This window comes from Gossypium hirsutum, chromosome D13 (genome assembly GCF_007990345.1).
Source record: "Gossypium hirsutum isolate 1008001.06 chromosome D13, Gossypium_hirsutum_v2.1, whole genome shotgun sequence".
Taxonomy (NCBI): Eukaryota; Viridiplantae; Streptophyta; class Magnoliopsida; order Malvales; family Malvaceae; genus Gossypium; species Gossypium hirsutum.
In genome coordinates this window covers 47,661,999-47,734,087 of record NC_053449.1, presented here as the reverse complement: position 1 = coordinate 47,734,087, position 72,089 = coordinate 47,661,999, and the positions used below count along the sequence as shown (strand labels likewise).

The window sequence follows — 72,089 nt, the reverse complement described above, 5'->3', positions numbered from 1 at the left end:
TTGGTTAGAACATATAGGTTGCTTGAATTGGCATGTTTTGAATGTGTTAGGGTGTGTTTTAATCATATGAAAATGTGTGGGAAAGGTGTGTCTTGATGTGCAAGTATAAGATTTGAGATGACTTGTTTTAAGAGCTAAATTAGGAGCACATGGCCTAGGACATGGGCTGCCACACGGCCGCGTGCCATACACGGTCAGCCTACACGGCCTAAGCACCCAAAATGTAAAAAATAAAAATCCCCTCTCCCATAAAAGGGTTTCACTTTTAACTGAATGCTTCAAATATAAATCCTAAATATTTATTTAATAAAAAAGTAATCCCAATTAAACAAAATATTATTAGTACCATTATTATTATTGTTGTTTCCGTTTTATTTTATTAAGAACCGTGGTATTGAATAAGATTTTTAATTCAAACGTTTAGGTTGCATGACATTATTCATAATGAAAAGGGCATTTAAGTAGATATTTATTCGATACAGTTAAGGATGTGAAAAGGTACTTATTATTATGTGATAAAAATAGGTTGATTTTATTTTTTATTTTTAAAAAGAGATTTACAAGTTATTGTTTAAACTCTACTGCTATAATGATGATATATTAAATTGAAAAAAAGAAGAAGAGAAATTCACTAGCATAAAACATGTTTTAAAATGAAAATTATTTGTTTTCAAGACCGAGCCACCTCGATGGCTAATGTGATCTTCCCGAATCGGGTCTAACGTCTAGGCTGAGTCGGAGCGGTTACAAATCAGAAGTATTTATGTAATAATAAAAAAATAATACTAATTAAATTTTAAAATAAATATATTTACAAATAAATACAAATAAAAAATAACTATTAAAACGACATAATCCCAAAATCTAATAAATTTAGTATGATGTTCTTTTTTTTTTTTAATCGTTTTCACCAATTTTGCTTGCATGTCAAATAGTCCAAGTAATTCACCTTTCAACTTGCATTCCAATATTAGGGACATGTGTTGCACCTAAATAGAAAAAAAATACCAAAATTAATAGTATCTATATTCGAAATTAATTAGAATTCATCACAAAAAAAAGTAAATTAAGCACATTATCAACTATTGAATACAAACTCTATCTCTATGAATCCATATTTATGTTATTTTTCTAAATTTTTTCATATTTAATACAAAACAGAACAACTTTCTTCCCACTCGCTAGAAACATTTTTTATTTCAATACAAAGTGTCCAACCTTTTGCCCCAGCAAACCTTCACTCCTTCATTTCTCCTTCCTCAATCAGCACCTGCCAAACCACCAAACCCAACCCTTCCACATGCAATTAAAACTAACAAATAATTATTATTTATAAAGAGAGATATTCACTAGCACAAAACATGTTCTAAAATAAAAATTATTTTTTATAAAGATCGAGCCACCTCAATGACTAATGTGATCTTCCCGAATCGAGTCTAACGTCTAGGCTGAGTCGGGGAGGTTACAAACCATAAGTACTTATCTAATAAAAAAGTAATACTAATTAAATTTTTAAATAAATATCTTTACAATTAAATACGAATAAAAAATAATTACTAAAATGAAATAACCCTAAAATCTAATAAGTTTAGTACCCCAAAATTAATTAGAATTAATGACAAAAAAAGTCAATTAAAAACATGATCAACTATTGAATACAAACTCTATATCTGTGAATCCATATTTATGTTTTTTTTTCCAATTTTGTCATATTCAATACAAAAACAGAACAACTTTCTTCCAACTCACTACAAAAAAATTGTCATATAGCTACGTCTATTTTTACTAGCGGTCAAATTTCGTTAGTTTAAGTGCTACATTTGATAGCGTATGGTGAACCTATATAGGTACATTTTGTTATCGCTCGTATAAGAAAAAAATTTTGACATAAGAGCTCGTCCATTTATATGTTAATGTTACATGCAATGTAACAAAATAAAAGAAAGGTATATTTGAACAAATTAATGTAACAAAAATCCAAGTAATTCACCTTTCAACTTGCATTCCAATATTAGGGACATGTGTTGCACCTAAATAGAAAAAAATATCAAAATTAATAGTATCTATATCCGAAATTAATTAGAATTCATCACGACAAAGTAAATTAAACAAAGTAAATATTAGGGACATGTGTTACACCTTGATATGCATAATGCCTTTTGTCTTTGGTTTGTATATGACTAAACACTTTTGAATATGGTCATGTTGGTTATGCCTAGTTAAATTGATAAATTGTGATGGTATAGATTTAAAAGAAGTGATCTTTTGTATCCATGTTGTATGGTTTAGTTGTGGTATTGTAATCTTATTTACGAATGGCTTTTGTATATAAAATGTGGTGCCTTTGAATGACATATTGGTTAGAACATATAGGTTGTTTAAATTGGCATGTTTTGAATGTATTAGGGTGTGTTTTAATCATATGAAAATGTGTGGGAAAGGTGTGTCTTGATGTGCAAGTATAATATTTGAGATGACTTGTTTTATGAGCTAAATTAGGACACGACCATGTGTCCTAACTTTGAATGTCCACACGGCCTGGGCTATGCCATACGGCTGTGTGACCCTATTTTTAAAATTTTTAACTTTTTCCCAAAATTTTTTGATTTATTTTAAATTAGTCCTAGATTGTTCCTTAACTTTTTTTAGGGCCTCAAAGGCTCAATTTAAGACCCAAATGTGTATGCTGCTAGTTTGTAATGAATTTTTGGTAATTAATATTAAATGACATTTTAGATCTATTTTGAAGTTAATTGTTCTCATTTGTATAGTAATGCTCCGAAACCCAAATCCAGCAATGAAGACGGGTTAGGGGTGTTACAGAACTGATTGTTATTCTTGATGGTCATAATTGAATGTTTGGATTTGACATGCGGAGGGTCTCAACTTATTCTCACCTTTAATATTATTAGTACCATTGTTGTTGTTGTTGTTGTTGTTGTTGTTGTTGTTGTTGCTGTGTTGTTTCCGTTTTATTTTATTGATCATAAGTATAGATCATATTGATTCACTAACAGTATGATGTCTAACATTAAATCAAGGGCGTCATTCTCGATTTGATGCTAAACTGACGTTATGAGATGACCAAATCTACCTCCTAAATTGGAGAGTTAACGAAAACCAAAGTAAAGAGTGTAATTATGATTTCAAATTTAATAATTCTAACATTGAAATAATTTTTGGCCTAAAATTAGAATTGAAATTTAGCTATGCATAAGAAAAAATAACAATAAAAATAAGAAAATGAAACTTTTATTGAAAATTAAAAAAAAAACCAAGGGTGGAGAACTCCCAACCTAAACAGCCAAATTGTAAAAAATAAAAATCCCCTATCCCCTTAATTGACATATGCCAGAAAAGGGTTTCACTATTAATTGAAAGTTTCAAATATGAATCCTAAATATTTATTATATACAAAAATTTATTCCGAATTAAACTCTTAAATAAATAAATAAATAATAACTATTAAAACAAAATATTATTAGTACTATTATTATTATTATTTCCATTTTATTTTATTCAGAACCGTGGTGTGAGATAAGATTTCTAATTCAAACGTTTAGGTTGCATGACATTATTCATAATGAAAAGGACATTTAAGTAGATATTTATTGGATACAATTAAGGTTGTAAGAAGGTACTTATTATTATGTGATAAAAATAGGTTGATTTTATTTTTTATTTTTAAAAAGAGATTTACAAATTATTGTTTAAACTCTGCTGCTATAATGATGATAGATTAAATTGAAAAAAAAAGAGATATTCACTAGCATAAAATAGGTTTTAAAACAAAAATTAATTTTTATAAAGACCTAGCCGCCTCGATGACTAATGTGATCTTACCGAATCGAGTCTAAGGTCTAGGTTGGGTCGGGGAGCTTACAAATCATAAGTATCTATCTAATAAAAAAATAATACTAATTAAATTTTTAAATAAATATCTTCACAAAAAATAAAAATAAAAATAATTATTAAAACGAAAAAACCCCAAAATCTAATAAGTTTAGTATGCGGTTTTTTTTTATGAAACTCTTTCACCAATTTTGCTTCCATGTCAAATTGTCTAAGTAATTCACCTTTCAACTTGCATTCCAATTACACCTAAATAGAAAAAAAAATTAATAGTATACATGCCCCAAAATTAATTAGAATTAATCACAAAAAAGTCAATTAAAAACATGATCAACTATTGAATACAAACTCTATATATGTGAATTCATATTTATGTTTTTTTCCCCCCAATTTTGTCATATTCAGTACAAAAACAGAACAAATTTCTTCCCACTCACTACAAAAAAATTGTCATATAGCTACGTCTATTTTTACTAGCAGTCAAATTTCGTTAGTTTAAGTGCATCGATATCGACGGGTTGCTACATTTGACAGCATATGGTGAACCTATATAGATACATTTTGTTATCGCCCATATAAGAAAACAATTTTGACATAAGAGCTCATCCATTTATATGTCAATGTTACCTGCAATGTAACAAAATAAAAGAAAGGTATATTTGAACAAATTAATTTAAGTTGTGGGATATAAATGTAAGGTCTGAAAATTATTGATTTGAGGTAACATATGTGTGTGGCTTACCATTTCATGCAAGAAAAGCGAATTAATATTTAAACCTAAACACTTTTTTATGAAAGAAATAGTAGATTGAGAGAATGACAAAAGCAAGTTAAAGAAAAAGATTAGTTTTTTTAAATGAAAATGTTTCGGTCATTTGATAATTTTTTTCTTGAACTTGCCTTAGTCATTCTCTCTCCCAATACTGAACCTCCGATGTACATCCATACGATGTTGAGAAAATAAGTTAAGAAGAATAGCAGAGAAAAAGGGCAAAGACAAGTAAAAGAAAAACGTAATATGCTATGCCTAAGTTCTTAAAGAAGGGAAGGGACTAACTCCGCTGCTATAATGATGATAGATTAAATTTAAAAGAAAATGAGATATTCACTTGCATAAAATAGGTGTTCAAATGAAAATTATTTTTGATAAAGACTGAGCCACCTTGATGGCTAATGTGATCTTCCCGAACTGAGCCACAATTTAATTCTTCAACAGCCTGACGAGTTAGAAGAACCCGACTCAAATCAACGACCTCAGCTGCGCTAGTTGTGTAAACTTGATTGTTAATTCCCTTGACGGATCCAACTACTCACTCAATTTTTCATGTTAATTTGTTATTCGATGAGATGAATACAAAAATTACAGATCATATTAATTCACTAACAGTATGACGACCAACATTGAATCAAGGGGTGCCCTTTTTGATTTAATGCTAAAATGACATTATGAGATGGCTGAATCTACCTCCTAAAGTGGAGAGTTAACGAATACCAATGTAGAGAGTGTAATTACAATTTCAAATTTAATAGTTCTAACGTTGAATTAATTTTTAGCCTAATTTAGCTATGCATAATAAAAAATAACAATAAAAATAAAAAAACTTTTATTGAAAATAAAAAAAGATAAAAAAACAATAGTGGAGAATTCCCCAACAAAGCAATGAAATTGTAAAAAATAAAAATTCCCTATCCCTTAATTGCATATTACAGAAAAGGTTTCACTTTTAATTGAATGCTTCAAATATAAATCCTAAATATTTATCTAATAAAAAATTTAATCCTAATTAAACTCTTAAATAAATATCTTTACAAATAAATAATAAAAATAACTATTAAAACAAAATAATCCCAAATCTAATAAATTTAGAATGTTGTTTTTTTATGAAAATTTTTCTGCCAATTTTGCTTCCATGTCAAATTGTCTAAGTAATTCACCTTTCAACTTGCATTCCAATATTAGAGACATGTGTTGCACCTAAAGAGAAAAAAAATACCAAAACTAATAGTATCCATATTCAAAATTAATTAGAATTAATCGCAAAAATGTAAATTAAGCACATTATCAACTATTGAATACAAACTCTATATCTGTAAATCCCTATTTATGTTAATTATTATTTTTTATTTTGTCATATTCAACACACAAAAAAAAGAACAACTTTCTTCCCACTCACTACAAATAATTTGTCATGTAGCTACGTCTATTTTTACTAGCGGTCAAATTTTGTTAGTTTAAGTGCATCTATATCGACGGGTTACTACATTTGACAACATATGGTGAACCTATATTGGTACATTTTGTTATCGCCTATATAATAAAATAAATTTTGACATAAGAGCTTGTCCATTTATATGTTAATATTACCTACAATGTAACAAAATAAAAGAAAGGTATATTTGAACAAATTAATATAAGTAGTGGAATAAAAATATAAGGTTTGAAAATAATTTAGCTGAGCTAACATATGCATGTGGAATGTGTGTGGCTTACCATTGTCGGCAAGAAAGGTGAATTAAGATTTCTAATTCAAACATTTAAGATACATGATATTATTCATAATTAAAAGAGCAACATAATATGCTATGCCTAAGTTCTTAAAGAAGGGAAGGGACTAACTTTGAAATTTTTCTTTAACTTGTCTTTGCCTTTTTCTCCCATTTTCTCTCAAGAAGGAAATATAACAGGAAATTACAAACTTTTTTGTTCTTTTTTATTATTAATTGATGATTACATTGTTAGAAAAAAAATTAATGACTATTTTAGAATAGTCCCTGAACTTCTACAAATATTACAATTTAACCCAGGTAAGTTCGTATGGTTAAAATTTAATATCTTTATTAAATTGATGAATGGTACTATGTATTTAGTATATTCTTGAAAATGAAATTATTGTTAAGTTATAAATTTGAAGTGAATATTTGAGTTAAATGGAACACGAGATTTGAGTACAATCGTTGTGTGGTGCAAGAGAACAAAGGAGGAATTGACGAAAAATTACCCAAGTAAACCGAGGTTCAGCATTTGTTGGGAACTTTCGTGTTTACTTTCGGTTTAGCTCTCACGAGCTTCTGTTCAACTCATATGAGTTTCCGTTCAGCTCTTTTGAGCTTTTGTTTAACCCTTTTGGGTTTCCGTTCAGCTCTTATGAGCTTCTGTTCAACCCTCATGGGTTTCTATTTAGCACTTATGTGTTTCTGTTCAGCCTTCGGGCTTTTGAAAACGATGAACTCTTATCCGTAAGTTGCTCTTCGATTTGGTAAGATTTGGTAAGTGACTTATGTAATTGAAATTGAAAGACTTATTGTTTAAACTTGTTTATTAATTCTCTTGACGAATCCAACTACTCACTCAATTTGTCATGCCAATTTGTTTTTTAGTGAGATGAATAAGAAAATTATAGATCATATTGATTCACTAACAATATGACGTCCAACATTGAATCAAGGAGCGCCCTTCTTGATTTGATGCTAAAATGACGTTATGAGATGGCCGAATTTACCTCCTAAACTGGAGAGTTAACTAAAACCAAAGTAAAGAGTGTAATTATGATTTCAAATTTAATATTTCTAACATTGAAATAATTTTTTGCCTAAAATTAGAATTGAAATTTAGTTATGCATAATAAAAAAAACAATAAAAATAAGAAAAGAAAACTTTTATTGAAATTAAATAAATAAAAAAACCAAGGGTGGAGAATTCCCAACCTAAGCAACCCAAATGTAAAAAATAAAAATCCCCTTTCCCATAAAAGGGTTTCACTTTTAACTGAATGCTTCAAATATAAATCCTAAATATTTATTTAATAAAAAAATTAATCCCAATTAAAATAAATAAACAATAAAAATAACTATTAAAACAAAATATTATTAGTACCATTATTATTGTTGTTGTTTCCGTTTTATTTTATTATGAACCGTGGTATGGGATAATATTTCTAATTCAAACGTTTAGGTTGCATGACATTATTCATAATTTAAAGGGAAATTAAGTAGATATTTATGTTATTTTTTAAAATTTTGTCATATTCAATAAAACAGAACAACTTTCTTCTCACTCACTAAAAATATTTTTATTTCAATACAAAGTGTCCAACCTTTTGCCCCAGCAAACCTTCACTCCTTCATTTCTCCTTCCTCAATCTGCACCTGCCAAACCACCAAACACAACCCTTCCACATGCAATTAAAAGTAGTGGGATATAAATATAAGGTCCGAAATGATTGATTTGAGGTAACATATGTGTGTGGCTTACCATTTCATGCAAGAAAAGCGAATTAATTTTTTTATGAAAGAAATAGTAGATTGAGAGAATGACAAAGGCAAGTTAAAGAAAAAGATTAGTTTTTTTAAATGAAAATGTTTCGGTCATTTGATAATTTTTTTCTTTAACTTGCCTTAGTCATTCTCTCTCCCAATACTGAACCTCCGACGTACATCCATACGATGTTGAGAAAATAAGTTAAGAAGAATAGCAGAGAAAAGGGCAAAGACAAGTTAAAGAAAAACGTAATATGCTATGCCAAAGTTCTTAAAGAAGGGAAGGGAGTAACTTTGAAATTTTTCTTTAACTTGTCTTTGCCTTTTTCTCCCATCTTCTGTGTGCTTATTGCTATTCAAGAATAATGTGGTTAGTTTTGGTTAGATGTCTGCTTCATGGTATTTATAGACCAACATGGTAAAAAACACAATTTCTACACAATTGAAAGGAAAGTTAACCGGAATTATCCATGCAATTTTCTCTCAAGAAGGAAATATAACAGGAAATTACAAACTTTTTTGTTCTTTTTATTATTAATTGATGATTACATTGTTAGAAAAAGAATTAATGACTATTTTATACTCAAAATAAACTTATTGAGGATTCAACAACAAATAAAATAATTAAGTGATATAATAATTTATTTAACTACAGTTCATTTCTTACTTCTTGATAACTATTAATTAACTCGCAACATAAATGTAAGTTATATTTCCTTCAGATTTGATTTCCTACTAAACCCATTGAACATTTTCATGATTTACTTTGAAATTTAAATATAATGATAAAGGAAAGAAAATCAAGGAAATGACAGGGAATGTTATAAGAATTGAATAAAATAATAAAATTCTTGAAACGAGTAAACAGGGAAAGGAAAATGCAGTTTTACAAAGAAACTTGATGGAAATAGTGATGGAAGTTCAGGAAGGAAAAAAAAGAAGCCTTTCACATGCAATCTTAGGTTCCGAAGAAAACAACCTAGGTTTTTCTTGTTAAATTCTGCTATTAGTGCACGTATTTATCAAAATTTGTGGATTTAGTCCCTATATTTTTCTTCAATTAATTTTAGTCATTTTACTATTCGAATTGGTCAATTTTAGTCCCAATACTTTTTAAAAATTTGAAATTTTAGTCCTGACCCAAACAATAGCAGTTAAACCCATTTGGTTAAATTCAATTACTAGTCCTATACTATACATACAATTTTTATTTAGTCAATATTCTCCAATTGGATTAGTTTAAGTCTCTATACTTTTAGAATTTTGAATTTTCAGTCTTGACGCAAATCACAGTCATTTATCCATTAACTGGATTTTTAGTGAGTAATGTGTAGAAATAACAAGCTGACGTAGCATTACACATATGATCATATGTTTTCCTTATCAAATTTTGGAAATAACAGAACTTAATGAATTTAATCGTTTGCTGAGGGTGGAAATTTTAAAATTTGAAAAGTACATGGATTAAAAATGATTAAATTAAAGTACAGAGACTAAATTCACAACTTTTATGAAGCATAGGGACTAGTACAAGAATTTAACCTTTTTTAATAATTATTCATGGGAGATCATATTTTGACTTAAGTATAACATATTTTAATCTTATTTAATTAATTAAGTGTTTCCAAAATTTATTTCTCGAAAAACATTTTTTTTGGAGAATACTTAACATATGAGGTTGTGAAGTTCAATGTTATGTCAAATTAATAGAAAAAAAACCAAAATTAATAGCATCTATATCCAAAAGTAATTAAAATTTATCATAAAAAAATATCAATTAAGCACATTATCAACTATCCAAAACAAAGTCTACATCTGTGATTCCATTTTTATGTTAAATATTTTTTAAAATTTTTTCGAAGACTGAATATTCATATATTCAATACTAGTAGAAATCAAGGATCCCAAATACGTTACATGAAAGTAAGTAAAAAAGAAAAAGGCAAACCATACATTAGGCAAACTAAAAAGAAAATGCAAAAATAAATAACACACTTAAAAAGGCAAGGATCCAAATCTCAACCCTTTTAAGCGATAGGGATTTGTCTAGACTCACACTTAGTAAGGTTTGCCCCTCACCTTCTTGGGACACGTAAGGAACCACATTAGGTAATAATCTTCCTTAAGTTTTTCCTCATGATGTCATATCCCACCAATTATAGTTTTATACAATATGGTCTTCTTTCAGCGCCATGACCATGGACTTGTCCTTTCAAAGATTCATGTTTTTAGTCCGACGGACCCCTTTGGCAACTCCGGAGATAGACACGGACTCTTCATACTTAGACTCATCTACTCACTCAATTTGTCACACCAATTTGATGAGTTAGAAGAACCCGAGTCAAATCAACGGCCTCAACTGCGCCGATTGTTTAAACTTGATTATTAATTCCTTTGATGGATCCAACTACTCACTCAATTTGTCACGCCAATTTGTTATTTAGTGAGATGAATACAAAAATTATAGGTCATATTGATTCACTAACAGTATGATGTCCAACATTGAATCAAGGGGCGCACTTCTTGATTTGATACTAAAATGACGTTATGAGATGGTACTAATAATAATAATAATAATAATAATAATATTAATAATAATTTTAGTCATTTTACTTTTCGAATTTGTCAATTTTAGTCCCAATACTTTTTTAAAATTTGAAATTTTAGTCCTGACCCATTTGGTTAAATTGAATTGCTTATCTTGTACTATACTTACAATTTTTATTTAGTCAATAATCTCCAATTAGATTTGTTTAAGTCTCTATAGTTTTAGAATTTTGAATTTTCAGTCTTGACGCAAATGACTAAATTGCACTAACCAATTTTGAGCTTGAACCTATATCCCATAAGCCGTGTGTTTCTTTCTCTTATTCTTCTTAGCTTCATACAAAATGGTTGCATGAAAGAATTCTCTTTCATTCACTTATCTTCTAATTGTCTTTATTTTTTTCATTTATTTATTTATTTATTATATTTCATTATAATTTGATATAATATTTATCACAATTTGATATAATTTGACATAATACATAAAACTTATATATAATATATATAAATCTTACTACAACTAAGCAAAGGTATAACTGCTTTTTAAGTCCTTTATTTCTATTCTATTTTATGATTTAATTTAATTCAACCTTTTAACTTTAAAAAGGATTTAGTCCCAGTACCTTAATAACTCTTAACTCATGAAAATTACTTATCCAAAATTTAATTCACCTCTAATATAACTCTGTAAATATTAATAATATTGCCAAAATTTAATTCACCTCTAATATAACTCCGTAAATTACTTATCCAAAATTTAATTCACCTCCAAAATATCTACCCTCTATTCTTGCCTAAGGATCTCTCCCAGTTGTTCGCCCTTCTTGGGTTTCCTCCATTGGCTTTTTATACGCATTTTCCCTAGGGTAAATCCAACAACCAAATATTATAATTTCCTCTTTTTAAATTCTTTTCTCAAGGATAAAAACCAACAGCCCAGGATTATCTTTCCTTATTTTTAGGCAGATTTTTCTGGTACAAGTATAGTTGGGTTGAAACTGGTATGCATTGAGTGTTGACTCAGCCTTCCTGGAATTGCCACGTTATTCGTGCTATCAAAGTGTCCAACCTTTTGCCCTAGCAAACCTTTACTCATTTATTTCTCCTTCCTTAATCTGCACTTGCCAAACCACCAAACACAACCCTTCCACATGCAATTAAAAGTAAAAAATAATAATACTTAAGCACCATCCAAGCTTCCTATGCAATGTTCTAAAATGCTAAAATAATATCCTAAAATGCAACTAAGTTCACTTAAGTACAGATAATTGACCCAGTCTAAAGGCATGAATTATAACTCTTTTCAAGAGTTATCAAATACTAATTCACCAATCATACCCTTCTATGACTATGTGCCATATCCATGTATTCGTTCATTCATACCATTATTGTTTTTTTTGGTCATACATTATCCTTTTTATGATTTCCCTTAACATTTCCTTTTATAGCAGGCCTCAAAGACAGAATACTTTCGGTTCTCCATAACACTTCTTACAGAACTTTTCTTTCAGAATCTGTCAAGCTAGGTCATATAGGCATTTTTGAGGAATTTCTTATGCTTAGTCAAATCCTTATGTCTTATTCACTCAATTCTTACTTTTTGTGCCTTGCTTCCAATAACATCGTTTGATCATCAAGACATTGCCGAGCGGGATGCTATACTCCCGTTGGTCCCAAATCTGCCTAAGCTTCCTTAGCAAAACTAGGTAAAGCCTCCCCAAATATTCCCTTACCCTTATCCTGAGAAGGATTAAGAGCTGTCGATGAAGTCACATGGCCCAGATACTGTTAAAAAAGAACTTAAATTTTTACTTGAAGCTCTCCACAGAGTTCATCCATCCTACCGTTAAGCTGAGAAAGGTCTGCCTGCATCTGAGAGATTTCCTATTGGATGTGGGACATCTCTTTCTGAAGACGAGTAGTTGAGCCCTCACTGGTCATGGAGAATAGTGGGCTCTAATACCTTTGATGTGGTAGATTTTCTCAAAGTGAAAATAGAAGAAGGAGAAGAATATTAGAGAAGGGATAGAAAGAATTAAGAGAGAGGAGAAATCAATTCATGTGTAATTTCGTAATTGTAGCAACCAAAACCAAAATAGTTGTACAACCCGTATTTAGCAGACCATTAGGCCAGCTCCTCTACACAGTGTTTCATTAAAACATTTGGTGAAACACATCGTTTTAAATAGCGACAAATAACAGAAATAAAATAAACCAAAATAACAGGACTTAAAACCCAAAATAATCGTTGCATAAATCATTCCTTATCAAAGCGTTGGACTCTCGTCTGGTGGTCTTAGTTGGCGTAAAGGCATCGACGATCGACAGGGTAGGTAACGACTAGGTTAGGGCTAAAGAAGAAGAGAAAGTGTAAAATAAAAAACAGGAATAAAGAAATATAAGACAAAAATGTAGGGGAGGGAAAAATCATAAAGAAAAGATTAAAAAAGTGATGGGTATGAGAATAGATCTGCTGTAAAATTGATATTTATGTATTATTAACATTTTAACGATTTAATGGTCATATATTATATTCCATTTATATAGATCATATATGTCAAATTTAACGTAAATTAAAATTATTTAGCTATTTGTTTTATGTAAAAAAATTCTATCACTTAATAAATATTATTATAAACAACACTTTAGATTGATATAATATAGATATCAGATCAATTCAAAAATTTACATGCATGACATATGATAAGTAATTTTGTGATACACACTTTGTAAAGGTTTTAGGTTCCATAAGCATGCTTAAAAATATAACAAGTGTCTCGTTTGTTTATATATTAATATTTTTAAAAATTTAACTATACCTTGTACATATGTCACACCCTTACTCTACAAACTATATATATATGAAATATAAGATGTATAGAATAATTTTTAAAAAAATAATATGATAAAAGAAACTCCACGTAAAAGTCTTTCACGTATAAGTGTGTAACACTCCAAAATAGGGCCTAGGAGTTTTAGGGGTATTTTAAGAATTTTAGCCTTAGAGTGTTTGAAATTTTGTGACACGGCATATCGGTAATGTTTTCAATTATGGTTTTTTGAAAATTAAACCAATTTCTTAAAATGAATTTTAAATACCTTTAATTTTGAAAATAGGACTAATTTGAAAAAAGAGTAAAAATTGAGAGTTTTTAAGAAGTAATTTAGCCAGATTTTAAAATCCAAGTTAAATATCCTCTCTTCACCAAGTTATTTGACATAAAAACTACCAAAATTTGTGTTTGTCATCCCTTGATTCTTTCTTGCTATTTCAATCAATTTTTAACTCCAAATTCTAATTCATTTTGGTTTCTATCATCTCTTAAGTTATAAACCTCTATAAAACCCAAGAAAATCACCCAAAAACTTCATCATCTACATCATCTTCTCCAAACGTGGGTTTTTCTAGATTAGCGTCAAAGTTCATTTTTCTTCCATCAAAGGCAACCATTTGACTTTCTGTGAGTTTTAAATGATATCTAGTCTCATAAACTAAATTCTTAGCCATTGAAATGCATGTTTTAAATAAAAGTCAAAAATCATGTCTTTAATTATGAATTTCTGGTTTGTGGATAAAAATGTAGTTTCAAAGAACTTTTAAATTAGTTTTAACATGATTAGAAGGTTTCTAAACTTACTTGAAAGTTTCGTTAAATATTTCCAAGGATTTAATGAATTTTCGAGAAAATTGCCATAAACATGTCAAAAATTTTGATACAATGAACTGAATAGTTTTGAGTAGTTTAAAGGTTGAGAATCAGTCGTAGGTGAATAATTAGGTGAATGGAATTTGTTTTAGGTAAAAGAATTAAGTATAAGCCAAACCTTTATCATAAGTTCCGAGTGTAAGCCTTCTATTTTTCTTGTTTTATTTTTGGCAAATTATGCGAATATGTGAATAACTATGAATTGATTGGTATCATACAATATTGTGAATTGTATTGTATTGTGAGTATATTAAATATGTCGAATGACAATAATGATGTTGTGTTAGCGATATAAAGATGTGCAGTGAAAGTGTGTAAAAGCTAGTAAGTATGTATGTGTTGCATTGTGAAATATGATGCTAACGTAATAGGTTTTTGTATGTGATAAATTGATTTTAATACACTCATATGTTGACGGATATATGATGGCTCAATGAGCATTATTTTGGCACTTTAAGTGCAATTAAATGTGAATTTGATAAGTATGCATTGTGTACAAGTTTGTGATGTGAATTGATGAATATGAACAGAGATGATATGCATTAAATCAGTAATTAAAAATATGTAGTTATGATATGGATATTTTGGCCTTATGACCTTATGAGACCGTTGGATATGGTTGGCATGCCATAGGATTATGAGTACTCACCTATATATGTTATGTGATTTAGGCGTTGAGGCCCTGGGACAAGTTGGAGAGATAAGGGAATGTGAGCTAAGCTTTTTTCAACGGGACATGTTTGGTGTGTCGGAGAGTGCTAGATTTATGCTTCAGTTTTGAGATATGTTCGACTTTATGAGTCAATTGGTGTGTTGGAGATCCGTGTATCCGATGAGTGATGATAGAGCTCATTTTATGCTTCATAGCCTCAAGTGCCAATTTATCGTTTAAATATAATCTTATATGCTATGATAATACAATAAGAGATAGATGTTTTTAATTGTGAATAATATGTTAAATGAGTTTATTTAAGTTACATGAAAATGTTAGTATGTTCTCATAGTAAATTGCGTATGTAATTGTGGATTGGGTTGTTTTCATATAACTTGTGAACGCCTGTGAATATATGAGTTAAACTTATGAGTTATTAAGGCATGTATATGTTGTTTTAGTCTTGACGAATTATTGTTAAATAAAGTAATGAAGCCTAAACATGTAATTCTCACTCGAATGGAATATGGTAGTGAATGTGCTGTAGTATGCTCTTGATTGACCTTTGATATTGTGTGTACATTGTGGTTACTCTGAGCATTCACTGAGCTTGTTAAGCTCACCCACTCCCTTCTTAAACTTGTAATGTGGTAGTCTTTGTGCTAATATTAGATATGATATTTTGAGTTGTCTCCATAATTTAATTGCTCTTAGGATTTTGGGATTTGTTTCGTAATATGTTGACTATTGCTCAGATTTTTTTTTTGATGTTGGAAACTATTATTATGACCATTTCGGTGTTTATTTGATGACGATATGATAGCATGTTGAACTGATACGAGTTGGAATGACTTATATGCTTAAAAATGTTGTATTTTTTGAGTATGGAGTAGAGGTATCGATATTCATGTTTTAAAAATGATACCTTTTTATTTTCAAACATGCAGGAAAATGGAATAGAGATTCGACACCGATACCTTATCTCGAGTATCGATACTCGGGGAAGAAATATCGATACTTTGGTAGGGGTATCAATAATTATCGAAGTTTGGGTTTTTAAGTGAAAAATAGTAAGCAATTTTGGTACCTATTTTCCATGCAGTATTGATACCTCTTGAGCAAAATATCAATACCACATCTTTAGTATCGATACCTACGTTGATGTTTTGAGATTTTACTAAAACGGACCATATGCATGCTTAATTATTATTTTAAGGGTATTTGATGTATGTTAGCATGTAACGGCGATAACTAAAGCTTAAGATAGACTCTAAACCTGTACAAATGTTAAAATGGAAGACGTTTGGTTGAAAATGAGCTTTTACTTGTTGTATTTGACATGAGACGGTGGTGTGGCATGTTGATATTTGGGCTTGGCGACCAGGCTGGGTATGGGGTGTTACAAGGTGAGATTACACTATTTGGAAAGGTAAACGCCTCAAAACCATGGAAAGCTCCATTTATATTATTAATCTTTTTTTTAATTTTTGTTTTCCTTTTTCATAATTTATTGCTAGATAGTTTGTAATAAGCATTGCTCTTTTCAGAGGGAGTTGAAAAACAATATTGAAATAGAACTTCAATGGCATATTAAGTTTGGTTCAAATAAGTTGTTATTCCTTATACTTTGATAAAATTTAAACTTTAGTCATTATATTTAAAAGATAAAAATTAAGTCTTACTTTTTTTATTTAAAAATCTAAACCTAATCATTATCGTTGTTAGTATTTCCTGTAAAAAAGAAATCTCAACTTCATTTGTTCATTAGGCTATTCTCAAATGTCATATGATTAGCGAAAAATAAACATCTTAAGTTGGTAAATTCTGATCGAAACTACCAACAATGAAAATGATTGGGCTAGGATTTTTGAATTGAAAAAGTAGAAGCATTGAACTTTTAACTTTTAAAGCATAAAGACTGGGTGTCAAATTATATAAAAATACAAAGACTAACAACATATTTTAACTTTTAAGTTTTACTCTTTCGTCATAATGTTTTACCTTCTTTAAAACATTTGCATTAGATAATTATCTAAAGGTGATTTTTGTCTATATATTATGGTAATTTGAGAATTTAATTTTCATATTTTAACTTGGTACAATTTTATACTTCTACTATCATTATTAAAATATTTCATATTTTGTCTAAGGTCAAATTTTTAAAACAAGAAATTCAAAACTATAATTATTGAAATAATTATATTCAGTAATTGGTAAATGAAAAAAATTCAACACATTGACTTTTTAAAACAAGATAATTCAACAAGATTTCGAAAGAACTACCAGACTCGTTGTTAGTGTGGGTAGTGTGCAAAATACTCCTAAGCCCAAATGCAGATACTGTGGGAAATACCACCCTGGTGAATATAGTTCTAAAGTGGGGGGCTTGTTACAAATGTGGAGCAACTAATCATTTTATCTGAAACTGTCCTCAATTACAAAAAAAAAAGATGATGAGCAAAAAGAAAAAAATTAGCTACTTTTCAGAGAAGTAAGTGTTCGGGGCAAAATGGTGCCAATGAGACTGCTCGTTCAGGTATGAAAGATACTACTGCTCGGTCAGAGGCTAGAGCACCTGCGGGTACCTATGCCATTCCAGCAAGAGAGGAAGCTACAGCCTCAGATGTGATTGCTGATACATTCTATCTCTTTGATGTTACAATATATGTGTTAATTGACCCTGGGTCCACTCTATCTTATATTTGCACTACATTAGTAACAGAAAAGAAGATGCTTGTTGAAGCTACCGATTATAATATTCAAGTTACTAATCCATTAGGTCAAAGTGTAATAGTTAATTTAGTGTGTCGTAATTGTCCACTGAAAACGAAAGGCTGTGAATTTCCTGCTGGTTTGATGTTGCTACCTTTTTAGGAATTTGATGTTATTCTGGGAATGGATTGGTTATCGATGCATGATGTTGTAGTAAATTGTAGACACAAATAGATTGATCTGAAATGTCAGACAGGAGAGGTGATTTCAGTTGTGTCTGAGAATCCGAAGGATATTGTTAGAATCATTTCAGCATTTTTTGCTCAAAGATTTATGCAAAAAGGTAATGAGGCATTTCTAGCTTACAGTCTTGATACTTGGAGTTCAGAAATAAAGCTAGATCAGTTACCAATTGTTAGTAAGTTTGCTAATGTATTTCGTGAAGAATTGTCGGGTTTACCACTTGATCATGAAGTTGAGTTTGCAATTGATGTGATTCCTAGAATTGTTCCAATATCAGTAACACCATACCGTATGGCACTAGCTGAATTAAAGGAATTAAAGGCATAGTTGCAAGAGTTATTAGACCTAGGGTTTATCAGACCGATCATGTCTAATTGGGTGCACCTATTTTATTTGTGAAAAAAATAGTTCTTTGAGACTGTCTCTAGACTACAGACAGTTGAACAAGATGAGAATTAAAAATAAATATCCTTTGGCACGTATCGACGATCTATTTGATCAATTGAAAGGTGCCGTAGTGTTTTTGAATATAGACCTTAAATCCGGGTATTAGCAGTTGAAGGTTATAGAGTGACGTGCTATTTGGTTTGACAAATTCTCCTGCTGCTTTCATGGATCTAATGAATCGGATTTTTCATCCTAATTTGGATAAATTTGTGGTTGTGTTTATTGATGATATACTAATCTATTTCAAGACAGAATCTAAGGATGCACAACATTTGAGGATTGTGCTATAGACTTTGAGAGAAAAATAGTTGGACACAAAGTTTAGCCAATGTGAATTCTGGCATCACGACGTTGGATTTTTTGATCATATCGTATCGCTGATAGGATTCGAGTTTACTCGAGCAAAGTATCTACTGTGATAAATTGGAAAATTCCAAAAAATGTTTCAAAAGTGCGAAGTTTTCTAGGTCTAGCAGGTTACTACTGACATTTTGTCAAAACCTTTTTGATGATTGCTTCGCTGTTGACTCAATTATTACAGAAAAATGTTAATTTTGTTTGGTCAAATGAGTGTCAGTAGAGTTTTTATCAGATAAAGAAGATGTTAACGGAAGCTCTAGTTTTGACTCAGCCAAAATCTAGTGTACCATATGTTGTTTATAGTGATGCATATCTAAATAGTTTGGGTTGTGTACTGATACAGTCAAGAAAGGTAGTGACCTATGCTTCTCGAAAATTAAAGCCGCACAAGAAGAATTATCCTACAAATGATCTTGAGTTGGCTACAATCGTATTTTCTTTGAAGATTTGGAGACATTATTTATACGGCGAGAAATGTTACGTGTTTATAGATCACAAATGTTTGAAGTATTTGATGACTCAGAAAGAATTGAATTTGAGATAGAGATGGTGGCTAGTGTTACTAAAAGATTATGATCTGATCATTGACTACCATCCGGGAAAGGCTAATGTGGTTGCGGATGCACTTAGTCGAAAGTCGTCATTATTTACACTATGAATGTTGAACGCTCATTTATCTCTTAATGAAGATGGTTCCGTATTAGCAGAGTCGAGAATGAAACCTCTGTTTCTTCAATGAATTTAGGAATTACAATTTGATGATCTGCAATTGGTGTTGAAACAATAAATGGTTTATGATACATTGAGTTAAGAGTAGGGCATTGATGATAATGGTATGTTACATTATCGCAATAGAATTTGTGTTCCGAATAATTTATACTAAGCATACAAGTTTTATTTAGTCAATATTCTCCAATTGGATTAGTTTAAGTCTCTATACTTTTAGAATTTTGAATTTTCAGTCTTGACGCAAATGACAGTCATTTATCCATTAACTGGATTTTTAGTAAGTAATGTGTAGAAATAACAAGCTAACATAGCATTACACATATGATCATATGTTTTCCTTATCAAATTTTGGAAATAACATAACTTAATGAATTGAATCGTTTACTGAGGATAGAAATTTTAAATTTTGAAAAGTACATGGATTAAAAATGATTAAATTAAAGTACAAAGACTAAATTCAAAACTTTTATAAAGTATAGGGACTAGTACAATAATTTAGCCTTTTTTAATAATTATTCATGAGAGATCATATTTTAACTTAAGTATAACATATTTTAATATTATTTAATTCATTAAATGTTTCCAAAATTTATTTCTCGAAAAACATTTTTTTGGAGAATACTTAACACATGAGGTTGTGAAGTTCAATGTTATGTCAAATTAATAGAAAAAAATACCAAAATTAATAGCATCTATATCCAAAATTAATTAAAATTAATCATAAAAAAATCAATTAAGCACATAATCAACTATCCAATACAAACTCTATATCTGTGAATCCATTTTTACGTTAATTTTTTTTTAATTTTCCAAAGACTGGATGTTCATATATTCAATACTAGTAGAAATCAAGGATCCCAAATAAGTTACATGAAAGTAAGTAAAAAAGAAAAAGGCAAACCATACATTAGGCAAACTAAAAAGAAAATGCAAAAATAAATAACACACTTAAAAAGGCAAGGATTCAAGTCTCAACCCGTTTAGGCGATAGGGATTTGCCTAGACTCACACTTAGTGAGATTTTCCCCTCATCGTCTTGGGACACTTAAGAACCACATTAGGTAATAATCTTCCTTAAGTTTTTCCTAATGATGTCATAACCCACCAATTACAGTTTTATACCATACGGTCTTTTTAATTTCATCGCCATTGCCATGGACTTTTTGTTTCAAAGATTCGTGTTTTTAGTCCGACGGACCCCTTTGACGACTCCAGAGATAGACACAGACTCTTCATACTTAAACCCATCTAGTTATTCAATTTGTCACACCAATTTGATGAGTTAGAAGAACCCGACTCAAATTAACGGTCTCAACTGTGCCGATTGTTTAAACTTGATTATTAATTCCCTTGACGGATCCAACAACTCAATTGATTTGTCACGCCAATTTTTATTGAGTGAGATTAATACAAAAATTATAGATCATATTGATTCACTAACAGTATGATGTCCAACATTGAATCAAGGGTCACCCTTCTTAATTTGATGCTAAAATGACGTTATGAGATGGTTGAATCTACCACATAAACAAGTGAGTTAATGAAAACCAAAGTAAATAGTGTAATTATGGTTTCAAATTTAATAGTTCTAACATTGAAATAATTTTTGGCCTAAAATTAGAATTGACATTTAGCTATGCATAATAAAAATAGCAATAAAAATAAGAAAAGAAATTTTATTGAAAATTAAAAAAAACAAGGGTAGAGAATTTCCAACCTAAGCAGCCAAAATGTAAAAAATAAAAATCCCCTATTCCCTTAATTGTCATATGCCAAAAAAGGGTTTCACTCTTAATTGAATGCTTCAACTATAAATCTTAAATATTTATTTAATAAAAAAATTAATCCTAATTTAACACTTAAATAAATAAATAATAGTAATAACTATTAAAACAAAATATTATTAGTACCACTATTATTATTACTATTTCCATTTTATTTTATTAAGAACCGTGATATGGGATAATATTTCTAATTCAAACGTTTAAGTTGCATGACTTTATTCATAATGAAGAGGGGCACGTATGTGCAATTCAGAGAATAATTAACTATAAGCATTTAGTTACATAACTATAATACGAAAATACAAGTAGAAATTCAATTACACATTTAAATACTATGAACTTACATTGACAACTAGAGTGCAGAAATACGATCGAGCTAATTCGTGATTTTCGCCTTTCCTCGGTTTAGATCCAGTTGAGATTTATCTTGATATAAATAAATAATTATATTCAATTAATTTTTTCAATCAATATCAAACATTCAATTCAGTCCATAATCCACATTTATGCATAATTATAATTTTACACTTAATATTTTAACTTTTCACAATTTAGTCCTAAAGCTCGTAAAATAAGATTTAAGAAATTTCATTCATATTTCATACTAGCCGAATTCACTAAGGACTCATAATCATTCATTAAACTTCAAGAAACATGCAAATGTTCATGGTAAAACTCTAAAATTTTAATATTTTTGTAAATTAGTCCCTGGGCTAGCTTACATGCAAGCTTTAGAAGTTGCTGAACCAAGAACCCTAGCTATGGCCTTTCTCTCCTTTAATTTTCGGTGGAAAATTCACTTCAAGAAGATGATACCTTGTTTTTTTACATATTTTACTTTATTTATTTATCAAATTACTTAATTAACCTTTACTTAAACTAATTAAAACATCTATCTCATGCCCATTGTAACACCCCAAACTCGGCCTAGACGTTATGGCCGGATTTGGCGATGTCACATGGAAAGGGATTTGAAGACAAGATTGTCGAGTTTAAAAATCGTTACAGTAAGTTAGCTTTTATTTAATTCGAAAAAAAAACTAGTTCATTTGCTTTAAAACTTGTCTCTTAGCAGAAGTTTTTGTAACCAATTAATTTAGGGAAAATCATTTCTATTTATGAAAAACCTTAGTTTTTAGAAAAAAATAGTGTTTTGTTGAGTTGCAGTTTAAAAAAATCATAAAAAAACAGTATAAAGTCCCAAATTTAAAGCCAAGCAGTCCATAGTCCAGAAGATACATCAAAAAACCCCAAATAAGTAATAAATTCTAGGCATTAACGGAAAACAGTCTAAAATTTACGTGTGGCCACCGTCGAGTCCTCTGCTACACCGACCCGTCAAGTCTGAGGATTACCTGTACAGGTTAAACAGAGAAAGGGTGGGTTTTTGTAAACTCAGTGTGTAATCCCCACAGAAAACATGCATACATATAATCAATAGAATTTAGTTAGATACAGTCTGGGGCTCGTGCCCATCACAAAATCAGTTTTGGCCTTGGCCCATTCATATACAGTCTTAGAAATACATTAGGGCCTTAGCCCAAATCAAATATAGAATACAGATACAGTAAATCAAAATCCTACCCACCAGCCTCTACACACCATCTCTGTCCAACCCTACAAACCATGTAGGGATTAAATCAACCCACCCATCCCTACACACCATGCTGTATCGAAATGTGGCACATAATCAGAAGGTTGCAATTGAGCTGCCAAATAACAACCTTAATAGCCTTTCAGACACTTCCTCCAAATATCATCAACCCACCCCGATGCAATGCAACATACAAAATATGTCATGCCATTATGCAATTAATATCACATACATTCAGATATCATAACTCATACTTGTTATAGAAATCAGACAAACAGATCACACATATAGGGGTCGAAGTATGGCTTACCGACCCTACAGTAGGTCCACAGTCGACTTGGGCGACCCGTGCAACCTTACAGAACTTTTTAGAAAATTGCGCTCACAAGCCCATGTGGCCCACTCGGCCCAAATTGGCCTTAGCCACATGATCTATTTTTAATGTAACCCGTGCTACTTAATTATTCATATATGTTTTCACTATATACTTATATGTTCCTTCAAATGTGTCTACATGAGTCACTGTTACTAAACCCAAATACCTTTCTATCATAAAATTTTCATAATTTTTAGTTTAGCCATTAAGTACAGTAAAATCTTCAACTTACCCCCGTTCTACTGTCTGACAGCTTCGTCCCTTCTTTTCTAAAAATTAATTATCTCTTAGTACAAAATTTAGATGATGTTTCCATTTGTTTCTATTGAAAATAGACTCATTAATAATTTAAACATGTAAATTTTAACCCCTAATTATTTTTATACAATTTTTGATAATTTTTCAAATTCAGAACAGGGGAACCCAAATTCAATCTAACCTTGTCTCACAAAGTTTATCATACCTCACGATTTACAATTCCATTACTTACACCGTTTCTTCTATGAGAAACTAGACTTAATAAGATTTAATTCCATATTTTTTTAATCCTCTAATTCGATTTCTACAATTTATGGCGATTTTTTAAAGTTAGCTTACTGCTGCTGTTCGAACAACAAGCAATTTCTAATTCTCCCCAAATCTCTTTTTTTTTGCGTTTCGGGTACACACCTGGTTTTGTTTGAAGCTAAAACAGTCCCCGAGCACTCCAAAGCCTATAATCAAGATACTCAACATCAATTTAACGGATTAGAAGTGAATTGACAACCAAGAACGAATAGAAATCCAACTTACGACCAACGATGAACCTCTGTTTAACTATTGTTAAGACGAGAACATTGAATTCACTAGTCCGAGACTCCCCTACACCCAAATCGTTGAGAAAAAACATTACCACTTCAGTTATTAAGAGATTCATGATAGAAACGAAGAGAAGCACTTACCAAAACTAAGCGAGCAGTAACTACGTGCGAAAACGAAGGAAAATAAATGGATTAGGAAAAATCAAGAAGAAGAAAAAAAAGAGAAAGATAGAAAAACTCAGAGAATTTTCAGCAAGAAGAGAGGGAAAAGAATAGACGGTAGAATTTTTTTTGGAAAAGAGAGTCAAAATTTTGTCCTATTACACAATTTTATCCCGAAATTTGAGCAAAAAAATACCCTTTCCTGCATAGGGATTCGAACACAAGAGCTCCACAATAATAACACACCATTTAACCACTAGGCCAGCAGGGCCATAATGATATAATTTACCCAACAATCAAATAAAAGTCTACTAAACAAGAGTAAGGCCTAATTCATTCAAAATACCAAAATTTGTCAAAGAGAAAGCTTAAGCTTAAGACTTCCAAAACACTCCCAGAACACATAACCACTAAAGCTAACAGATATTTATGTCATATTTTCACAATAACGAAATTAGAAATTTTCGGGCGTTACAAGTTTACCCCCTGAAAGAAAATTTCATCCTCAAAATTTTAGCTGACCAGAACAGATGAGGATATTGCTGATGCATCGCATCCTCAGGCTCTCACGTGGCCTCCTCAATGCTATGAATATGCTACAAAACATTCACTAAGGGAATAGACTTTTTCGAAGGACCTTTACATCACGCTCCAAAATCTAAACCTGCTCCTCCTTGAAGGTCATGTCTGGCCTAACATCAATCTCCTCAACAGAAACAACATGCGTGGGATCAGACTGGTAGCACCTCAACATCGAGACATGAAAAATATCTTGAATGCGGTCTAACTGCAAAGGTAACCCCAACTGATAAGCGACAGGTCACACACGTTTCAGAATGCGGTAAGGTCCAATAAACTGAGGGCTTAGGTTGCCCTTGCAACTTAACCTCAGAACCTTTTTCCATGGCTAGACCCAAAAAAAACTATGTCCCCCATAGAATACTCGATCTTACACCGCTTCAAATCCGCATATGATTTCTCCATATCAGAAGCCGCTTTCAAATGATCCTGAATCAACTAACCTTATCCTCTGCCTCAGAGACCAACTCAGGACCTAGAACACGTCGCTCGCCCAACTCAGTCTAATATAAAAGAGTGCGACACTTACGACCGTATAGTGCCTCGTATGGTCCATCTAGATGCTAGAATAGAAGCTATTATTGTAGGCAAACTCCGCTAATGGCAACTACTCCTCCCAATTGCCTCGGAAATTAATAACACAGCTCCTTAACATGTCCACCAATATCTAAATCACTCTTTTAGACTGACCATCTGTATGAGGATGGAAAGCAGTACTGAAGTCTAATCTTGAACCCAAAGCCTCATGAAGCTTCTTTCAGAATCGAGACGTGAAACGAGGATCTCAATCAAAAATGATCGAGATAGGTACCCCATGTAGTCTCACTATTTTCGATATGTAGAGCTTAGCTAATTTCTGAAGAGAAAAGTCTATCCTTACCGGGATGAAGTGAGCAGACTTGGTCAAACGATCCACGATGACCCAGACAGAATCCTTCTTAGTAGGTGTTAGATGCAACCCACTAACGAAGTCCATCGTTACTCGTTCCCATTTCCATAACGACATCTTAACCGACTGCAGCAAACCCTAAGGTAACTGATACTCAGCCTTAACCTACTGACAAGTTAAACAGCGAGCAACGAAGTTGGTAACCTCACACTTCAACCCTTGCCACCAGTATAATTCTCGAAGATCTCAGTACACCTTCTTCCCGCTAGGATGCATAGTATAGGGACTACCATGCGCCTCTCTCAGAATCGACTGCCTTAAATCCTCATCATTCGATACACAAATCTGACCGCAAAAACAAAGTACCCCATCACTATTGATCCCAAAATCTGTAGTGCCACAGCTCTTAACCTGACGAAAACGCAACCTGAGAGACTTATCCCCCAACTGTTTACCTCGAATCTATTCAATCAATGTCGATTTGACCTGAAGTTCTGCGTAAAGACTTCCGTCATCGAATAGGCTAAGTCGAGCGAACATCGCTCTCAGATCGGCATAGACCTACGGCTCAACACATCGGCCACCATATTGCCTTGTCGGGGTGGTACTCAATAGTACAATCATAATCCTTAAGCAGCTCAACCCATCTACGTAGCCTAAGATTTAACTAATTCTGAGTGAAGAGATACATGAGGCTCTTATAATCAGTGTAGATAATACACTTCTCACCGTACAGATAATGCCTCCAGATTTTCAATGTAAAGACTACGGCGGCCAACTCCAAATCGTGCATAGGATAGTTTGCCTTGTGTGTCTTAAGCTGACGAGACGCATAGGCAACCAACTTACCATCCTGTACCAACACACATCCCAAACCGACATGTGATGCATCACTATAAATCGTGAACTCACTTCCAGGTTCAAGCTGTAGCAAAACAGGGGCCTCAGTCAGTACAGTCTTAAGCTTCTCAAAGCTCTCTTGCTACACATTAATCCAGTCAAATGGTACACCTTTACGTAACAACTTAGTCAAGGGTGTTGCGATCAGTGAAAATCCTTCCACAAACCGTCGGTAATAACCTATTACCCCCCAAAAGCTGCAGATCTCAGACACATTCTTAGGCTGCTTCCAGTCGAATACAGCCTCAATTTTTTGAGAATCAACTTGAATCCCCTCAGTAGCACCACATGACCCAGAAATGTTACTTCACGTAACCAGAACTCGCATTTGCTGAACTCAGCATAAAGCTACTTTTCCCTCAAAATCTGAAGAATAATCCTATGGTGCTCGTCATGCTCAGCCTCAGTCCTTGAATAAACTAATATGTCATCGATTAACACCACTACAAACCGATCCAGGTAGGGCTGAAACACTCGGTTCATTAGATCCATGAAAGCTACCAGTGCATTAGTTAGTCCAAATGCATCACTAGGAACTTGTAGTGACCATAACGAGCCCTAAATGCCGTCTTATGCATATTAGCCTCCTTAACCCTCAACTGGTGATACCCAGAACGCAAGTCAATTTTGAAGAACACAAACGCCCCTCGGAACCGATCAAACAAATCATCAATCCTCGGAAGTGGATACTTGTTCTTAATAGTCAACTTATTTAGTTGTTGGTAGTCGATACACATCCTCATGGATCCATCCTTTTTCATAACAAATAGTACCGGTGCTCTCCACGGGGACACACTAGGGCGGATGAACCCACAATCCAATAACTACTGAATCTGAGCCTTAAGCTCCGTAAGCTCCTTCAAGGCCATTCGGTAGGGGTCGATAGACACTGGAGCTATACCAAAAAGGAGCTCTATCCCAAACTCCACTTCACAATTCGGAGGTAAACCCGGTAGCTCCTTAAGAAAGACGTCTGTAACATCTTTTATCGTTCTTATATCCTTAACTGTAGAGTCCCTAGAATCTGAAACACTTACAAAGGCCAAGAATGGCTCATATCCCTTACGAACCAACTTTTCTACCACCAGTGTAGAGATCACATTAGATAAGTAGTTCTGACGTTCTCTAATAATGACTACCTTCATATCCTACTCGGCGATTTTGGCCTTCTCAACCAGGGCAGGAAGATCTCACTCCCTATGCGGGGCTATTAGAACTCTCAAATTATCTCTGTGACCATCCTCAAAGTGAACACATCGCTCATACTCAAATGTCACCATACCTCGCGCATAGCAGCTTAGTCTCAAAAACTCAGCCACATACTCGGCTACTAGGCGATCCCCCACGTAAGATTCAAAAACTCCCTCCTACGTGCATCCACATAACTAACTCTGACATATTTCCCCTAGAAGACAGTCTTAAAGAACTTTGGGGTCAAACATTCGGGCTGAGTGCCCTCCTTAACGGTCAGCCACCACTGATAAGCCTCGTCCTACAGCAACGAGACTGAACCCTTTAATTTCTGCTTAGGGGTGCAAACTAGATCATCCATGATCCTCTCCGTGGCCTCAATCTAGTGACACCTCTGAAGAGCTCATCTCCATTGGACCAGAGCCGTTCCGTAACTGGCCCTCGGACTCCAAATCCAGTATTGGGCCCAGTGACCCTCTTCAAAATCCTTAGCATAGCATGGGACAATGCATCGTCCCAGCCATGCGATTTTGAGATCAAGTCTCAGTAGCGGACGACACTGACGTCTCACTCGTATCCAAATTTTGCAGGCTGGCCGATGACGATGACTCAGCTCAAGCCCCTCTACGGCCTTTACCTTGGCCTTTAGTACCCCGTCTGCGGATATCTCGTGTGCTCATATCTAATCAGATTTATCTGGTATTATAAGTTTTATGAATCATTTACAGTTCTAGTGTTTATTAATAAATGTTTTATGTAAAACAATCTCGATTATTCAAAGTTCGTTTTCGTAAATTGTAGTCTCACTACTGTTTACTACCTATAGTAGTTTCAGAATATACTATCCATAAAAGTTTCAATTTAAAACAAATCACAATTTAGAATACTTACAGGATTGGCGTTGGAGACTCGGTGTACCACTTATTCAGTAAAAATATTTCAAATCATTTGGAAATCAATAAATTTTTTGAAAGCCCAATTTTTATAAAACCCATAATGCATAGTCGAGTTTTGCAACTTTGCTCTGATACCACTAAATAAAACACCCAAACCTAGCCTAGACGTTATGGTTGAATCTGGCGATGTCACATGGAAAGGGATTTGAAGACAAGATTGTCGATTTTAAAAACTGTTACAGTAAGTCAGTTGTTATTTAATTCGAAAAGAAACTAGTTGATTTGCTTTCAAACTTGTCTCTTAGCGGAAGTTTTTGTAACCAATTAATTTAGGGAAAATCATTTCTATTTACGAAAAACCTTAGTTTTTAGAAAAAAAAATTGTGTTTTATGGAGTTGTTTTTTTTTTAAATCCATAAAAAACAGTATAAAGTCTCAAATTTAAAACCAACCAGCCCATAGTCCAAAAGATACATCAAAAACCCAAAATAAGTAATAAATTCTAGGAATTAATGGATAATTGTCTAAAATTTACATGTCGCCACCGTCGAGTCCTCCGCTGCACCGACCCGTTAAGTCTGGCGATTACTTGTGCTGATTACACAGAGAAAGGGTTAGTTTTCGTAAACTAAGTTTGTAATCCCCACAGAAAACATGCATACAGATAATCAACAGAATTCAGTTAGATATAGTATGGAGTCCATGCCCATCACAGAATTAGTTTTGGCCTTAGCCTATTCAGATACAGTCTGAGAAATACATTAGGGCCTTGGCCCATATCAGATACAAAAAGCAAATACAATAAATCAGAATCCTACCCACCAGCCTCAACACACCATCTTCAACCAATCTTACACACCATGTAGGGATTAAATCAACCCACCTATCCCTACACACCATGCTGTACCAAAATGCGGTACATAATTAGAAGGTTGCAGCTGAGCTGCCATACAATAGGCTTAATAGCCTTTCAAACCCTTCCTCCAAATATCATCAACCCACCCCGATGCAATACAACGTACAAAATATGTCATGCCATTAAGCAATTAATAGTACATTTATTCAAATATCATAAGTCATGCTCGGTATAGAAATCAGACAGACAGATCACACATATAAGGGTCTAAGTAAAGCTTACCAACCCTACAGTAGGTCCACAGTCGACTTGGGCGACCCGTGCAACCCTACAGAACTTTTCAAAAAAATAGGCTTAGTTGCCCATGTGGCCTACTCAACCCAAATTGGCCTTGGCCACGTGATTCATTTTTAATGAAACCCGTGCTAGTTAATTATTCATATATGTTTTCACTATTTATTTTTATGTTCCTTCAAAGTTGGCTACTTGAGTCACTGTTACTAAATTATTTATATCTTGAGCTACAGAATTTCGAATTAAGATCCACTTGATGTCTTTGAAACTAGACTTAAATATCTTTTTACCATAAAATTTTCAGAATTTTTAGTTCAGCCAATAAGTACAGTAAAATCTTCAAACATACCCCTGCCCTACTGTTTGACAACTTCGTCCCTTCTTTGCTAAAAACTAATTATCTCTTAGTAAAAAATGTGGATGATGTTTTCATTTGTTTCTATTGAAAATAGACTCATTAATAATTTAAACATGTAAATTTTAACCCCTAATTATTTTTCTCCAATTTTTGATGATTTTCCAATGTCAGAACAGAGGAACCCAAATTCAATCTGCCTTGCCTCACAAAGTTTATCATACCTCACGATTTACAATTACATTACTTACACCGTTTCCTCTATAAGAAACTAGACTCAATAAGATTTAATTCTGTATTTTTTTCATCCTCTAATTCGATTTCCACAATTTATGGCGATTTTTCAAAGATAGCCTAGACAGCAAGTAGTTTCGACCTCTCACCGAATCCCTTTTTTTTGCGTCTTAGGTACACACCTCGCTTTATTTGATGCTAAAACAGTCCCCGAGCACTCCAAAGCCTATAGTCAAGACACTCAACATCAATTTAAAGGATTTACAAGTGAATTGACAACCAAGAACGGACCGAAACCCAACTTACAACCAACAATAACCCTCTGTTTAACTATTGTTAAGATGAGAACACTGAATTCACCAGTCTGAGCCTCTCCCTACGCCCAAATCGCAAAGAAAAAATATTACCACTTCATTCGTTAAGAGATTAATGACAGAAACGAAGAGAAACACTTACCAAAACTAAGCAAGCACTAACCGCGTGCGAAAACGAAGGAAAATAAATGGATTAAGGAAAAATCAAGAAGAAGAGAAAGATGGAAAAACTCAGAGAATTTCGGCAAGAGGAGAGGAAGAAGAATAGATGGCAGGATTTCTTTTTGGAAAAGAGAGCCAAAATTCGGTTATGGAAAAAAAAGAAAATAAAATCCTGATAACCCCTAAAATCCCTTAATCTTTTCCCTTAATTCCCACTACTCAGAATCCCCTTATTGCACAACTCTATCCCAAAATCTGAGCAAAAAAAAAACCCTTGCCTACATAGGGATTCGAACACAAGACCTCCACCATAATAGCACACCATTTAACCATCAAACCAACAGACTCATTCTAATATAATTTGCCTAACAATCAAATAAAAGCATACTAAACAAGAGTAAGGCCTAATTAATTCAAAATACCAAAATTTGACCAAGCAAAGGGTTAAACTTGGGACCTCTCGAACACTCCCAAAACACATAACCACTAAAGCTAACATATATTTGTATCATATTTTTACAATAACGAAATTAGAAATTTTGGGGTGTTACACCCATCTTTGTCCACTACTAATAATAATGGTCTAATTACAATTTAAGTCCACTAATTTAAAAATTCATAGCAATTTGACACCTTTAACTTATAGACTCTACTTTTTCACATTTTACGATTTAGTCCTCTTCACTTAATTAAGCATGCAAATGTCCAAATTTCTTAACGAGATTTTTATAAGACCTTACTAACATACCGTAGACATTAAAATAATAATTTACTCGTTGGGTTTGAGGTTTCAAAACCACTATTCTGATTTCACTAAAAACGGGTTGTTACAAAAGCTCTAGCTTCAGGCACAATTTTGATTCTAGATATGAATTGATCTTAGACGATGAATTTTCTCCTCTAATTAATAAGTTGTTTATAGTGATCGAGGAATAGTCTTATACCACAAGCTCTTCTGTATGTAAATTAATTGTGGGAACAATCTGACATTTACCCTTATCAAGTGAATACCCTTGAAAGCAACTTCCACAATTTAATTCCTCAACAGCCTAATGAGTTAGAAGTATCCAACTCAAATCAACGGCCTCAACTGTGCCGGTTGTTTAAACTTGTTTATTAATTCTCTTGACGAATTCAACTACTCACACAATTTTTCATGCCAATTTGTTATTTTGTAAGATGAATACAAAAATTATAGATCATATTGTTTCACTAACAGTATGACGTCCAACATTGAATCAAGGAGCACCCTTCTTGATTTGAGGCTAAAATGACGTTATGAGATGGCCGAATCTACCTCATAAACTGGAGAGTTAACTAAAACCAAAGTGAATAGTCTAATTATGATTTCAAATTTAATAGTTCTAACACTGAAATAATTTTTGGCCTAAAATTAGAATTGAAATTTAGTTATGCATAATAAAAAATAACAATAAAAATAAGAAAAGAAAACTTTTATTGAAATTAAATAAATAAATAAACCAAGGGTGGAGAATTCCCAACCTAAGCAACCAAAATGTAAAAAATAAAAATCCCCTCTCCCATAAAAAGGGTTTCACTTTTAACTGAATGCTTTAAATATAAATCCTAAATATTTATTTAATAAAAAAATTAATCCTAATTAAACAAAATATTATTAGTACCATTATTATTGTTGTTTCCGTTTTATTTTATTAAGAACCGTGGTATTGGATAAGATTTCTAATTCAAACGTTTAGGTTGCATGACATTATTCATAATGAAAAAGGAATATTTCAGTAGATATTTATTCGATACAATTAAGGATGTAAGAAGGTACTTATTATTATGTGATAAAAATAGGTTGATTTTATTTTATTTTTTTAAAAAGAGATTTACAAATTATTGTTTAAACTCTACTGCTATAATGATGATATATTAAATTGAAAAAAAAGAGAGATATTCACTAGCATAAAACAGGTTTTAAAATGAAAATTATTTGTTTTCAACACCGAGCCACCTCGATGGCTAATGTGATCTTCCCGAATCGGTTCTAACGTTTAGGCTGAGTCAGAGAGGTTACAAATCATAAGTATTTATGTAATAATAAAAAAACTAATACTAATTAAATTTTTAAATAAATATCTTTACAAATAAATACAAATAAAAAATAACTATTAAAACGACATAATCCCAAAATCTAATAAATTTAGTGAGCCACACGGCCTAGCCACATGAGCGTGTGTCCCCTACATCTAAGAAACTTTTGAAATTTTCCAAAAAATTCTCTGAGTGTCTGGTTTAGTTCTGACGCATTTCTAACGTGTATTTTGTGCCTCGAGGGCTCATATAATGGACCATATGAGTAATTATAATTAAAAACTGATCTGTATGCTAAATGACATGTAATGTTTGGATTTGATCGAAAAAAGTCTGGTAATGTTTTGTAACCTTTTACGGTGATAGATAAGGGTTATGGGTGTTACATTTAGTAGTATCAGAGCTTCAGTTTAGTCGATTCTTAGAAATGAACATAGTGTGTAAAATGTTTAGAAATACATCCCATATAAATCTGTGATAGTGTGATGTGTATGATCCGATTTAACCTTTGTTTTCTTCTTAGATTGTTAAGATGTCAGATGGATCTGAACATGCTGACCATGATGAGGTCAACAGTAGAGCACCGAATTCTAAACATCGGACGAGTAGAATGTCCCGATCCTTCAGGCTCAAGAACAACAACTTAAAAACATGTTCTTTGGATATATGAACCAATGGTTTAGGGTGTTCATGTAGGGAAGAAATCCAGCTCAACAACCTTCTCCCCCTACTGTACCACTTGTAGTGTCATCGGTTGCACCTCCACCTCCTCTAGTGACTGAATCTAGTAAACGTACTCTAATTGAAAAACTCAGAAAATGTGGAGCTAAAGAATTTCGGGGTAGAGCAGGATATGATCCAGTCAAAGCTGAATATTAGCTTCAAAACATAATAAGAGTTTTTAAAGAAATGGCTTGGTACCCTAATGATTATCGGAGATGTGTTGCTTCATTACTGAAAGAGGAAGCATATAATTGGTGGTCGACAATAGTGGCTCTAGTACTAAAAGAGAAAATTTCTTTGGAATTCTTCTAGAGTGAATTTAAAAAGAAATATGTCGGTAAAAGGTATCTAGACAAGAAAAAAGAGAGAATTTCTTGAGTTGCATCAAGAAAACAGATCAATAGTAAAGTATGACAGGGAATTGTCTACCTCAATAAATATGCTCGAGAAATTGTACCAATCGAAGAAGAATTGTGCATTCAGTTTGAAGAAGGGTTGAATGATGAAATTCGAATGATGATTGGGAGCACTGAAACAAAGCTAGATCAGTTACTAGTTGTTAGTGAGTTTGCTGATATATTTCGTGAAGAATTGCTGGGTTTACCACATGATCGTGAAGTTGATTTTGCAATTGATGAGATTTCTAGAACTACTCCGATATCAGTAACACCATATCATATGGCACCAGCTGAATTAAAGGAATTAAAGGCACAGATATGTCCGAGAGTTTGTTTCGATTGAAGCTACAATGTGTAAACGATTCGAAGACGGGCTGAATGAAGATATTAAATTTCTTGTTGGCATACTTGAAATCAAAGAGTTCGTGGTACTAGTCGAGTGACCTTGTAATGTCGAAGAGCTCGGGAAAGAGAAAAGAAAATCTAATTTTAAAGCTAGAGATTCTTGTAAAAGATCATCAGGTAAGACTTTTCACTCAGCATCGAAGAAGTTCAGGGAGGATTATAGCTAATCTAAAGCCATTGTGGGCTTTTCTAGACGAGATCGAGATCGACCTCTTGTGAGTTCACGAGCCACTTCGATTGCTAGTGTTAGCAACATTCGGCAGAATAGATCTAAGTGCAAGCATTGTGGTAAATGGCATCCTGGAGATTGCAGATTGTATGATCGGTCTTGTTTCAAGTGTGGATCGATGAATCATTTTTGCCGAGAGTGCCCGATGTTAGCCAAGAAAAGCACCGTTCAGAGCACGAGACCGAGTAATATGTCAATGGGAGGTAGATTATCCTGGCATACGGGTAATGTAAGTGGCAGGCAAAGAGGGACGAAAGCTACGGCAATTCGATTTGAAGCTAGTGCACCTGCCAGAACATATGCTATACGCGCTCGCGAGGAGGCTTCTTCCCCAAATGTCATTATTGGTACTTTCACTCTCTATGATACATATGCTATATGTGTGTGTGAGACTTTAGTATCCAATAATACTTTGCCTATTGAGTGTACTGAGTTTGTGATTAGAGTATCAAACCCCCAGGGCCGGTGTGTTTTGGTTGACAAAGTGTGTAAGAATTGTCTGTTGATGATTCGAGATTCGTGTTTTTCACTGATTTGATGTTTTTGTCATTTGACGAGTTCGATATAATTCTGTGTATGGACTGGTTGACTTTACACTATGCTGTGGTTAACTGCTAAAGAAAGACTATTGATTTAATGTGCCTGAATGATGAGATTATTCGGATTGAATCTAATGATCTGAATGGTTTACCAGCAGTGATATCCTCGATGTTGGCTCAGAAGTATGTGAGAAAAGTTTATGAAGCTTACTTTGCATATGTTCTTGATAGTAAAGTGACCGAAAAGAAGATTTAATCCATACTAGTTGTGCGTGAGTATTCAGATGTGTTTCCCAAAGAATTACCGGGTTTGACACCTATTCGAGAGGTAGAGTTTGGTATTGAGTTAGTACCAGGGACGACTTCGATTTCGATAGCTCCATACGTATGGCACCGATTGAATTAAAAGATTTGAAAGCACAGTTGCAAGAGTTGACAAAAAGAAGTTTCGCACGACCGAGTTTCTCTCCCTAGGGTGTTCCAGTTCTATTTGTGAGAAAGAAAGATGGAACGATGAGACTGTGCATTGATTACCGGCAGCTCAATAAGGTGACTATAAAGAATAAATATCCATTGCCACGCATTGACGACTTGTTCGATCAGCTAAAAGGGGCTTTAGTATTTTTGAAGATAGATTTGAGATCGGGCTACTATCAGTTGCGAGTTAAAGACTCTGATGTGCAAAAGACAGCTTTCCGAATGAGGTACAAGCATTACGAGTTCTTGGTTATGCCTTTCGGACTTACGAATGCACCTGCTGTTTTCATGGATTTGATAAATCGGATCTTTAGACAGTATCTGGATCAATTTGTGGTAGTATTCATAGATGACATTTTGATCTACTCTCGTGATGAAACTGAGCATGCCGAACATCTAAGACTTTACAAACTTTGCGAGATAAACAATTGTATGAAAAGTTCAGTAAATGTGAGTTCTGGTTACGTGAAGTCAGTTTTCTGGGCCATGTTTATCAGCATCAGGTATTCGGCTTGATCCGAGTAAAATTTCAACTATACTTGATTAGAAACCTCCAAGAAATGTCTCTGAAGTTCGAAGTTTTCTGGGACTCGCAGGTCACTATAGACTGTTCATGAAAGGTTTTTCTATGATTGCAACCTTGATGACGAAGTTGTTACAGAAAGATGTTAAGTTTGAGTGGTCAGAAAAGTGTCAGAAAAACTTTGATCAGTTGAAAGCCCTTTTGATCGAAGCTCTAGTACTAGTTCAGCTAGAGACGGGTAAAGAATTTGTTATTTTTAGCGATGCATCTTTGAACGATTTGGGCTGTGTTTTGATGCAGAAAGGCAAATTTGTAGCATATGCCTCGAGACAGTTAAAGCCACATGAAAAGAACTATCCGGCGCATGATCTCGAATTGGTCACTATTGTATTTGCTTTGAAAATATGGCACCACTATTTATTCAGTGAAAAATGTCATGTTTATTCTGATCACAAAAGCCTAAAATATTTGATGACTCAGAAGGATCTGAATTTGACACAGCGACGGTAGTTAGAGTTGTTAAAAAATTACGAGCTTGTAATTGACTATCATCCGGGAAAGGCTACTATTGTTGCTGATGCTTTAAGTCGAAAATCATTGTTTCCTTTGCAAGCAATGAATGCTCATATGGCTATGTGTGATGATGGTACGATAATAGCTGAGTTAAAAGCAAAATTGTTATTTGTTCAACAGATTTGTGACGCTCAGAAAGCCGATGATGATTTAATTATAAAATGGGCTCAGTGTGACTTGAATGTTGATTCAGAGTTTCTAGTTGATGCTGAGGATTGTTTGCGATTCAGAAACCGATTATGTGTTCCAAAAAATTTAGAGTTCATTCAGATGATATTGAATGAAGCTCATAATAGTCGATTATCTATTCATCTGGGTAGCATGAAAATGTATAACGATCTGAAACAACACAATTTGTGGTACGGTATGAAACGAGACATTTCTGACTTTGTTTCAAAATGTTTAATATGTTAGCAAGTAAAAGCCGAGCATCAGGTACCTTCTGGATTGCTTCAGCCGAACATGATACCTGAATGGAAATAGGACCAAGTCACAATGGATTTTGTATCTGGTTTACCATTGACACTGAGAAAGAAAGATACAATCTGGGTTATTGTTGATAGATTGACAAAATTAGCTTACTTTGTTCCTGTCCGTACTGATTATTCACTTGATAAACTTGTTGACTTATATATTTCTCAGATTGTGAGATTTTACGGGGTACCTATTTCTATTGTTTCGGATAGAGATTCGAGGTTTACATCGCGGTTTTGGAAGAAACTGCAAGATGCACTAGGTACTAAACTGTGTTTTACCACTGCTTTTCATCCCCAAACAGATGGTCAGTCTGAACGAATCCTTCAGATGCTTGAGGATATGTTAAGATGTTGCATTCACGAGTTCAAAGGTACGTGGGATCGATACTTGCCTCTGATTGAATTTGCGTACAATAATAGCTTTCAATTGACTATCAAAATGGCACCTTATGAGGCTTTGTACGGTTATAAATGTCGCACACCTTTGTATTAGACTGAACTCAGCAAAAAATATATATACGGGGTCGATTTGATTAAAGAGACTAAACAGAAAGTGAAAGTGATACGCGATAGTCTAAAAGCAGCATCGGATTGTCAGAAATCATGTGCAGACTTGAAAAGAAAGGATATAAAGTTTCAGATCGGAGATAAAGTCTTTTTAAAAGTATCATCGTGGAAGAAAATACTCAGATTTGGTCGTAAAGGCAAATTAAGTTTGAGATTCATTGGACCGCATGAGATTATAGAGCGTATCGGGTCGGTAGCTTATAGATTGTTGTTGCCACCTGAGCTAGAAAAGATTCACAATGTATTTCATGTTTCGATGCTCCGTAGATTTCGATCAGATCCTTCACATGTGATTAGTCTGATAGAGATTAAGATTAAGTCTGATATGTTATATAAAGAAGAACCGATTCGTATTCTGGCTCGTGAGGTTAAAGAATTACGAAATAAGGAAATTTTGTTAGTTAAAGTACTGTGGCATAAACATGGAGTTGAGGAAGCAACTTGGGAGCCAGAGGATGCAATGAAAAAGCGTTACCCGAATTTATTTACCGGTAAGATTTTCGAGGACGACAATCCCTAAGGGGCGAGAGTTGTAAAAACTTGATTTTGACCCTAATCAGAATAGTAGTTTTGGGACCACAAATCCGAGTCCAAAAAATATTTTAATATTATTTTTTGTGTTAAATATGTGTGAAATTATATGTGTGAAAGTTTCGTGAAATAATTTTATTGTTTGTGTGCTTAATTTCAAAAAATAGTTTAATCGCATAAAGTAAAAATTTGAAGGTTAAATATGAAAGTGCTTAATTGTTGTTGTCTTTATAAAATGGAGTTTTTATGTGGAAATTAGACCATTTTAATGGTAGTGGGTGGCAATGGTCAAAATTAGCCTTATATTATATGTTATAAATATTTATCACTAAAGGTTAATTTTGTAACTTAGTTAATAAATTAAGTTATAATAAAATAAAACATAAAAGATGGTCATTTTCATCTTTGTTGGCCGAATGTAGAAAAGAAAGAAACCATCCATGTTTTGTTTAGGTTTTGGCATTGTTGAGCTTGATTCAAGGTGAGTTCTAGCTCGGTTTCTAGCTCGGTTTTTTATAACTTTTATGTTTTTGAGATCGTTGCTTCGAGTACTATTCGACCCATGCTAGAATTTTTTATTTTGATGAATATTTTGAGTTATGCCATTGATGAATAATTGTGTTTTGTGATGTTTGATGATGAATTATGAAATATATGTTTTGGATATATATATATGTTTTGTATTGAAATTTTTGATGATTTTGAGTAATTAAGGCTAAATTGCAAAAATAATAAATTGAGGGACTAAAATGAGAAATAAATGAAATGCATGGACTTTTATGTATACAAGGAAGATTCGGCCTAACTATGTTGTTGTGAGATTTTGCGTATTTTATGTTTGGTGAAATCTGGACTAAAATGTATAAAGTGTAAATGTCAGGGGCAAAATGGCAATTTGCTCATTTATGTGTTTTTGGACTAAATTGAATGAAACTATATTTAAATTAGTTTATTTTGAATACATTTAGATCAAGAACCAAAGAAATCGGGGTTGGATTGTGGAAGGTAAGTCTATAAGCAAATAAACGTCATTAAATTAGAGTGTATATGAATTTTATATGCTGAATTTAATTGTATGAATTTTCATATTAATAGTCGAATGTATAAATGCTTGTGAGATTTGGGTACTAGTTCGATTTAACTAAGATACGACGTTTGAAAAGCTTAGTATGAACCTTAAAGAATAATTAGGATTTCCTATATATGAATTATGTGTAAGACCGACTTTGTATCAGTGATATTTGGGCTCTGTGCCTAACAGGCTTTATGCCAGTGAATTATATCTGGCTTTATGCCTAGCAGGCTTCATGCCGGTGTACCATATCAGGCTTTATGCCTAGCAGGCTTCGTGCCGGTATATCATATCTGGCTTTGTGCCTAGTACGCTTTATGCCAGTGTATTTTAATAAGCTTTATACCTAGTAGGCTTTATGCCAATGTGGTATCGAATGTGATTCATGAGTTAAAATGATCAGGTATGTGATGTTTAATTACCTATTTGATAATTAGGTAAGTTTGTTTGATATATAATAAAAATGATACATAACGCTATTATAAGTATATGTGTGTATATGAAAAGTATGTTCAGCCTTATGTTAATTATAAGTATATGATTGGAAGCTTGTGTATAAACGATTAGCCATGACAAAATGATTTGAGATTTGTGAATGTATTAGTAATGTTTATATATGTGTATATTTGGCCTTGATAAATTGCTTATGAAATTCTATGTTATATATATATTTGCTTAAGGATTACTAAGCTAAGTTAGCTTATTTTGTATATTTATTTGTCACTGTTTTATAGATTTTGGAGGTCGTTACGTGTTCAAGGATCGTCAGTGAAGTCATTCACACTGTTGTTTACTTTCGGTACTTTTAAAAGTTTTGTTTCGAACTTATGGCATGTATAGGCTAATATGTATTTTGGTTTGATTTTGGATGTGTATATAATAGGCTATGCGAAAATGGCTTGCTCATTTTGTAAATCTTGAAATTTATGCCTTTGCTTGATAATTTTGTATGGTTGTGGTTGGTTGACTAGGTTTTGGTGTATATATATATATTATGTCTAGAAATATGTTAAATTGATTAATGGTGTGTCTCGATTAAAGGTTAGATGTGAGTAGTGAATATACTTGGTTAATATTTTGTTATGTTTTGTATTTATATATGTGAGTTTTGTTGGTATATTTTGCTAAGAATTATTTATAAATTTTGGTATTGAAGTTCTTATTATAAACATGTAAGGATATTTAATTCATCTGTGATTTGACTATTTGGTTTTAGGTTGTGATGGAAAGTTCGTATATATATATGTTATGTTTAAATAATAAGTGATTATGTTTAGTTTAATATAATTTATTTTATGAGTAAGAAAATGTTCTATGATTATTTTGATGGTTCGATTAAGCTTTGCATTATTAGATGAAACATATTTCATTTAAATTTATTAAAATTGTTTGTGCTTAGCCGAATAAAAAATTTTGGGATTAGTCTTAATATGACATTTGATACATTGCAAATTATGAGAGATTAGCATGTTTAATTCGGTTGGAAAATTTTATTGTAGCCAAATGGTTGATAATTTATTTGCTCGATTGTTTTGTTTTGATGTTGTTAATATAATGTGAAATTTTTGCATAATATATGAATTGGCTTTATACAGAATTATATGCATGTTTATGTTTGGCTAAGAATTTGGTAAAGCACCAAATGAATAGTGTTTTGGTTCAAATATGCTTAATTGTTTGCATGCAAAGTTGGCTTATGCACATAATGCTATACTTTTAAGAAATATAGTAATTCATGCAATAAGAAAAATAAAAGAGTTATATGCAAATTAGATAAATTTTGGGTTAATTGATTTTCTTTTTAAATAAATCCCTTGGTTTAATTTTTGTTAACCGAATGGATGTTTGACAAAAAGGTAAGGTACACATATTTTGTATGCTAAATTGGTTAGTCCTTTAGGTTCACAAATCAATGTGATCATAAGTTGAACAAGCTAAATATGTCGAATATGGTATGGTCAAATGATAGGTGCATTGAATTATTAGATTTATATGATTCATGCATGGATTAATAGAGTGGAATAATTTTATTATCTTAGTTGTGCGCACATGTTTATGGCATATATTTGATTTTGGTTCTTATGATTTAAGTGACTACTTATATATTAGTTATATGTTATATAAAAAAATTTGTAAGTGATTATTTAATTGTATTATTTAAAGTTTGATTTGTTCAAGAAAATCGAACATATGTACATGTATAATTGTTCTGAAGTTTGTGATTTGTTTGGTAATGCCTCATAACCCCTTTCTAGCGACAGATACGAGTTAGGGGTGTTACATTATATTGGTATCAGAGCTACGGTTTAGTCGATTCTAGGACTAACGTAGCATGTGTGAGTCTAGCTATACATGCCATATTTTATACAGACTTTGAGAGAAAAACAATTTTACGCATAGTTTAGCAAATGTGAATTATGGCTTCACGATGTATGATTTTTGGGTCATACCATACCAACTGATGGTATTTCAGTTGACCCGAGCAAAGTGTCTGTTGTGGTCAATTGGAAAACTCTGAAAAATGTTTCAGAAGTGCTAAGTTTTCTGGGTCTAACAGGTTACTACCGATGTTTTGTCAAAAACTTTTCGATGATTGCTTCGTTGTTGACCCGATTATTACACAAAAATGTTGAATTTGTTTGGTTTGATGAGTGTCAGCAGAGTTTTGATCAGCTGAAGAAGATGTTAACGGAAGCTCTAGTTTTGACTCAGCCAGAATCTGGTGTACCTTATGTTGTTTATAGTGATACGTCTCTAAATTGTTTGGGTTGTTTACTAATGCAGTCAGGAAAGGTAGTGGCCTATGCTTCTCGACAATTAAAGCAGCATAAGAAGAATTATCCTACACATGATCTTGAGTTGGCTGCAATTGTATTGGCTTTGAAGATTTAGAGACATTATTTATACGGCGAGAAATGTTACGTGTTTACAAATCACAAAAGTTTCAAGTATTTGATGACTTAGAAAGAATTGAATTTGAGACAGAAACGGCGGCTAGTGTTACTGAAACATTATGATCTTGTTATTGACTACCATCCGAAAAAAGCTAATGTGGTTGCGGATGCACTTAGTCGAAAGTCGTCATTATTTACACTCCGAGCGTTGAGCGCTCATTTATCTTTTAATGAAAATGGTTCCGTATTAGCAGAGTTGAGAATGAAACCTCTATTTCTTCAACGAATTCGGGAATTGCAAGATGATGATCCGAAATTAGTGTTGAAATAACAAGTTGTCACACCCCAAAAATCTGAGTCTTTAAATTTTGCATGATCTGCTACTGAATTCTTGTTTGCCTTGATGGCTAAGTGATTTGGGTGTGTATGAGAGTGTTTGAGAGGCCTGGGTTCAAATCTTGGCTTCTGCAGAATTTTTAGTTTTGCTCTTAAATGAACATGGACACTGGCATATAGGTCTTATATATAATAGTTCTTGTTTTATAACATAAAAAGAGCTTGTGGTCAAGTGGCAAGGTGGCGTGTTGTGTAACTGTGAGGTCTGAGGTTCAAGGGTTGCATAATGGACTATTTATTTTGCTGCTTGAGCTGTGTAGGTGGTGGTGTTGGACTGATACACAGCTAAAGGGGAGTTTGAATGGAATTTGAATGGAGTGGTTGGGAGAGTTGAGGAGAAATCGTTGGAGTGATTCAATGAGGGATAAGGGGAGAGATACGAAGATAAAATCAAAGAGTTGTTTGAGAGTGAGTGTTGTGCCGATTTTGCGACTTTGGCCCTCAAGAAATTTGACCAGAAGGGTATACTGCACATTTTCAGTTTTGCTTCGGATTTGCTCTTCCTTCTGTTCCTTGAAAGGCTAAAAGTGGTAAGGGTTCTGTTTCACCTCTTTCGTTTTCTTTTCGATAACCAATCTTTAGCCGAACTCTGTCTCTTGCAAATTGCCTCTTCTCTTTTTTTTCTCAACTAATTCTACCATTGGCCGAATACACTTTCTTTTTTTCCCATCTCCTCTTTGATTGTCAAATACACCTTTCTCGCCTTCTATCCTTTTGAATCTATCTTCTCTATCATTCCTTGTCTTGCTTCACTATTGCCGATTTGCTTTTCTAGCTTTTCCCTTCTTTTATTTTTCCCTTTTATTTTCTAGTGACCGAATCTTTCCTTTCTTTTGGAGGCCTACCGTGTGTCTCCCATTTCATAGTTTGATTCCTTTTCTCGCAATATTGGTAAGGGTAATAGTTTAGTGTTACCTTATTACCTGTTGATTAAGTGCTTACCCAGTTTCGGTTGGTGCCTAGGAACTTTTCAAAAGGTTGAAGGGTTGTGATTACTTTTGGATAGGCTAACTTCCCTCTTCACTCGATCAAAGTTAGTGGTAAGTAAGGATTGTGATAACTTATGTTTATTCGATTGTTTAACTGCGTAAGTGATTAATTGGAAATTTTTGGTTAAGTGTAGGTTTCAAAGACGTGGGGGTCATTTTCATGGGCTTAGACCGTAATGGGCCACGATGTGTTGCAAATACTGGTATGGGCTAGGTAGATCACATAATTGTGGCAAAATCTGGGCTGAATGGGCTGCACAGGCATATAGGCCCACTTGGGCCTATTTACACTATTATGACTATTTAGGTTACCTGAGTCGCTCGAGGCGACTGCAGACCTTTCGAGAGGTTAATAAATGACCAAAATACCCCTACAGGGTAAAATGACCAAAATTCCTCTACAGGGTAAAATGACCCCTATAAGGTTAAATGATTGAAATACCCCCCATAGGGTAAAATGATCGAAATACCCTCGTAGGGTAAAATGATCGAAATACCCCCATAGGGTAAAATGACTGTTATACCTCTAGGAGATGAAATGACCATTATGGCCTTATGTTATGTATGGTTGATTTCGTCTATGATATATATATGACTGTTACTGAGTATGACGTTCTGCATACACGTATGATTTATGACATGACATACTGCATGGGGTTAGGATAAAGATATGGGGGAAGTATAATATACTAGTGGCCTTGCCACATATACTGTTACTGGCAGCTTCGCTGCGATACTATTACTGGCAGCTTTGCTGCAATATTGGTGTATTGGTTGGGTGGGTTGATTTTATCCCCACATGGTGTGTTGGTGGTACGAGTGGTGTGTTGGCTGGATTGGGATGGGTTGCATTATTGCACTATTACTGTATTGGGCTAAGGCCCACACTATTACTATATCGGACTAAGGCCCACACTGTACTGTTACTGAATAAAGCTCGGGTCTAGACTGTTACTGCATGTTGTATGCTGCCTTTTGGCAGGAGATTAAACACTGAGTTTCATAAACTCACCCTCTCATTTTAACTGTGCAGGTAATCCTTAGCCATAGGTGATTCGGTGCTGCGAGGGACTTGGAGGTGGCCACACAACTGCTGTTGTTTACACTTGCTTTTATTTTAATTTAATTTATATGTTGGGTTTTGTTTTTGTAATAAGGCCTTTAAGTTAGTTTAAATTTTTAATTGGGCTTTTGCTTACTTATTTTTAACTGTTAGTTTAGGAGAAGATAAATTTTTAAAATAATTAATGTTTTCAAAGACACGAGTTTTAAACAATAGGATTTAAAAAGCTTCCGCGATTTTAGACCAACTTATTAAAACAATATCGGATAACAAGATAAACATTTTGACTAGTTGACTTGTTAATTAACAATAAAGGGGTTTATTTTAAACTTAGAAATAATTTTTTCCAACGAGTCCAATTTTCATAAGACACTTCAATGTGACACGCCAAATCCAACCATAACGTCTAAGCCGGGTTTTGGGGTGTTACACAAATGGTTCAGGATAATCTGAGTTCAGAGTATAGCATTGATGATGATGGTATGTTGTTATCCCAATAAAATTTGTGTCCTGAATAATTTGGATTTGAAAAATGATATTCTTACTGAAGCTCACAACAGCATGTACTCCATTCATCTAGGTAGTACAAAGATGTATTGTGATTTGAAACGGATGTATTAGTGGTCGGGAATGAAACAAGAAATTTGTAAATTGGTAGCAAAGCGTTTGATTTGTCAACAAGTGAAAGTAGAACATCAAGTACCAACGGGTTTATTACAACCTGTCATGATAACTGAATGGAAGTGGGAGCATGTCACGATGGATTGTGTATCTGGTTTGCCTATAATCTTGAGAAAGAAAGATTCGATCTAGGTGATTGTTGACAGATTGACTAAATCGGCACATTTTATTCCAGTCAGAACAAACTTTTCACTTGAGAAATTAGTGGAATTGTATATATCAGAAGTTGTGAGGTTACACGAGATTCCAACATCTATTATTTCAGATCGAGATCCAAGATTTACATTGAGATTTTAGAGTAAATTACAACAAGCTCTGGGCACTAAGCTAAATTTCAGCACAGCATTCCATCCTCAGACTGACGGGCAATCAGAATGAGTGATTCAGATTCTGAAAGATATATTGAGATGTTGTACACTCGATTTTGAAGGTAGTTGGGAAAGGTATTTACCGTTGGCTAAATTTGCATATAACAATAGTTATTAATCTAGTATAAAAGCGGCACCGATTGAAGCTTTTTACGGAAGGAAATATAAGACACCGTTGTATTGGTCTGAATTGAGTGAATCCAAACTAACAGAAGTTGACTAGATCCAAGAGACTAAGGACAAAGTTTAGATTATCCGAGATAGTTTAAAAGTAGCTTCTAGTCGTTAAATATCATATGCATATTTGAAGAGAAGAGATATAGAATTTTCTGTTGGTGATCGGGTATTCTTAAAAGTCTCTCCGTGGAAGAAAGTATTATGGTTCGGCAAGAAAAGGAAGTTGAGTCCGAGATTTATCAAACTATATGAAATTGTTAAAAGACTCAGGCCTGTAGCTTATCGATTAGATTTGCCCCCTAAACTTGAGAATATTCAAAATGTATTCCACGTATCGGTGTTGAGACGGTACAAATCTGATCCTTCACATGTGATTCCTCAGAGTTAGATTGAACTACAACGAAATATGACGTATTCGGAAGAACCAGTGAGAATTTTAGCTCAAGAGGTTAAAGAATTATCGAGTAAACGAGTACCATTAGTAAAAGTATTGTGGCATCGTCATGGTTTACCAGAAGTTACCTGGGAAACAGAAGAATCAATGAGATCACAATATTTGAACCTTTATATGCATAATGCCTTTTGTCTTTGGTTTGTATATGACTAAACACTTTTGGATATGATCATGTTGGTTATGCCTAGTTAAATTGGTAAATTGTGATGGTATAAATTGAAAAGAAGTGATCTTTTGTATCCATGTTGTATGGTTGAGTTGTGGTATTGTAATCTTATTTATGAATGGCTTTTATATATGAAATGTAGTGCCTTTGAACGACATATTGGTTAGAACATATAGGATGCTTGAATTGGTATGTTTTGAATGTGTTAGGGTGTGTTTTAATTATATGAAAGTGTGTGGGAAAGGTGTGTCTTGATGTGCAAGTATAGGATTTGAGATGACTTGTTTTAAAAGCTAAATTAGGAGCACACGGCCTGGGACAAGGGCTGTCACACGGCCATGTGCCACACACGGTCACCCCACACAACCATGTGACATTGAAATTTTAGGTGCAAGATGAACCACACTGACTCAGAGAGTTAGACGGCCGTGTAACCCAACTTTATATACACACGAGTGGACACATAGGCTGGGACACGATCGTGTGTCCTATCTTTGAATGTCCACACGGCTTGGGCTATGCCACACGGCCGTGTGACCCTATTTTCAAAATTTTCAACTTTTTCCCAATTTTTTTGATTTATTTTAAATTAGTCATGGATTGTTCCTGAACTATTTTTAGGGCCTCAAAGGCTCAATTTAAGGCCCAAATGTGTATGCTGCTAGGTTTGTAATGAGTTTTTGGTAGTTAATATTAAATGACAGTATTGATCTGTTTTGAAGTTAATTATTCTGATTTATTCAGTAATGCTCCATCATCTAAATCCAGCAAAAAAGACGGGTTAGGGTTGATACAGAACTGATTGTTATTCTTGATGGTCATAATTGAATGTTTGGATTTGACATGCGGAGGGTCTCAACATATTCTCACCTTTAATATTATTAGTACTGTTGTTGTTGTTGTTGTTGCTGTTGTTGTTGTTGTTGTTGTTGTTGTTGTTGTTGTTGTTGTTGTTGTTTCCGTTTTATTTTATTGATCATAAGTATAGATCATATTGATTCACCAACAGTATGACGTCCAACATTCAATCAAGGGACCCCTTCTTGATTTGATGCTAAAATGACGTTATGAGATGATCGAATCTACCTCTTAAATTGCAGAGTTAACGAAAACCAAAGTAAAGAGTGTAATTATGATTTCAAATTTAATAATTCTAACATTGAAATAATTTTTGGCCTAAAATTAGAATTGAAATGTAGCTATGCATAAGAAAAAATAACAATAAAAATAAGAAAAGGAAACTTTTATTGAAAATTAAAAAAAAAAGGGGTGGAGAACTCCCAACCTAAACAACCAAATTGTAAAAAATAAAAATCCCCTATCCCCTTAATTGACATATGCCAGAAAAGGGTTTCACTCTTAATTGAATGTTTCAAATATAAATTCTAAATATTTATTTAATAAAAAAATTTATCCTAATTAAACTCTTAAATAAATAAATAATAAAAATAACTATTAAAATAAATTATTATTAGTACCATTATTATTCTTATTATTATTTCCGTTTTATTTTATTAAGAACCATGGTATGGGATAAAATTTCTAATTTAAACGTTTAGGTTGCATGACATTATTTATGATGAAAAGGACATTTAAGTAGATATTTATTCTATACAATTAAGGTTGTAATAAGGTACTTATTATTATGTGATAAAAAAAGGTTGATTTTATTTTTTTTATTTTTAAAAAGAGATTTACGAATTATTATTTAAACTCTGCAGCTATAATGATGATAGATTAAATTTAAAAAAAAGATATCCACTAGCATAAAGCAGGTTTTAAAACGAAAATTATTTTTTATAAAAACCGAGCCACCTCAATGACTAATGTGATCTTCTCGAATCGAGTCTAATGTCTAGGCTGAGTCGGGAAGATTACAAATCATAAGTATTTATCTAATAAAAAGTAATACTAATTAAATTTTTAAATAAATATCTTTACAAAAAATTCAAATAAAAAATAATTATTAAAACGAAATAACCCCAAAATCTAATAAGTTTAGTATGCCGTTTTTTTTTTTATGAAACTCTTTCACCAATTTTGCTTCCATGTCAAATTATCAAAGTAATTCACCTTTCAACGTGCATTCCAAATACACCTAAATAGAAAAACAATACCAAAATTAATACTATACATGCCCCAAAATGAATTAGAATTTTTATTTAGTCAATATTCTCCAATTGGATTAGTTTAAGTCTCTATACTTTTAGAATTTTGAATTTCCAGTCTTGACGCAAATGACAGTCATTTATCCATCAATTGGATTTTTAGTGAGTAATGTGTAGAAATAACAAGCTAACATAGCATTACACATATGATCATATGTTTTCCTTATCAAATTTTAGAAATAATAGAACATAATGAATTTAATCGTTTGTTGAGGATGGAAAATTTAAATTTTGAAAAGTACATGGATTAAAATTGATTAAATTAAAGTACAGAGACTAAATTTATAACTTTTATAAAGCATAGGGACTAATACAAGAATTTAACCTTTTCTAATAATTATTCATGGGAGATCATATTTTGACTTAAGTATAACATATTTTAATATTATTTAATTAATTAAGTGTTTCCAAAATTTATTTCTCGAAAAACATTTTTTGGAGAATACTTAACATATGAGGTTGTGAAGTTCAATGTTATGTCAAATTAATAAAAAAAATACCAAAATTAATAGCATCTATATCCAAAATTAATTAAAATTAATCATAAAAAAATATCAATTAAGCACATTATCAACTATCCAATACAAACTCTACATCTGTAAATCCATTTTTATGATAATTATTTTTAAAACTTTTTCCGAAGACTGAATATTCATATATTCAATACTAGTAGAAATCAAAGATCCCAAATAAGTTACATGAAAGTAAGTAAAAAAGAAAAAGGCAAACCATACATTAGACATACTAAAAAGAAAATGCAAAAATAAAGAACACACTTAAAAAGGCAAGGTCTCAACCCTTTTAGGCGATAGGGATTTGTCTAGATTCACACTTAGTGAGGTTTGCCCCTCATCGACTTGTGATTAATCTGTTTTTGTGATTAATGCGTTTATTGATTGACCAAAAGGTAAGTTAATATTTGGTAGAATTTCAACAATATCTGTGGTGATAAATGTGTGACAATTATAAGGTATTTTATGTGAGCAATAAGTTAATCCAAAGATTAATTAATTCTTTAACATAATTTATTGTCAATATTTGATTGCTACAACAAGAGTATCGCTTACTATTAATATTATTATCCAAAGACCTGATGTTAATATTGCGTTTGGTATCTTGAGATAAGATTAGCCATTATCTTGAATTTATTGTTTACTTATGAATATTGATGTGAGCTTGTTTTTATTTATTCTATATTTAGCAAGTTCATCTTCTGCTGCCACAGTATCTACAAATATAAATTATATACCTATGCTTAATAGGACTAATTCTAAGGAATGGAAAAGGCACTTACTTATAGTGCTTGGCTGTATGGACGTAGACCTTAAATTCAAGGAAGAACAACCTGCACCTCTCACTACAGAAAGCACCCCTGATGTTAAGAAGGATTTTGAGAGGTGGGATCATTCAAATTGCATGAGTTTAATGATCATGAAACACAACATTTCAGAAGCCTTTAGGGGTACAAAATTTGAAGAGATTACTCAAACCAAGGGTTTCCTTGACGAAATTGAGAAACGTTTTGCTAAAAATGATAAGGTTGAGATGGCATCACTTCTAACTTCTTTGATGACTATGAAGTATAAGGGTGAAGGAAATGTGACGGGGTATATTATGGAGATGTTCCATGTTGCTTCAAGACTTAAAGAATTTAAGATCGAGCTTTCTGAGGAATTGTTTGTTCGTATGGTTTTGGTATCACTTCTTGCACAGTTCAATAAATTTAAAATTAGTTATAATTGTCAAAAGGAGAAATAGACTCTAAATGAGCTCATTTCTCATTGTGTGCAGGAAGAAGAAAGGTTGAAGCGTGATAAGTCTAAAAGTGCTTATTTAGACAATGCCCCTAAAGACAAAGTTAAGAAAAGAAAATATCAGAATGAAGCTGCTAAGGGTCCAACTCAAAAGAAGCAATAGCAAGCTACAGAGAGTTGTTTCTTTTGTAACAAGTCTGGGCACATGAAGAAAGAATGTACCAAATATCATGTCTGGTGTACAAAGAAAGGTATAATTTTTAATTTGGTCTGTTATGAGGTTAATTTAGCTTCAGTACCTAGAAACACTAGGTGGATAAATTCTGGTGCTACTACTCACATAATTGTTTCTATGCAAGGTTGTCTGAGTTACCGAAAGCCAAGTGATGGTGAAAGACACATCTTCGTGGGCAATGAAAAATTGGTAGAAGTGGAAGCAATTAGGCATTTTAGGTTGTTATTAGGAATTGGTTTTTATTTGGATTTAGAAGACACTTTTATTATACCATCATTTAGATGGAATTTAGTTTTTGTTTCTTCGTTGGACAAATTTGGATATTATTATTCATTAAAAACAATCAATTTAGTTTTCCTTTAAATTCGAATGTTGTTGGAACTGGATATTTAAATACTTATGACAACCTTTATTTGCTAGAAATAGTTGCATCCTATAATGAAACTTTGCATGTGGAATCATGTGTTATTAAACACAAATTAAATAAGCAAAATTCAGCATCATTATGGCATAAGCGCTTAGGTCATAACTCAAAAGTTAGAGTTGAACACCTTATGTCTGATGGTACTTTAGAGTCCCTTGACTTCACCCAAGAGATTGGGTGCAAACAGATCTTCAGACGTCTTAGAATTAATTAATACAAATATTTGTGGGTCATTCCCTAAGGTATCCTAGAATGGTCAACAATATTTCATAACATTCATAGACGATTACTCACATTAAGGGTACCTATATCTCATTCATGAGAAATCTCAGTCTCTGGACGTGTTCAAAGCTTATAAAGCGGAAGTTGAAAATCAACTCAACAAAAGGATTAAAAACATCAGATCTAATCGTGGTGGTGAGTGCTATGGTAGATATGATGGCTCAAAAGAATAATGTCCAGGACCATTTGAAAAATTCCTAAACGAATGCAGTATTGTCCCACAGTACACCATGCCAAGATCAACTAGTATGAATGGTGTAGCTGAAGACAAAAAAAAACTCTTAAGGATATGGTAAGGAACATGAATGCTCATTCTACCTTACCTGAGTCCCTTTGGGGAGAAGCATTAAAGTACCTTACATTTTGAATAAAGTATCCACTAAAGTAGTTGCAAAAATATTGTCTAACTGAGGCAAGGCCTTATAGGCCACATAAAAAGATATTAGACTTCAAAACAGGAACAACTACTTTATTTTTTATTCTGAGCAATCTAGGGGCTATAAGTTTTATGATCCTATAATTAGGAATATTTTTGAGACAGGAACTGCAACATGTTTTTAGGATGTGGAGTTTGGAGGGAGAAATAAGGTTAGAGCCATTACTTTTGAGGAGAATTAGATTCTAACTCAGTTCCTACTATCACTTTTTACGATGTTCAAGTTCTCATACCTATCATTGATCAAGAAGTGAATCTTAAACCTCAACAAGACAATGTTGAACAACATGAGGTAATTGTTCCAGAAGAACAAACTCAACAAACTCAAGAACAAGTGTCATTAAGGAGGTCCACAAGAGAAAGGAGAAATGTTATTCCAGACGATTATGTTGTATTTCTCCAAAAACATGAGGATGATAATGGAATGATGGAAGATGATCCAATCAACTTTCATCAGGCCGTAAAAATTTCTAATTCTCAAAAGTGGATTGATACCATAAGAAATGAGTATATGTCTATGCAAGACAATAAAGTTAGGGAACTTGTCCCATTACCTGAAGGTGCAAAACCAATTGGTTGTAAATGGATATTTAAAACCAAGAGGACTCCAACTACCTTCAATGTACGATCTATACTAGATCTAACCAACAGCCCATCCTACCTCTTCTACGTTCTTGACAGCCCATCTTTGTCTCAGCAGAGTCTTTTAGTGGCATGTTTCGATCCTCTTCCCTATTACTTAAAAAAGTCACCAGTTTGGGTACAATATACTATTATTACTGCTTGGAAAATTAGACACCCTACCCGTAATTGCAACGACCCAATTGCAAGAGTGGAGCTCTACCAACTGAGCTATATCCCCCAAGCCAAGTGGTGCATGCATGAAGGAGTTAGATGCTTCTTCTATTCTTTTCCTTGACGCAGCTGGGCCATCTTGGACTTGAACTAGAGACCTCACCCATGAAGTAAATCACCGTACCTACAATCCAACCAATTGGGAGAGAATCAATAAATTCCTTTTTAAGAGCGATTTATCCTTCCCAAATGCAGCATACAACTCTCTTTTGTACTGTGCTCTCCAAGTGTGTTTGTTCCCTCATTCTTCCCTACCATGGCAAGTATTTGTGAAATAAGAAATAACTCCGACGGGAAGAAAAAAAAGAGGGCATTAAGAGACTCTCTTGGCCCAACCCTAAACACTCTAATATCCTTTTTCAAATATTTTCCCATTTTGAGTCAGGAGATAGATAAATAGACACATCCCATTGCATTGATCGAGAGTGCTCGTATTGACTAAGTGGGTCGAAGACCAAGAAGTGAATTATTTCTTAGCCAAGCATTCTTCTTATGGCTAGATCCAATCTCTTGGTCCCTACGGAAAGAAAAAGAATTTCACGTTCTTCCTTTCAGGAAGGGAGGATTAGGAAAATCCTATTGATTGCAGCTCTCTCCGGACCTCTGGGAAAAGCATAAAAAAAGGCTCGAATAGTACGATCCCTCCGTCACCCCAGAATGAAAGGGGCGATCTCGTAGTTATTGGTCTGTGAAGATACGTTGTTCGGTTCTCCATTTTATTTTCCCATTGAGGCCAAACCTAAACCTATGCTCAAGAGATAGCTATCCATTCACTGATAATGGATGTATGGATTATCGAGAAGAGAGAAGTCATGGTGGTCTCCCCCGAACCGTCTAGATCCCACGAGTGAATAGAAAGTTAGATGTACATTGGATCTCACCTAAATCGTCGTATCTATCCTCCTTAGGAGAAGTTTGGTTCCAAACCTCGATTCAAATAGGAGAAGCACGCCATGCTAATATGCCTTGGATGATCCACATCTTAGGATCAGGTGCTGATGAGCACATTGAACTATCCATGTGTTTGAGATCCCTCACAGGCTAGGCATAACGACGCAATTATTAGGGGCGCGCTCTACCACTAAGCTAGTAGCCTGTCGTGTAGGCCTCCCTTTGGGGGCCTGCTATGCCAAAACTGAGAGAAACCCCATCCCTCTTTTTTCTTTTTATGCCCCCATATCGCCACATGAGGGGACCCAGGGGCACAAAAGGGGATCTTATCAACTTGTTCTGACCTAGGATTATAAGCTCATGGGCTTGATATTACATCACCATCAAGAAACGAAAGAAGGCTTCCATCTTCCAGTTTAATTCAGACGTAGCTCACTTCTTTTTTGGTGTGAAACAGTGTCAAACCAAGAAGCATGAAGAATAATTGATCAGATTCATGGATGTTCCTACGAGGAAACACTTATGATACTAGAACTCATGCCTTATCGAGCATGTTATCCCATTTTAAAATTGGTTTATTCTACAGCAACAAATGCTCGTCACAATAGGGGTTTCAATGAATTGAGTTTAATCATTAGTCAAGTCGTAGTAAATGAGGGAACTACTCTGAAAAGACTAAAACCTCGTGCTCAATGATGGAGTTATTTGATAAAAAGACCCACTTGTCATATAACTATTGCATTGAAATATCTTGAATTTGAACCACTTGACAGATATATGCTGCACCCAAAACCAAAAAACACCGGATGGCTAGGATGGCTGAAAAAAGGGATAAATAAGAACACAAATATGACATATCCTAATATATAGTAGTGGAGGATTATGGGATAAAAAATAAATTCACTTGGTTTCAAGCTTGGTACAACATAAAGTCATCATTCTCTTTAGTTTGCACAACCTAAAAAGTATTTCGAGGGTCTACAAGAAGATAAAAAAAAATAAGAGACTGTATCAAGAATTATGTACAAAAAAATATGAGACTATCTTCTGGTGTCGAAGGAATTACACGTATAGAGATCCAAAAAGGACTGGATCTAATTTAGGTGATAATCTATATTGGATTTCCTAAGTTATTAATTGAAGATAAGCCACAAAAACTTGAAATACTATAGATGAATGTGCAAAAAGAACTTAATTGTATGAACCAAAAACTCAACATTGCTATTACAAGAATTGGAAATCCTTATGAGCACCTTAATATTCTTGCTGAATTTATAGGTGGACACTTAAAGAATTGAGTTTCATTTCAAAAGGCAATGAAAAAGGCTATTGAATTAACTGAGTAAGCAAATAAAAAGGAATTCAAACACAAATTGCAAGGTGTATTGACAGAAAAGAAATCGCATGTGTCGAATGGATCCGAGAAGGTAGGGTTCCTCTATAAACCGTTGGAGTGAAAATTGAGTATTGCTCTTATAGAGTTCGAACTATCTATGGGGTATCAGGAATCAAATTTTGGATATTTATGGACAGAATAATAAGAATAAGACTCTACTTGTCTTTACGTTTTATTCTGCGATAAAACAAAAATTGACAAATTCTTTGATTTTTTATTGAACATAAAAAAATGAGCAGTTCTAAATTCTATAAGGAAATTCTATAAGGTTAAATAAAAATTTGATTGATAATTTGATATAATTGCTATGCTTAGTGTGCGACTCGTTGGGTTTTTTAGGCTTAGGATTCAAAAAAAAATGGGCGGACCATAGTATAAGCTAATAATTATGGCACTAATAACCAACTCATCGCTTCGAATTATCTAGATCCAAAGAATCAGTCAAGATATAATTATTGGTCATATCATTATAGCAACTGAATTTTTTTTTCATTAAGTAAAAGACAAAACCAATTTAATTATGAATAGATCGAAATTGTGAAGCAAAATTAAAAGTATGTGGATAAATAAAAGGATGAGAGAAAGAAAGAAACAGAAATAGCAATGAAATGATATAGGATTCCAATATGTAAGGTCTATGAAGCATCTTATAAAGAGCAACGTAATAAAGCATCAATAGAGATTCATCAATAATTAGATGAATATATGTTCATTGAAAAAAAATCAAGAGCCTTAACTTAAGTCAATAAAGATTGAGAAGGTTGACTCAAGAACAAATTTTATTTTTATTTTATTAAATAAATAGAAATATTAAATTAAATTAAGGCTCCATTGGAGAATTCAAACCTAAACATTAACCGAGAGCAATAGGGACGACAAAACCCGTGAATGCGTAGGATTATATTGAAAACAAATCCTAATGATTTTACTACACGGTCTTTCTCTTATCTTATATATTGAAAACAAATTCTAGATTACACTGTGGAACAAATGTTCCAAATTCAGTCTAAGGTTCTCAAATTGAATTTCATATTTATTTTACTACACGATCTTTCTCTTATCTTATATATAAGTCATAATTCACTCAATAAAACACTTTTTTTACAAGAATATGGACACTACAAAATCGAGAATGTTCTACAACAGTTGTCTGCTTGAACATATATATATATACATATATTTCAGGTGCAGTTAAATGATTACAACTACAGAATGGGAAGAAAAAAATTCCTACGAATTCATGAAAATTTTTATAAACATGAATCAAAATTTGTTAAACGAAATCCGTTTATAATATCTGGAAAATATTAGTTAAACGAAATGGAAGTAGGCGCTGAAGCTGTCAAACAACTTCATTTTTAATAATTAATGATTTTTTAAGGTCCATTTGTTTGCATGTAAAATGGTTTTCTGAAAATAATTTTTGGAAATAACTTATTTTTCTGAAAAAACTATTATTTTCTGGTGTTCGGATGAATCTATATAAAATATTTTCTATTGTTTAGCAGATTTTATGAAAAATTTTTATGAAAGCTATTTTAAAATGAAACAAACATACATTTGTAGGGTATAAACAATTTTTGGTGCAAATTACATGTAATTTTGCAAACCAAGAACTGAAAAAGAAAAAAAATGTTCTGAAAATCAACAACAAAAAGACTTTCAAAAAAACCCAATCAACAAAAACTGACATTAGCTAGGTATTTCTTTTTTTTTTCCATTCTTACCTTCAAGAAAGGAAGATGAACACCGACAACTGGTGCTGAGAAGCATTGTTGGTTGGCGTGTCACACCACAATTCTCTAATTCGCATTTTGGATGGTTGACTAACTGAGTTTGGTGTTGACTCGCGTGTGAGCTAGTTGAATTCACGAGAATTGACTTGTTTCATTTTGGCTAATTCCCTTATGAATTCCTGTTTTGCATTTGGCAAGCTCTTTCATTGTGAACCCGTCAATGGTGAGTTCAATTGTGGAAAATATGATTTGTTCGTTTTAGAATTTTCCATAGTTAGGCCACGTATAGGATGTGTGTCAAGTCCTATGTAGGAAACGTGTCATTTTGCATGACACTTGGAGAGCCTCAATAATTGTGTCTAATTAGTGAAATCGTGTGTGGTTAAGTGGAATCATGTGTGCATGTAATATGATTAGATATCCTGCTTAAAGTGGGATTACGGGTTAATTTTTATATAAATAGGACAAAATATTAACAGAGAAAGAGACTTTATTTTCCTTCTCTTTGTTCATCTTTGTTGTTTTAGAAGAAACCTAAAGTGTTCTTTGTTATTTGAAGAAGGAACCAGTTATTCAGTTAGATTAGCAACCTTTTCAAGCCAATTGCTGGTAAATTCTTAAGCTCTTCTTTAGTTTAATACCAGGGAATGGAAGGGTAGTTGAACCATTTATATAGGTTTTCACTGAAAGTTTTGGAGGGAAGGAAACTTCCTTTCGGTTAACTGATTGCATGTTATCAATTCTCTTTTTTACAATTAAGTTTCGATTGTTTCTGTATTTAATAGAATGTTTGATTTTATTTAGCTAAAAAATAGGAGAAGGCCTCGGTGCAAAAAGGAAAGAGCCTCTAGAGTAAACAAAGCTTTTCCTGGTAATCTCTAGTGAGTTCCTTTCACTTGTGCTTCTAATTAATTCCAACTAACTCAATAAAAATTTAGTCTTTCAAGTATGTTAGTATTTTTTTTAATCAATTGTGCATGAGTGTGTTAATAAATTGGAAGAAATGATAATTGATTGAATGGGCATGAATGATTAAAAATGGACACTTTTCCTTGGAGCACAAGCTTCATGTCCAAAATGGTGGAAGGGGGAACCGGAGTAAACTGATGAGGTGTGATTGTGATGGGAGTGATGTATGGAGAATATGAAATGATATGTGATTTGCCTCCAGTAGGGCATGTAAATGCAAACCATGATTGGTGAATATTGCGGCCTTGAGAGGGAAAATGTAAGTGTTCAAATTAACAAAAAGGATTTGCAGAGGTTCTATTTGATAAATGAAACTAGCTCTATGGAGCAATACCGTGAATATGAAACCATAGCTCTTCAGAGTGTTGAATGGACCGGAAGCTAACTCAAGGAAGAGGGTCCATGAATTGTTCCATGCAAAGGATGCATGTATGATGTAAAGGTTTTGCACGTGAATAGTGCTTAGCTAGGATTAATATCCGCATGAAATGTACTTAGTTGTGATAAGTATATGCATGTGAACAATCTCTGGTTTTGATTTGTAATTACATTTAGCTAATATCTGCATAAAGATTGAAGTTATTAGTGACTTGTACTGAGAGGTGGACAGTATCCGCTAATGAACAGTAATTGTCTTGTGATATGTATAACCACTAACGAATTGTGCGCAACTATATTGTTGCATCAGAATGTAAGTTGTTTGTTAATATCAAACGTTTTTAATTGTTTAGCTTAATTTCATTTCCTTGAAACCTTGTTTGAAAGGTTATTGATTATCTTTGGAACTCACTAAGTTCATTTAGAACTTACCTAGTTTCCTCTACCATTTCAGGTGCTGTAGATCATTATGGACTCTTGTAAGGGGCTTAGCCCGATTGCAGACTCGATAGTGAGTCATTCATTGTATAGTTGTAACATGTATATATCGAGTTGCCTGTAGTTGCAATATCTTTTATTTTTTATAAAGTGAATTTGGTAGGTTTCTCGTACAATATTATGTATGAACTGAATGATGGCATATAGCCAAAAAATTAACTTTTATGTTATTTGCGTTTGGCGTACTCTTATTTTTCCTTTGGAATTTTGCCTTTAAAACTATAATCTGCTACGTGGTATTTTAAAATTGGTTTACTAAATCGTATTGAAAGGTGCAACTACTAAAACCTTTATTTTTTTACTTTATGTAACGATTTATGTTTTCTCGGTAACATCACCGTTCGTCAGTTGACCCGCCAAATCGGGGGTTTTACATGGAGGTAGGCACTAGGTTGAGAGGGACTAGAGGTAGCGGAGGGATGAGAACAACAGGGAGGATGGTTTCCTTAAAAAAGAGGGATGGGTCTGTGAAGAGGAAAAGGGAAGATTTCTTACGGGATCCACATTTTCCTTAAGAAAGCCTTGATTTTACCTTTATTTTGGAGAATGTTTTCCTTTGGAAATCCATTTTATAGTAAAGAAACATCGTAAAACAAATATTTTATAGAAAACATTTTACTGGTAAACAAATGAACCATTAATGATAGTATACTTAGAAATTGGAGGTTTAGAATATTAGAATTGTTACTTGAGGTGTAAATACTATTGTCCTTAAGGATATTTTGAGGATTTGTGTACCTCTCAGGATTCAACAAGCACTTTCGTTAGAAAATAGAAAACAAGAAAAAACAAACCAATTAAATACTCAACTAAACTTGTAGAAGGAAACTTTTGAGAAAGCAAATAGTTTTTAAAAGAGAACGTAAATAATAAACTGGTCGAATAATTTTGAAGGTTGTCATGCATGGTATATAGGATTTTCACTTGCTAAATGTAGCAAACGTAAGTTGATTGAATTGGTTAAAAGTAGTTTGAGTCAATGAATTTGGACTTAACTAAAATAGCTTCAATCAATTAAGTTATTTTTAGCTTGGCTAAATATAGGTGTTACAAATTATGAAGTTCACTTTTCTTGGACTCTAAAAAATCAGTAAAAAATAATTTCAAAAACAAAAAGGCTTAAATGTACATTACACTAGCCTTTTCGACTCAATACATGAGTCCACTCTCTTAACTTAGTTCTTACTTGTCTAATGAAGTATAATAGCTTATAAATAAGTGTCTTAAGGTCTTTCTTTAGCAATGTGGGATTTCTTTAATTCTTTGAAATACATAAAACTTCTTGCAATGCCTCATATATTTCAAAGAATTAAGAAAGAAATTTAGTTGAGTATTTCGATACAATGAAATAATCCTAATGTCTTCCGAACTATGAACTAAAATTTTTGACAAATAATACATAATTTACTTGAATAATTGGTGAAAAAGTTCTTATGAACCAATTATTTAATTTGTAAATTTTCTCATTTATCACATTATATTTATTATTCGTTCTTCAACGCAGTTGTGTGCTAATAGTCCATGCGTGCACCTAGATTTAATAAGTGCTTTAAAAATTGCCAAAGATCTCATAAAAATGGCCCTACTTCACACTCATAGGTCAATCCATCAAGTGTTCTCTACAGAGGAATACACCACCAATAAAGGATATAGATTTGGTTAAGAGTTTTTTCTCATCCACACCATCTATGCAGTTATTTGTTTAAAACACTATTTACACCATAGGATGGGCATAATCATATAGTTCTCAACAAATCAACTAATGACCCATATCTCAGCCTAGACGTTAGACCCAAATTCTGAAGACTACATCAGCCACCGAAATGGCCTAATATGATCAGAGTTTATAAAATAGTCATTTTAAAACAATTGTTTATTTTAAAAGAAAACTTAGCCTATTTTCAGAAAAACACTTGAGTTAACAAAAAGCCAATTAATTTTAACATTTTTCTTGTAACGCTGACTTTTTAAAAACTTAGTTAATTTATTTATTCTTTCAAAATTTATTTATAAACTTAGCAGTAGAAAAGTGATTTTTGATATAGTTTTGATGAAAACTATATTTCATGAATTGATAATTAAATTCCCTATCTTAAATTAAGTTAAATGTCATGCGTGCTAAATTAACCCTAAATATGAGTTCCATGCCACAAAATAAGTAAAACAGTATAGTTCTGAAATAATAAAAATTAAAAAATAAGCCTAATAATACTTTCATAAAAATAAAACGTATCCGAGCCCTTCGTATGTCGTGACTGCGTCTTAACTTGGTGGGTTATTTGTAAAGATGAAAATAAAAGGAGGAGTGGTCTATGAAGCTCAGTGTGTGCTCCATCATAAGAGAACCAGTGCAAATAGTAAACAAGTCATGTAGAATATCAACTTATAGAATAAATCACAATTAATAGCAATACAGAATGTTGGTAATTCTAAACAACTAATCAACATGATATTTCATTGTTCGTAGCCACGTAATTTTTTATGAATTCAATGCAAGTTCAGTTGAACAATAGAAAGGTCCTACCCCACCGCTACACACCACAGTTAGGAGTTCCCCAAGACTCCTCTACCATCAGACTATGTTGTGCATAAACCATTGATTATTACAGATGAATTGCTAATGATAAATATTTTGGTGGATGAACCATCCCTCTATGCAGATAAAAGTTGCTAATATGTTATGGATAAACCACTGGTTGAGCAGATGACTACCGATTAGAATATTGGTGGATGAACTATCCACTTGTGTAAATAAAAGCTACTAATGCATTGTGGATAAACCACTGGTCGAGCAAATGACTGTCAACTAGAATACGTTGTGGATAAACCACTAGTCAAGCAGATGACTGTCGACTAGAATATGTTGTGTATAAACCACTAGTCGAGCAGATGAACTGCCGACTAGTTCCTCCATTCAAATGTCCCACCCTAACATGCTATAACAGTTAAGTACGGTAACATTAACATATTTATATCAAGTATCTACAGTAGAAATTATTATCCTTATAACATATCATAACAGTAGAAACAAACTTGCTTATCATATGTTCGATTTAATGGTAATAATGGCATATATCTCATGCAATCAGTATCATCGTGGTTTTGCATAACAATATCAGTACATCAGAAATATAGTGATAGTGGATGTGTACCAATCACGTATCATGCATTTACAATAACGATTCAAGCAACTATATCATGGATTTTGGAATTATTCATATTATCTAAGGCTTAATTGAATAAAATAAAACACTAAAAACAATTCAGGAACCAATCAAGGGATAAATTGAATAAATTATAAAATTCTGGGCAAAACTGTAAAATCTAAAAAAAGGGCACATGACCATGTGAGACGTCTCAAGCCATGTGGTTGGGTTACACAATCATGTGTTAAGGTCGTGTAACAAACTGAAGCCGTTTGGTTTATGAACTACACTAGGGTTTCCAGGGCACATGGTCATGTGGAAGGCCGTGTGGTCCATACGCTTGTATGGAAAACTGTGTGGAAGGGTTGTGCCAGTGTGAGAAGTGAATTATCCTAGGGTTTAAAGGGGGAGAAGGATGTGTGGTCCACCAATGTGGCAACTCGTGTGGCTCTATCCTAGGCACAATTTTGCCCCAATTCACTTGTAAAAAAACATACGCTTGACTTCGGGGGTATTGAGCGACTATCCTCACATCCAAAATTGATTTGGGATACTTACAACGAGTCTTTCAGACAACATTTACATGAGAATTAGAGACTGTTTTCAAGTTTTTTGGGAAAACTTGTAAATGATTCAAAATTGATTTTGGAAAATTGATAAGAACAATTTTGCTCCAAAATTTGAGGGTGCTACATAATTGGAAATAAGAATACTTATTAATCTTTAATGGGATTACAAAGGTTTCCGATGATAGATTCGACGATCAAAGAAGAAATGGGTTCAAATGAGGATTGATCTTGACTCACATTTCCAATAGATCTATTTCCAGCAAACGAATGTAAAATTTTATGAAAAGAAAAGAAAATAAAAGAATGGAAAAGAGGATTTTAATTTAGGTTTGAAAACGAATTAGAATTAATGTATAGTTAGGAAAAGTTATTGAATACTTAGGGTTTCAAAATTGGAAGGGCTAGTTAGGCAATAAGCCCTTCTTGCCACCCAAAAAAGAGGAAATGGGAAGAAGAGTGGCATGACTTGAACCTAAGGACAAAGGGGAAATGAAAGGCCTTACCGCTTGGGCTATTGCTGTAACAACCCGATTATGACCCTAATCAGACATAGTTGTTTTGGGACCACAAATCTAAGTCAGAAAAAATATTTTAATATTATTTTTTGTGTTTATTATGTGTGAACTTGATTGTGTGAAATTTTCGTGCTTTAATTTCGTCGTTTGAGTGTCCGATTAAATAAAAAGATTAAATCGCGTAAATAAAAAATTTAGTGTTTATTTTTAAAAGGGCTGAATAGTGGTTGTTCTTTTAATAAGGAGGCTTTATGTTGCAATTTAACCATTATTAAAATGATGGACGGTAGTGGACATGTTAAATGAATATATTTTAATGGTTTCATTGAGGGTAAAATGGGAAAAAGTTAATTAATATGAAATAAAATAAAACAAAAACATAAAATGGCCATTATGTTCATCTTGATGGCCGAATGAATGAAAGAAAATAAGCTATTTTCTTAGTTTGAGGGTTCAACAACTTGAAGATCAATTTTGGGTATGTTCTTTATTCGATTTTTTATGATTCTTATGTTTTTGTGATCGTTGCTTCGAGTGCTAGCAAACCCATGCTTTAATTTTCAGAATTGATGATGAATTTGGTAGTTGCCATTGATGTTAACTTAATACTTTTGTGGTTTGATGATGAAATATAAACTTTTGTTCATAGATTATTATGTTTAATTAAGTGATTTTTGATAAAAATGTGTATTAAGGATTAAATTCAGAAAAGTGTAAAATTAAAGGTTAAATGTGTGAATAAACTAAAAATATGGGCTGCTAGTAGTATGGATAGAATTCGGCCTAACAAGGATTTAGTGAAATTTTGTGTAATTTTGTGTTTAATACAAAAAGGACTAAATTGTAAAAAGTGTAAAATGTCATGGGCAAAATGGTAATTTTCCCATTTATATGTTTTTTGATTTAATTGAATGATTTGATGAATAAAAAAGCTAAATTTGAATATGTTTAGATCAAGAAACGAAGAAAACGGAATTGGATCGGGGGAAAACGAAAGTAGTCGAGTAGTCGATCGTGTCCGTCAATATCCGAAGTAAGTCTATTAGCAATTTAATGTTATCAAATCAACATATATATATGTAAATCTATTTTATAATTGATGAGCTATAATTAGAAGTATATAATTTGATTTTAGTATATGTATGAATCTTATATATATACATATAAGATATTCAAATAGGTATGTATATAAAAGTATAAATTCTTGGATTTAATTAAAAGTAAGGATGTTATAATTGTGTATAACTAATGTAGGAATAAATATATGAGTAAATGTATATATTCTTGAACTTAACCGAAGTATGAACGTTATATAGTTCATAAAAGGTTCGAATACATTAAGGTATATACATGTATGATTCTTGATTTCTAATTAAAGGTATATATATAATATATTTGTATATATTTGGATCGAATAAGCATGTATATACATGTATGATTTCTTATATGGAGTTTGAGTATGTAATTAGATATGTATATATTAGATTCGAATATGTATGAGTATACAAGTATAAGTTCATGTTTTGATTATAAATGTGTAATTATATATGTATATGGTAGATTCGAATATATATAAATATACATGTATAAGTTATAGTATTGGAATTAGGTATGAATTTATATATGTATATGTGAGGTTTGAATGTGTATGCTTATACATGTATAAGTTTTATATTGAATCAAATGAATGGTATTACTAGCTTAGATTATTTTTGGTATTGAATCAAAGGAATGAAATTATTAGCGTAGATTATAATAATATGTTCAAATGTTAAATGTATATTATTTAAGTATATTATAAGTTAAATAGTATGATAGTAGTAGAAGGATCAAAAGTATAAGGTTATATATAAATGTGTTCGGCTGAATCATTGAATTATTAAGTTTGATTTGGTGATTGAACTTTATATATCCCTGTGATTCAAAGATAAAGGTTATAAATTTTGAGCTGAATTTTTATGTATGGATTTTATATACATATATAGTTCGAATATGAGTTACAACTTATGTGAATTGAGATTTCAGGCTCAGTGCCTAGAAGGCTTATCGCCAATGAGATGATTCAGACTTTATGTCTAGCAGGCTTGATGCTAGTGAAACATTTCGGACTATAAGTCTAGCAGGCTTGATGCCGGTGAAACATTTCGGACTATAAATCTAGCAGGCTTGATGCCGGTGAAACATTTCGAACTATAAGTCTAGCAGGCTAAAAGCCGGTGTACTGAATCAGGTTTTAGACCTAGTAGGCTAAGTGCCGGTGAATCTGTTTATATTATGTGTTTAAATATAATGGATATGCGTACTAATTATGTCATATGTATTTGAAGAACATGTATATACATTTGGTCATTGGATTTTGATGAGCATATAATCATTCGTTTATATGTATTGGAAGAGTATATATATACATATTCAGTCTTATGCACTTGTTAAGTATAAATGCAATCGGATGTGTGCATGTGATAAATCTATATATGCATTCGGCTATTCATGTTTAAAGTATACATGCATTCGGTTTTAAATGTTGATAATTATGTAAGCATTTTACTATACATAATTGATATGTAAATGTATTGGTTGTAAGATTTTTTATGGGTATTTATATATACCATTGGTTGTATGCATGTCGTATATATATATATATATGTACTCATTGATATGAATTCTATGAATTCATATATTTGGTTATAACTAAGATGATTATAATATCAAATATTCAAATGATAATATATGTGGTATTCGTGATTTCATTAAGTGTACGCAGGAAATTATATAATTTTTTTTTATATTTAGTTATGTTGTAAACTTACTAAGCTATAAGAACTTACTTTGTTTGTTTATGTCTTTCTGTTTTATAGACTTAAAGATCTTCAAGCTCGGGATTTGTTAGCAAGATCATCACTCTATCTACTGTCCCGGTATTAAAATGTCTAATTTTAACTTATGGCATGTACAAGCTAGAAAATGTTTTGAAAGTAGTACTTCGATATATATATTGTATATGAGATTAATAGCCATACGAAAATGACTTATTTTCTTATGGTTTAGTTGGACTGTAATGTCTTTATTTTATTTTAAATAGTCAAAAGGGAAGTTTAAAATTTTGCATGTTTAATATTAGATCTAGTTTATCATATGTAACTGTTAAAATTATTAAACTTTAATGAATGTCTGTTCTAAATTGTGTTTTGATTAGTAATTCCTCTTAACCCTAATTCAGCGATGGATACGGGTTAGGGGTGTTAAAATTGCCTATTCTTGGCTTATTTCTACCATATTTAATATGTATACTAGTTTAAGTTTATTCCTTAGTGGCTGAACAAAATAGAAGAAAATGGAAAGAGTAGGGCTTGAACCTTAACTCTCTAGTAAGTTTACTAAACTCTCTACCATCTCGACTAAGGCTCATTTCTTGATAGTTTTATTAATTCTAACCTTATGAATTTTTGGGCGTTATAGAGTAGATCACACGTCTTTACAATTTATCCTCTACCTTAAATTAATATATCATGACCTATTTTTTAACTCAATTTCTTTTGGTATTCATTAGCTTACTCTTCTAACACCGATAAATTTTCTTTTTATTACTATATAGAATCTATCACAAATATTTTTTTTCAAAATTACACTATTTACAACCAAGGGAGTTTTGGGGATGTTACATGGTGTGCTCTGTAACCTTCCAAACCCGGCCTAGATGTTATGGCTAGATTGAGAAGGCTACATTAGCCACCAAAATGGCTAAGTTAACTTACGTTACTTTCGATGACTTTAAATAAACTAACTGTAGGGAAAAATCATAGTTGTACTTTGAGTTAGTTTAAAACATTCATTTATTAGGTCAACTATACTTAAAATTCATATTATTGTTGATAGTGTTATTTCAGAAAAACAGCTTGCTTGTCGCTCTTCTTTGTAAAAGCTCGAAGTTAAACTAATGTAGCGGAAAAACCATTTTTCAAGTCATTTTGGAAACCTAGTTGCCTTATCGATTTTTTTTCAAAAATGGCTCATTTGCAATGCAGCGGAATTTAGGGAACAGTGTCAAATTTTGATCATGCATTTTTTAGTTATAATGCTTGAGTAATCATGCATGCAAAAATACCAAAAAAGAAAAGTTACCAAGCCATAGACCTGAAGTAATTAAAATTTACAAACCAAAACCAATAAAGACAGATTAATACTTAATAAAAATAGTCCGAGGTCCAAGGTGATTCTCCGAATGCCAAGTTCGATCCTAATTTCGAGGTTTACCTAAAAAGTTAAACACTATGGGGCGTGAGCTTATGAAACTTCAGTGTGAGTCGAACAGTTATTTAAACAGTCATGAATATCAAATACAATGAAACAAACTAGCATTAACATAAGAACACATAACCATTATTGGAATTTCTTATCATTACTTAACCATTATCAAATCAATGTCACACAGTAAATAAGCATGTGCTATCATTCATTCGAGTAACAATCATTAATTTTGATGCCATTCAATACAACAAAATACAATGCGTAGAATAAATCAATAACATTTGAGTATGTCGTGAGCATTATGCAATGCAAAAAGGTTCCTACCCAAATCATCCGCTACACACCACGAGTTCCCCTGAACCCATATTCCAAACTCTAATGAATGTGAGCATACCTCGATGTGGTAAAACCACTGAATAATAATAATGTAGTAAAACTGTCAAATAACAAATAATGCGATATAATCACCACTCCCCTCGGTACTCCTAATGCAGTGCACTGACTACGAATAAATGAAAACTTAATATGCCGCCAGTACTCCACGAAACTCCTCTATCAGCCAAAAAATATCTCTTTCCAATGCACATGTAATATGCCATACAATCTCATACATAGCCATAATTTAATACTTTTCACATTTAATTGACATGTTCAACATGCCCTCAATAATCAAATACTTTTAGTGAATGGAATCAATGTCCCAACTTTTAAATTACCATTAAGATGATATCATTCAACATTACACAATTTCACATACTTTTACTAATTTTCAATGTGCATGTATAGCAACCATTCCAATATAACATAGTAAATTTTTCATGCAATTATATCATGCATCAACTCATATTTCAGCAAATCATGACATGCATACAACCAAGCTCATACCAAATAACACAATCATGCATCACAATATCAATCACATAATCACACTGTCAAACTAGCAACTTTGCCAACACATTAGTCTTTTAGGGCTAAAAACATACCTAGCTCGACCACTTACAAAATTAATTATTTGGCTATTAACCCAATCCAATCAGCAAGCAAAATCATCAAATATAGCATGACAATTATCATTATCAAACAAGCTTATGAGTTTAGGACCCAAACCTTATTTTACGCTTTTTCGCAGCACACTAGCGAACCTTCTGATTTCCTTAATAAACCTTAAAATGAACCTAAGTTAAAAATCAGTATATATTCAATTAATTCACCTCTTAAACAGTCCCCAAAACACCCACTTATGGTTTCAAACCAATCATCATAATTACAATTATTTCATGAATCCAAACTAGTTAGATTTCTTACACTGTTTTGTTGTGAACTGTACGCACGAACGTCTTTCGGCTTTACAGATGATTTGGGGTGTTCAAGTCAAAAACTAACACATTTAGATACTAGAAAATCAGTAGCTAATATTTATTAAAATTCTTCATTTAATCAATCCATAACCTTTACCCAACAACAATGTCGAAACAACAAACTAGTTTACATGTAATTACACTTACGCTTCCTAATTTGTGAGATCCGAATGGTCAATTGATCAAGAACATTTTTCCATAATTGAAATGTGATTAAAGTCTGATTATGGGGGTTCAAGAACTCAAATTAATTCTACAAATAGATGTGCAAGAATTTAGAAACAAAATAGCCCCCTTTCTTGTACTTAGGCGCCCGCACCACTACCTATGGTGGCCAAAATTGGAGATGATTTAAGAACAATTTTGAGATCCATTTAAAACATGGAAACATACCTTTAAAATCTTTAAAATCCCCCCAAATTATATAACTGGATATTTATGTTTTTAATTGAAAATATTAATCAAGAAATTGAAGGAAAAAGAGACCTTACACAAGCTAATTGAAAGTAGCGGCAATGGCACTTCTTGGCAACGTTAGGTATCGATCTTGGAGACTTAATATTTCATATTTGGGGATGATTTAATTATATAAAAATGGAAGCAATATTATAGAGGATATGATACAAAATCTTGTGACAAAAAGAAAAGAAAAAGATAATAAAACTAGGTATTATGGACGACGGCAACAATAGAGAAAGGAAAAAAATTGAAGATCAAGGAAGAGAGGAGAGGGGAGGAGCGACTAGGGTGAGTAAAAATAGAATAAAAGCTGATTATTTTGTGTAAATTTAACATTTATGCCTATGGTTACAAAGGCATGGATGAAACACACATTAAAAATAAGGGATTTTGTAAAAGTTAATTATTTTGCATGAGAAATGATTCAAACTTAGGACCTCAATTTAATTTTCATGTTTTTCCATTTATCAATTAACCACTAGGCTATTTCCTTAATTTTTTGAAATAATTTTACAATATTTATTTTAAAAACAAGGCGTGTCACATACTAAGGTTTGAGGCAAAATTAGTAAAATAATAAAAATAGTGACAGTGAAGGGATTTGAACTTGGGTTTCAAGGAACGTTTCACTAACACTTATCAAACAAACCAATACCTCATTTATTCCTAAAAACGCATAGATAATCTCAAAAATTATGGCATGACCACTCTATCTCGATTCCCAAATCTGATTCTACTATCCCTCAATTTTTGGGATGTTACATGCTCATTTTCATATTTATAAGTCTTTAGATTTTGCCTCAAGGTGAATAGGTCCAATCCTATTTTCAAATCTTTCTCTTTTCCCATTCCCTTTAATTGAAATAGAGAGTTAGTGATGGAAGGTTCTAGATGTTTTATCTGTTAGCACATAGTGGAATGAGTTCCCTTTGGGCCTAAGTAGTTTAAAATCTTAAGTTCAATCCTTTTTAAATCATTGTAGTCCATAAAGGATTTGATTTGCCTTGGTTGGGGGATATTTGGGCCAATTTAATTGTTTACTAACAATAGTCCCCAACTTGATAAAGTTTGTAGCATGTTTCAAAGTGGCTTGTGTAAGACCGATTGTGAATTCAAAAAGCCAGCATTTTTAAATGCTTCATGCTAGAAATGTATCATTATGAGAAGATAGTCATGCTTAAATTTTGCAAGGCTTGAGAAAATCAAAAGAAATTAAAGGTAGCCTCATGCTTAAAATGATTAGGATAGCTGCACGATGAAATCGATTTATAATCTTCAATGTTTTTTTTTTGAATAAGTATTCTCTTCTAAGTCTCTTGAGTGTCCTTAAAGTTGTGTCTACACATGTTTTTTTTTTACTTTGTAGTTTTCTTTGCATATTTTCTATTCTTTTACTCTTTGTACAAAAGATGTCAAGTGTCACCCATAGGGACACAACAAGGGTTTGTCTCCATCTACCTGATCTAGCAAATGTTATCCCTCGTTCCATTGACATGGAAACTGTTAGGGTTTTTGAAAGAAAAATGATGGTTCTTAATGTCCCTAGCAAATTTACATTAAAGAGTAGAGGATGTAATAGAATTTCAAAAGAAGATAATAATCATTTGTGCTTTTACCTTCATATTTTAAAGGAGACTTTCATTTATCATTGAACCCTTTCTTTTGTAAAGTTCTAAAGTTGTATGGCTTAAACCCTAACCAACTCCTACCCAAAGCATGGGTCATTCTAGTGACATATTTTGTGCATGGCTGTGAATCTAACTAGAATCCTTCCATTCGAGTGATAACCTATTTTTTTCATGTAAGCTTAAACCTGTCTATTACTATTACTTTCAACCAGAAACGGATGGCATGGTTATCGGTCTGAAGGACTGTGATTTGACCGACAAATATGCCTATTTTTCCATTGGATGACATATTTGTCTTGTCTATTACTTTTTTTTAGTAGAAATCTACTTTTGTTTGTTTTGACACTCATCAAACATTGCAATCTATTTTGCAATTTTCTTTTTCCATGAGATGAGACCTTATGAACCTTGGTTGGTCTGAGTCGATGATTATATTTTTTTAATTATTTGATATACATATAGATGATGGAATGGATGATGGAATCGATAAATATGACAATCATATATGATAACATGTCATTTAGATTAGGGAGGATGCCACTTGATTATATCTATGCATTTAATCATACTTAAAATTGGAAAGCTAAAACCTTTGAATGCTTTTAAAAAAAATTGAGTGAGAAAGAGCCCTTAAGTAAGACCTAAGATCTCTCTTAATGATCTCAAGCTAATAGCATAATAATGATCTCTTATATTATGAATTCAATGAGTGAAACTTCCTTTAAAATACAACAACTCATGTATTCATATACGTGTTTGTTAAAAGTAGTTATTTTAATGAAGATTTAAAAGTAGATAATGTAATAGCTCGATTTTCAATGGTGTCGGAACGACGGTTTTAGAATCTTATTTCCTTATTTAAATCCATAAATATTAAATATATTTATGAGTTTAATATAGAAATATATTAAATTTTGGTCTAATAATTTTGTTAAATTGATAATTAATTAAGGTACATAGACTAAATTGTAAAAATTTATCGCTATAAAATTTTTAAATGGCCAAAGGACTAGATGAGCAATTAGACCATTTCAATTGCTTCAAACGGTTGTAGTGGATGACATAATTCACTTACTTTTGTTAATCATGCTTAAGGATTAATTAATTAAAGGATAATTAAGTTAATTGTGATTAGCTAAAAATTAAACAAGGTATATATATTAAAATTAGTGCTTGTCATCTTTTCGGTCCCTAAATTTTTAGGTAATTCAAATGCTTTTCTTGTAATTTATATATTTTTTAGGACATGTGAGCTTGATTTAGCTAACACATGTTGTAACACCGTTACTCAACCAGGTCATCAAGTTCGGGTATGAAATGTCACAATCGGATCAGTTGGATCTAATACTTTAGTCGAAAAATTTTGCCAATCGACTTTATTATTCCATTACAATTTTTCTACAACAAGAGTCTTAAACCAAACTTTATTTGACTACCTTAAAAGATTAAATCCTAAGAAAACACTTAACTACAATGTGCCAATTCCATAGGCG

At 32.6% G+C, this 72,089-nt stretch overlaps 1 protein-coding gene and 1 long non-coding RNA gene across 2 annotated transcripts; both read left to right on the top strand.

Annotated features, from left to right (window-relative positions):
* Positions 1-34,189: 34,189 nt before the first annotated feature.
* Positions 34,190-42,355, top strand: LOC121224980 (uncharacterized). Its single transcript, XM_041108640.1, has 4 exons — positions 34,190-34,399; positions 34,594-34,691; positions 34,790-35,052; positions 42,021-42,355. Exons 1-4 carry the CDS (start codon positions 34,190-34,192, stop codon positions 42,353-42,355), a joined length of 906 nt encoding a protein of 301 aa, XP_040964574.1.
* Positions 42,356-57,326: 14,971 nt separating this feature from the next.
* On the top strand, positions 57,327-58,838 carry LOC121225092 (uncharacterized). Its single transcript, XR_005922928.1, has 3 exons — positions 57,327-57,437; positions 57,633-57,709; positions 58,630-58,838. It is a non-coding gene; the product is annotated as an uncharacterized lncRNA (long non-coding RNA).
* The last annotated feature ends 13,251 nt before the right edge of the window (positions 58,839-72,089 follow it).

What these genes read in the sequence shown, in the direction of transcription:
- LOC121224980 (XM_041108640.1), top strand. Translation starts at nt 34,190, where the DNA reads ATGATTGGGAGCACTGAAACAAAGCTAGATCAGTTACTAGTTGTTAGT. An exon ending in AGGCACAGATATGTCCGAGA is followed by an intron (nt 34,400 to 34,593) that starts GTTTGTTTCGAT and finishes AAAGATCATCAG; the next exon opens with GTAAGACTTTTCACTCAGCA. An exon ending in TTCCCCAAATGTCATTATTG is followed by an intron (nt 35,053 to 42,020) that starts GTACTTTCACTC and finishes TGGGTCTAACAG; the next exon opens with GTTACTACCGATGTTTTGTC.